The sequence below is a fragment of the Malaclemys terrapin genome, chromosome 1 (assembly GCF_027887155.1).
Source record: "Malaclemys terrapin pileata isolate rMalTer1 chromosome 1, rMalTer1.hap1, whole genome shotgun sequence".
NCBI classification, from domain to species: domain Eukaryota; kingdom Metazoa; phylum Chordata; order Testudines; family Emydidae; genus Malaclemys; species Malaclemys terrapin.
In genome coordinates, this window is record NC_071505.1 from 137,173,395 (window position 1) to 137,232,552 (window position 59,158).

At 48.6% G+C, this 59,158-nt stretch overlaps 1 pseudogene; it reads right to left on the reverse strand.

The window, feature by feature from the left end:
- Positions 1–3,974: 3,974 nt before the first annotated feature.
- Positions 3,975–40,135, reverse strand: LOC128832155 (antigen WC1.1-like; annotated as a pseudogene).
- Between the last annotated feature and the right edge of the window lie 19,023 nt (positions 40,136–59,158).

Consider the following 59,158-nt stretch of genomic DNA (forward strand, 5'->3'; position numbering starts at 1 on the left):
TGATTTTGGGGGATAAGTTCACCAGATAATTTAGGCACCATTAACAAAACCCCAGAGGTAGGGGTAGGGGTTCCCCTCCATACACCCACAGCCCACTGATTAAGATACTCACTTAGCAGTAGTGACACCTGGGATTAACTCTCTGCTCCCAGAGCAGAGATTTGAATCTGGGTCTTCTACATCCCATGTGAGGGGCCTAAACCCCAGACTATTGACTAGACAGGGATAGCGCTCCCTCTTGAAGCTGATTCATGGTGTATAAAAATGTCTATATTACTTAGGCCAGAGAGATTGAGTAAAAAAAAAAAAAAAAAGACTGGACTTTGTAGATTGGTGGTAGGGCACTCACTTAGGAGGAGAGATCCTGGGTTCTAGTCCTTGTGCCAGTGAATACGTAACTATTCATTTGCCAAAAGTTCCCAAAAAACCCCCAACAGACATTATTTTTGGTCCAACTCAAACAGAATTTTTGTTTATTTTCAGGAAGGGCCAGCAAACCAGAAAAAAACAGTTATTCACCCAGTTTTAATTTAAATCTATACAGAAACCTATATACATCACCACTTGGTTACAGGAAAATAATGGGTTATGTAGCCTGTGGGCCGTGTTCTCCTCTCACACAGATGAGAATCAGAAGTAATTTCACTGAAGTCAATAGAAAGAGCCTGAAGTATTGTAAATTGGGGTTGCTCCACTGACTTTCATGGAGTTACTCCTGATTTACACCTGTGAACATGAAAGGAGAATCAGGCTCCCAATGCAGGTGACTAGAGCTGTGCAGAAAAAGGTCATTCCATTTCCCGGAGGATTTTGATATTTTGAGGTTTGGTTCCTATTCAATTTGGAATGAAAACCCAACATTTTGAAATTCTCTATGAAAGGGAAATTCCCTGAGTCCCTGACTCAGGGACAGTCTGCCTGACTGACAGCTCCAGAGCTGCAGACCTGGAAGCTGCAGGGTCCCCGGTTCAGGGGCAGTCTGTATGGCTGGCTGCCATGAGCTGCAGATCCTGGAACCCCTGGAAGCTCAGGCCACAATGAGCCATGAGACTGGGAACTTGGGAGATGGCGTTCCCGGAACTTCCATGGTCCCAGCTCCCTGTCAGCCCACCAGGTGAGCTGCTGGGGAGCCGGATGGGCGAGCTGGCAGGAACCGTCTCTGCAGAATGTTTCAATTTTGACAAAGCAGCCTGGCTAAATGGAAAAGCCTTCCATCAGGGAATTTCCAATCAGCTCTGTGTGAGACCCTGTGATGGGGTTCTGATGGGTTCCTCTGGGGGTGCCACCTGGAACTGGGTACCACTGAGCCCTCTGACCCATCAGCCTGGGTTCCCTCTCACACTGTGCTTCTGTGACCAGCTACAAAGCCCTCCAGCCTGCACTTTCACCAGCATTCATACAGTTAGGGGCACACATGCAGGCACTCTAACCCCCAGCTTCCCAGTCTAGGACCGCAGAGCAGTACCATCCTGCCATAGTCAAATCTGGCCAGTATATGGGTTTAATACCCAGTCTGCCTTGCCCTCAAAGTGAAGAGGACCATGCACAGTTGTGGTAATCAAGCAGAAATTTTCCCCAGACTCCTGAGTCAAACACATACTGGTTTGGATTAAAACATAAAATAAGTTTAACAAGTACAAAAAGATACATTTAAAGTGACTATAAGTGATAGCAAACAGATCAAAGCAGATTACCTAGTAAATAAACAAAAATGCAAACTAAGTTTAACATATTAGCTAGGTAGGATCAGGGCCGTCCCTAACTATTCTGGGGCCGTATGCAGCCCTCCCATGGGGGGGTTGTGTGGGGCCCCAGGTCTCTGCAGGGGTTGGAAGAGTAGCTTGGGAGAAACACCCCCCAGCACTCACTGGGGGCGCAGCTGGGGCTGGGTTGTTGCACTTCCTGCCGCTGGTGAGTGCAGGCATGGCCCTGCTGCAGTCCTCAGGGAAGTGGGGGTGGAGCAGGGGCGGGAAGAGGCAGAGGCTTTGGGGAAGGGGTGAGTGGGGGCAGGGCTGGGGCGGAGCAGGGGTGGGAAGAGGTGGGGCTGGAGTGGGGTTAGGGCAGAGGTTTTGGGGAAGGGGTGGAGTGGGGGCAGGGCTGGGGTGGAGTAGGGGCAGGAAGAGGCGGGACAGAGGCTGAAGCAGCATGTGGTGCCCTACACAGCTGCGTACTTTGCATATGGGGAGGGACTGCCCTGGTAGGATATGAATTAGCAAATTCTCACCCTGAGTGATAAACAGGCTGGCATATTCTTAAGGCACAAGCTGCCTTTGCTTTGCCGATGGGTTTCTCAGATTTTCATACGCAGGCTAGAAATCTCTTTAGTCTGGGACCATCACTTCTCCCAGTTCAGTCTTTGTTCCTCAGGTGTTTCCAGGTGTGTTGTTGTAGAGAGAGGTCCCATCTTGATGTCATTTCCTCCTTTTATATCTTCTTCCCACTTGCTGGAAAGCTCTTTTGCCGTGACCTGGGTTAAACAGTTCCCATTGTGTAGTAATATCTCTGAGAGTTTTCTATTGTATACAGTTCCTGGGGTAATCCTTGTGCTTGTGTGCATTTCCTAAATAAGCCATTAATATTGTTTGGCCTTTTTACTGTTGTACCTGAAAGGCTGCTTGTGGGTGTTTTCAACCTCACAACATGTTTCAGTAACACATACATAGCCAAACTTCATATACAATGATAGCACGTACAATCCAATGAGATATTAATGTCTCACAGGTCAAGAAATTTAGAATGATATCTCACAAGGCATACTTTGTGCAAAACATATCCTAATTACATGACAGTGGTGAATAATGGGGTTCCAGGTTGTCACACCTCCCTCCTTAGTTTACTGCAGGAGTGTTAGTCACTGACTAATGTGAAGGCAGTGCGCCCAATGCTCTCTTTATGTTTTGGCCATACAACTTCCAAGCAGTACCAAACATTGTAGTGTCACTCACAGGTGTTCTTCAAAGTTCTGTGTTCCTTTTTCTGGGTTGTCTGAAAATATTTGTGTGCAGCATTGTTAACATAATGCATATATCAATATCTTTTAGAATGCAGGTGTCTTGGCATTTAGTCACCAACGCCATGAGCAAGTAACTCATGGGAATGCTGCTACCCTGAGCACAGAGGCACCTCAGGCAATTGCCACTTATCATACAGGGTTTGTAAAAGTAACCTCTGCCCAGCCAGACATGAAGCACATAAAGGCTGTCAGGATTAATGGCAGAGAACACCTGGGGCGGGAAGACAGAGGGGCAGAAATTTCTATGTTTAGAAGGAGTGTTGTTCAGGAAAGTGACTTACTGCTGGGACAGATGGCAGAGCTTTTATTAGTGGGAGGTTACAAAATCCTTCTGCCTTTGGCTAAAGTGCACATAGAAACTAAGGATTTGAGAACTGTATTCTTTGTGGCGGTGGTAAATGATAACCCGATTGCTTTGTTACTGAGGAATGATTTCTTCCCTGTAGCTTGGGCTTTCAAAGAGAAATTTTACTCTGGAACCCCATTGGGAGAGGATGAAGTCCCAGGAACTGCTGAAGGAATAGGAAAGTGTCTCTTTAATTCTTCTTCAGCAGTGGGAAACAGTATGTTTCGGGGGGAGGGGCTGGATAGTGGTTGAGACCAGCTCCTGCCCACTAGCTAAAGCATTTATTGCTAATTGGGAAATCTTTTCACAGTTTATTTAATTTCAGGTGTGAATTACTCAGGGAGAATTTTTGCATTTATCTCCTTAGATTCAATGAAAGTTTCAAATCTGAATTCACTTCAGGAACAGCCATGTTGCTCATCTCAGAATGTTTTCTACCTGGTTTCTCACTTTTACCACATGCCTGATGTGTAAACCCAGCCTGCTATCAAACAGCCAGCCATACCCAGAGGTGCCTTCCCTTGTCTCTTGGTTTGTTTAATCTCAGCCTCTCCTTGTGGTGATCCTTGGAAACTGCATAATTAATCTGGCAAGAGAAACATCCACTACGGGGGAGACTTTCAGAAAGGATTTAATATGAAAAAGTCACAAAGTCAAGCTGAAGAAATTATAGACATAAAAAAGCAGGAAGCTTCCACCCCTTCCAAACAATTGAAAATTATACAAAAAAAGCTTATGAACCCTTTTCCCACTCACTCTTGTATTTCCTGCAACTTCACACAAATCCTATTAATACACCTGCTTTGTCTATCTACCAGGCAGGGACTGTCTCTAGGCCATCATTTCTGAGAGAAAGAGGGAAAACATTTACATCATCACACGATTATTTTGTCCAATCAAATTCTTATGATATTGAACCCCCAGAGTCATCATGTCCCACATCATCATAACCTGTGTCTTCAGGAGGCAGGAACGGGGTTTCCTTCTCCATCCCAGAGACAACTTCACTCCTTAGCGAGTGCAGATTCCAACCTGAAAACACCAAGGGAGATACATACAGTCAGTGGATCCACTCTATGGTTATGTGCAGCTGCAAAGCAAGATGGAGTGCACTTTACAGTAGTGGTTCTCAAACTTATTTGATTGTGGCCCCTTTCTTTGTATCCGTAGTAACTGACATCTCCCCTCCCCACCACACAAGTATATATACCAATTTAAAAAAAAATCAACATGCAACTTTCACTAAATATGAAAAACAATAGGGCATTGAGTCAAAAAGAGCCATTTAAGTATATAACTCTCCAGCCACCCAGCTGAAAGGCAACACTACCGCCAGCAGCAGCAGAGAAGTAAGAGTGGCAACACCAGACTAGGACATCCTTACTTCTGCACTGCTGCCAGTAGCAGTCCTACTGTCAAGTTGTCACCCCCACTCTGAACTTTAGTGTACAGATGTGGGGACCTGCATGAGTTAACCCCTAAGCTTATTTACCAGCTTAGGTTAAAACCTGGTACTCCTCTGCCACCACCAAATGATTTAAACAATAAAAAGGGAAAGAACCATTTGGAGTTCCTCTTCCCCCAAAGTATCTCCCTCCTAAGTTCCTATAACCCTTCCCTGGGTAGACTGGAGAGACTTCTTCACCAATTCCCTGGTGAACACCGATCCAAAAACCCTTGGATCTTAAAACAAGGAAAAATTAATCAGGTTTTTAAAAGAAAACTTTTAATTAAAGAAAAAGTGTGAAAGGGATACCTCTGTGAGACTAGCATGCAAGTAAATCTCACAGACAACAGATTTAAAATACAAAGGATGTCCTTCTGGGCAAAACCTTAGTTACACAAATTTGATTCACTCTCTTATGCAAAAAGAAGTCACAAAAGAAAATAAAAGTAATCTAAGAGATTTCTTCTCTAATACTCACTACTTTTAAGAAATGTTAGCTGGCTGATTCCTGGATCTTTCCACTCCGGCACACACTTACTGAACAGACTAAAGACTGATTTCCCTCCTCCCTCTTTTTTATATCTTATCTTTTTATTGGTCCTTTTGGTCATGTGTCAGCTAGGTTATGTGAGCTAAACTCTCACAGGGCCCAAATCATGGACTCCCTTGAGAGCAGCTGGGGTAGAAATGCCGCCCTGTTTATAACTAGAGATGGGCCAGGCCAGGAAGTTCAGTTCCAGGATTTTGCTTCAGCCTGTTATAGTGACAGGTGCCAGCTGCAAAACTGAGATCCGGAGCTGGAGTCAGAATCTGCAAATCCCCCTCCCCTAAAATTCTAGTGGGTTTGGATCAGTGAGTTGGGCTGAGCCCATCTGTACTAACAACACAGGATAATCTTCCCCTCTCTCTGTCAGAGGTGAGAGACGAGCTCTGCTGGGCACTGATGCCTTCTATCTAAAGCGACTGACCCGTCTCCTCCAACTCGTCACCTGGGGACGTCACTGGGAACCACTCATGGGTCACATGTTCCCATCCTGAGATTCTGACAGAAATCCTGTTCAATGGGATTAGACCCGACAGTGTAAAATGGGAACTGTGTGAGGGGAAATGGCAGCGATTGCAGAAAGTGTCATAGAAATTCTATTCTCTGCCCAGATTTGGGTCTCTCGGCCTGAGTCTGCCCCTCCCCCGTTACCTTGTTCTGATCCAGGATCGTTTTCCCCCTCACTGTCCCCGGTGTAATACTGCAGCTTCGTCACTGAGTCATCTGAATAGGAGACTGGAGAGACAAGAACCAGAAATTCATCACAGTGAGAACAGCAGAACTGTGGGACTGGGAACACCTCCGCGGCCTCAGGCAGGATTTCCGGTCTCAGTCTATTCCTTCTTCCAGAGAAGATACTCCTGTTCTTCTTTTTGCTGGATCACAGTGACTCTTGAGCAGTGAGAGGCTGACACAGACTCCCCAAGAGAAATCTCCACGTCACTGTGGTAAATGTGACCGAGGGGATGATACAATCTGACCTGAAAGATGCTGGGGTGAGTAAAGGGCACATCTCTGGCTGTTGGTCCAGGGAAGTTCCACAATGGTTCTGGCCTCCTCAGACACAGAGGGGACTCCTCCTTCTTAAGGGTAAATATCCGCCTCCCCCATGAATCAGTTGATCAGCTCTCCGTGGTGTTTCCAGATTAGGCCAAGACAGGCCCAGAGCAGAGTCTGTGATTCACTGTAGCCATCTTGGCAGTGGTGCTGGGGGATGCCCTGAGCATGTTCCCAGAGCCCCGCCATAGCACAGCCCTTGGGCAGGATGTTCCCATCAGACATTGAGACAAAATGGCACAAAGGATAAAAGGGCCATGACTCAAAGTCATGAGGCTTTCCTGGGCTGATCTCTCTGCTCCAGGGCAGGAGGGAGCTGACCCAGCAGACCAGTGGCTGTGGTGGGAAGGGGACACAGATCATCCCCTGCTCCAATACTCCAGAGCAGTTTTCAAATGATAGTTTAGCCTGGCCCCAAACAGGCACTTTCCTGACCCCTCTCTGGTTACACTCCAAGGCTGCAAAAAGAAGAACAGGAGTACTTGTGGCACCTTAGAGACTAACAAATTTATTAGAGCATAAGCTTTCGTGGACTACAGCCCACTTCTTCGGATGCATATAGAATGGAACATATATTGAGGAGATATATATACACACATACAGAGAGCATAAACAGGTGGGAGTTGTCTTACCAACTCTGAGAGGCCAATTAATTAAGAGAAAAAAAACTTTTGAAGTGATAATCAAGCTAGCTCAGTACAGACAGTTTGATAAGAAGTGTGAGAATACTTACAAGGGGAGATAGATTCAATGTTTGTAATGGCTCAGCCATTCCCAGTCCTTATTCAAACCGGAGTTGATTGTGTCTAGTTTGCATATCAATTCTAGCTCAGCAGTCTCTCGTTGGAGTCTGTTTTTGAAGTTTTTCTGTTGTAATATAGCCACCCGCAGGTCTGTCACTGAATGACCAGACAGGTTAAAGTGTTCTCCCACTGGTTTTTGAGTATTTTGATTCCTGATGTCAGATTTGTGTCCATTAATTCTTTTGCGTAGAGACTGTCCGGTTTGGCCAATGTACATGGCAGAGGGGCATTGCTGGCACATGATGGCATATATCACATTGGTAGATGTGCAGGTGAACGAGGCTGCAGGATGGGCAGAGTGACATTAACTGTCTCTAGAATTGGGACACTCAGTATAAGGTGGGAAGGAAACTCATCTCCCTCAGTCTACATGAGTAATTGCTGGTCTCACCACAGACCCAGCTCCCACAGCTAGAGCTTGGCAAAAAAAAACAGATGGTTTGGTTCTCTGGCCATTGGGGAAAAAAGAAAAAAAAAAATTTGAGTTGAGCCAAAAATGACTTTTTTTTTTTTGTTTAGTATCAGGGGGTAGCCGTGTTAGTCTGTATCTACAAAAACAACAAGGAGTCTGGTGGCACCTTAAAGACTAACAGATTTATTTGGGCATAAGCTTTCGTGAGTAAAAACCTCACTTCTTCGGATGCACAGAGTGAAAGTTACAGATGCAGTCATTATATATTGACACATGGAGAGCAGGGAGTTACTTCGCAAGTGGAGAACCAGTGTTGACAGGGCCAATTCAATCAGGGTGGATGTAGTCCACTCCCAATAATAGATGAGGAGGTGTCAATTCCAGGAGAGGAAAAGCTGCTTCTGTAATGAGCCAGTCACTCCCAGTCCCTATTCAAACCCAGATTAATGGTGTTGAATTTGCAAATGAATTTTAGTTCTGCTGTTTCTCTTTGAAGTCTGTTTCTGAAGTTTTTTTGTTCAATGATAGTGACTCATTCACCTGCACATCCACTAATGTCATATATGCCATCATGTGCCAGCAATGCCCCTCTGCCATGTACATTGGCCAAATCGGACAGTCCCTCCGCAAAAGAATAAATGGACACAAATCGGACATCAGGAATGGTAACATACATAAGCCAGTAAGTGAACACTTCAATCTCCCTGGTCATTCTATTACAGATTTAAAAGTCACTATCATTGAACAAAAAAACTTCAGAAACAGACTTCAAAGAGAAACAGCAGAACTAAAATTGACACCTCCTCATCTATTATTGGGAGTGGACTACATCCACCCTAATTGAATTGGCTCTGTCAACACTGGTTCTCCACTTGCGAAGTAACTCCCTGCTCTCCATGTGTCAGTATATAATGCCTGCATCTGTAACCTTCACTCTATGCATCCGAAGAAGTGAGGTTTTTACTCACGAAAGCTTATGCCCAAATGAATCTCCTTGTTGTTTTTTTGTTTGGCAATTTTTGGCAAATGGAAAAGTAAAAAAAAAAAAGTTTAATATTCAATGAAACCATTTGGTGTTCTTTTGGACATTAGTTAATTTTTTGTTTATTTTTTTGTTTTTATAGATACAATTAAAGGAATTTACTAATGGAAAAAATACTATCAAATTGAAAAAACAAAATGTTTTCTTTAGAATGTGTTGAAATGAAATTAATTGTTATGTGTGTATTTGGAACAATTGGGTGAAATTGACAGGAATGTGTGAAATGTTTCAGTGTCTCTGAATCTGCATTTTTCACCAAAACATTTTGTAATGAACACTTGTGCTGAGCACCAATGACAAGCTCACAGGGCTGAAGTTGCAGTGATTTAACTTTGGTCAGGGTCCCAGATGGAAAGGGCGTTAGATAGCTGCTCCCTGTTAAGAGTGAGACACACTGACCTGAGCAACTGAACATCTCCTGATTCTCTCTCATCAGGTTATAATCAATCTCCTCATACACGGCCTCAGAGAAGGGATCCAAGGGTCTTCTGGAACCTGAAAACAAAGGGCAGGGTTTGCACAGGGTTATTGAAACCAGGGATGAGAAACACTATGGGATCATCCAGCCCCTCCCCCTGGGCCCAGTGCAAGCCTGAACCCTACAGCACATTCCCACTGCTGGAATTTAAATGAGCCAGGGGACAGGGTTTCTTTCCACAACAGCCCTTTGATGATGGTTCCCAGGGCTAGTTTGCTGTCAGGAAGCTTCCTCACATTCATCTTAAATGTTCCCTTTTTAATTTCATCCCATTATTCTGGGCTATTCCCCTTTGGAGCAGCTTAAATAATTCTTCCCCCACGCTGGTGTTTATCTGCAAAATGGCGATAACATCTTTTTTTCCCCATAGAGTTTAAAGCCAGAAGGGACCATTAGAACATGTAGTCTGATGTCCTGTATAACACGGGCCACTGCATTTCACCCAGATACCCCTAGGTTTGAGCCCAATGATGCACTTAGACTAAAGCATTTCAGTCCTCAGGAGAATAATCTCTTGTGTGCCACAGGCAGAAAGCAGGAGCGACTAAGTTACCAGCAATGTCCCAGGCCCCTGCAATGGCAGGGAACTGACTAGGTGAGAGATGCCTAGATAATCCTGGCAGGTGATCCATGCTCCATGGTTCAGAGGAAGATGAAAATCCCCCAAAGTCCCTTTTTGCCAATCTGACCTGGGGGGGAAATTCCTTCCTTACCCCAAATCTGACAATCGGTTTGACCCTGAGCGTGTGGGAAAGACACACCAGACAGATATCTTAGAAAGAGATTTCTCTGTACCACCTCAGAGGACTGGTCCAGTCCACCCAGTGTCACATCTCCATCTGTACCTAATGTCTGATGCTTCAGAAGAGGGCAAGAAACAAAACAAAGCAAAACAAAATACAAATATAGGGGCTTCTCAGAATTCTTTCCTGACCCCTGCAGATGACTGGCTGAAGCCCTGAAACATGAGGTCTGATTATAGTCATTGTCCTACTGCAAAGTTGTGAATGTTATGTGTGTGTTGATGGCAATCCCGTCCTCTATCTTCTTTCTAAGGAGCTGGTAGCTAATGTTTGTACAGTGTTTTATAGAAGAAAAATCCCCCACAAGTGCCGGCTTTGAGTACAATACAGTATAATGCTCCTTTCCCGCACTTCTCCTTCCTAAGAGTGTCTTTTCTACTGGAAAAAAGAACAGGAGTACTTGTGGCACCTTAGAGACTAACAAATTTATTAGAGCATAAGCTTTCGTGGACTACATGCATCCGAAGAAGTGGGCTGTAGTCCACGAAAGCTTATGCTCTAATAAATTTGTTAGTCTCTAAGAAGCAACAGAGGGTCCTGTGGCACCTTTGAGACTAACAGAAGTATTGGGAGCATAAGCTTTCGTGGGTAAGAACCTCACTTCTTCAGATGCAAGTCTGAAGAAGTGAGGTTCTTACCCACGAAAGCTTATGCTCCCAATACTTCTGTTAGTCTCAAAGGTGCCACAGGACCCTCTGTTGCTTTTTACAGATTCAGACTAACACGGCTACCCCTCTGATACTTAGTCTCTAAGGTGCCACAAGTACTCCTGTTCTTTTTGCGGATACAGACTAACATGGCTGCTACTCTGAAATTTTTCTACTGGATCACTCTCCACAACTATTTACCACAGCTCTATTTTTATACACCTTTTTTCCCCTGACAATATTTCCAATTTGTCTAGGTCCCTTTTCCATGATGTCTCTTCTCATGATATTCAGAACCCCTCCCGGTGACAGATACTGCAACCCCAGGCAATATCTTTGGGAATCACTGTATTTAAATCTATGAATGGTTTATGTTCTACTACATTTGAGAGGGTTACCACAGATCCTTCAGGAAGAAAAAACAGTGTGAGTGTGAGTGTATGTGTGTGTGTGGGTGATTAAGGAGAAACACTGAGACTGTAATCAACTCCAGAAAGGTAACAGCCTTCAAGGTGGTTTACACAGACTGGTTCAAACTGGGTTACCAGTCTGGTAACGGCGGCACCTTGGAAGGGGTGGCCAATCTTGGGGTGGCGGGGGGCACTTGGGGTTTTTTGTTTCTTTGGTTCAGTGGGGCGGCGCTCGAGGTTTTTTGTTTGTTTGTTTTTGTTTCAGTGGCGTGGCACGGGGGGGGGCGAGGGCTTCGGCGGCACAGCGCTGGGGGGGCGGAGGTTGGCGCGGTGCTCGGGGTTTGGGCGGCGCGGCGCAGCACTCAGTGGGGGTTTGGACAGTGCGGTGCGGTGTTCGGGGGGGGTGGGGGTTTCGGCAGCCCGGCGCAGCGCTCGGGGGGAGGGCGTCGGCGGCCCGGCCTGGCGCTCGGGGAGGGGGCGCGGGGGTTTTGGCGGCACGGCACTCGGGGAGGCGGGGGTTTGGGTGGCCTGGTGCACGGGGGCGGGAGGGTGTTACGGCAGGGCGGCGCTCTTTTTTTTTGCCTGGGGCGGCAAAAAAGTTAGAGCCGGCCCTGGGTGGGGGGATGCAGATGCAGCTTCTCTGAAACTGTGACACTCCCTAGCTAGTATCATCTCCAGATTTCATGGCTGGGCAGTTCCACTGCCAGACAGTTAATGAAATATTAAATGAGAGAGGAGTTAACAGGCACCCTCGGCCACCCCACCCAGCCCAGTATCACCCCTCACCCTGACACCCTGCAGCCCCCCTGCTATTGCAGAGGCATTTCACACAGTGACACCAATCAGCACCCACCTCTGCGCTGTGCCCTGGCACTTCGCACCTGCGCCCCCAGGATGATTAAGACCAGGCAGAGCAGGGCCCCCAGGATAATGCAGACGACCACGGGCACCGTGACTCTCCCACTGTCAGTCAGAGGGTGGAGCGGGGGAGCTGGATGGAAATGAACATGGAACAGGGAGAGATTATCCTGAGAGAGTCTGGGGGGGCCCCGGGGAGGTCCCCAGTCACTCATTGCACAGCCCAGGACAGCAGGGTAACGGGCTGGGACACAGTCTGTGCACCATGGGGGCAGCTCACAGGCTGCTGTTTAAATCATGGGCCCTTCCCTGTCAGCTGGAGCCAGCAGACAGGAATTGTGCTGCTCAGCAGGGCCTGCAGTTCCCACCGGGGTGTCCTTCGCTCTCAGATGTCACAGGTCATGGAAAGGAGCTCCTTCCCTCAGGCTGCAGCTTGCAGCTCCTCCTCTGTGACCCAGCCCCAGGGAAATTTAACCCTTGATGGGAGGAGAGGGATGCTTTACCTGGAGTATTCAGAGAATCTGTCCTCTCTGTCAGACCTGCGAAGGGAAAGGGAGGAGAGTTGGAGCCTGGAGTGAGGGGGAGGTGATGTGTTTGTTCCTGGGGGAACCTCACCACTGAGAGTTCCTGGTTGTCTCCAGCTGTCACCTCCACAAACTCCCTCACAGCAGCACAGGGCCTGTTTGTTAGTGATTTAGGGCCCAAGTCCCTTGTGCTCTGTGCAGCAATGAGGACTCTAGTAACAAACCAGCACACTGGGGTCTGTGATGGATTCAGGGGCTATGTGGGCTGATGCCTGAGCCAATCTGACCCCACAAAGGTTCCACCTCACAGCATCCATGATGCTCCTGCACACAGGAGATGGGAGGGCCTGGTCTGGGACCAAGGGGGGTGGGCATTCAGCAAACAGGGTATGAGGCGGTTTTGCTTTGTTTCCTATATAGAGACAATGCCGAGGTGAATGCACTGGGTTGTGTGTGTGATTTGGGAGTAGAATTTATCTGTATCTTGACCCAAACTTGTGGGGGATTCCAGTCTTGACCCAAACTGCACAGCCTGGACCCATCTCTGATTGTTCATCCCAAAAGGATTAATAACCACAGAGCTGTCTAATGACGGTCTCTAGGGAGAGGCTTTTCTTGCCTCTCACACTACCTTATCTCACTGTGTAACACTGGTCTCTTTTATAATTAATTGATTAACTTCCATGTTTGTTGTTAAACAGACATATGCTTATTCCTATAAAACATCTTGAAAATATGTTTGTATCTTTTGTTAAGAATTTAAATCTGTGCACACTGAGATGTGAACAAGTTCTATCCCAACTCTTCAATTAATAAAACACATTGCGTACAAGTGTGTCTGCACACGCGCATGCAGGTAGTTTCATGATTACCAGTGCAAGAAATATGGGTCTCTTCTGCTCGGTTATCACAAGACTTTGGATTCCATTGGTCTGATGGGCACTGCCAAAGGGAGCTGTGCTGCTCACTGCATGTAACATGGTACAGCCATGTGGGACCAGAACCTGCTCCATATTCAAATTCTCTTTCAATCTGCCCTCCATCCCCACAGTTCAGCTGTTTGCAGACAATTGCTGCAGTGACTCCAGACATCTGATTGGAGCAAACACTGCCCCACGTCCCATTGTAGAAAACCTCCAACCGCCCAGCACAGTCACTGTCGCTCACCAGCCTCAGATCTGTGAATTCTAGAAGGAAAGGCACAAAAAGGGAATTTACACTTACAATTTCTGATTCTGAAATGAACTGGGGTGTGAAGAGTGAAATCCCAGCAATTGCTAATGATCCTGTGCATCATTCTGCAGGAGCAACTGCTAGAGAATCACTCCAAAAATGAGAGACTCTTTTACACATCACAGGCCCCCAAGAAATACAGTGGGCATCTCTGGAAGGCCACCATTTACCAGCAGCTACATACAGATTGTAATAGATTAAGGCCAGGAAGGATTGTGACATTGGCAGGCCAGATACCAGCTCTTGCCCAGGCTGCAGGCCTTAACTGAGAACTGACAATCTCGTAGCTGGAGACCAGACCAGGTCACCTGTGGATTAGTTTTGCTCAAAACAGGTATTAGTCTTGTAAGAATGTATTTAGTGTTTAGACTCTATGAAATGGTGGTTAGTTGCTGCAGGCATTAATCTAACTTATAATGTCTGTGGTACATACTATAAGAAAATATGTAAATTGTGCTTTATAACTGAAAATGTTGGCTCTGAACTTGTGAACTCAGGCATGGGAATCATCCCCCCATCCATCCCAGAGGATTATCAAAATCAGATGGGCCATCAAGGATCATCACAATATAAAGGATTGGTTAATGGCCTTATCACACCCGTGGAACAGTACATGTAGAAGGCCTTGTCCCATCACTTTGAAGGCTGGAAGAGGGAAATAAAAATAGAAGATGTGAAAACTTTTCATCTTTTTGGCTGTTTGAACTGTGACAGGGTTAGAGACACCAAACTGAAGCCAGAGACCCCAAGGGGTTACCCCTGGGTCAGTGCTGAAGGACATTTAGAATTGAGAGATCACTACAACTCGGTCACTCCTAGGATGTAAATGGTAACTCATTTGTGTGTAGATGTTTGCTTGCTTTAACCACGTAAATAACCCTTTTATTTCTTTTTCCTAGTTAATAAACCCGTGTATAGTTTACTCCAACTCTCTGCCCCAGCCCTGAGCCCCCTCCTATACCCTGAGCCCTTCATCTCCGGCCTTACCCCAGAGCCTGCACCCCCAGCCAGAGCACTCACCCCGCACACTGCCACCCTCTGCCCCAGCCCTGAGCTGCCTCCCACACTCCGAAACCCACAGCCCCAACCTCGCCACACATCACCTCTATACTGGTGTACATAACAAAATTCATTCCACACATGGATGTAAAAAATTACAGGGAACATTGGTCCAGGAGTTCACATCTTTTACTGTCTTGGTGAAATCTACTTGTAGACCACACCACCAGTTCGGGGTGTTGCCTTGTTTCTCACCATCTGCCCTGAGGTGGGCACTCAGGGCCGTGAGCTGCTCCAGACAGCATGACAGGGATCATGAGATCAAATAATTTGACCTTCTGTAAAACAGCTGCATAGAGCCCAATAACTTAGGGTTACCATCCGTCCGGGTTTCCCCGGACATGTCCAGCTTTTTCAGTGTTAAATGGCCGTCCGGGGGGAGATTTCTAATCAAGTAGAAATGTCCGGGATTTCCCCCTTCCCCTCCTGTGGAGTGCGGCGCGGCTGATTGGACGCCTGGCTTGATTGAAAGCCGCTCGCAGCCACTAGGGCCACTAGCAGCCAGATTCCCTCCCCCTCCCCCGCTTCCTCCTCCCCCACAGAGCAGCATCAGTGTTCGATTCCACGTGGAGCCTGCATTTCTCCCTCTGCCGGGTGAGCGGGGGGAGCAGGGAAAGCGGCGGGGGGGGGTGTAGAGGTTGCAGGGGTGGGGGGGTGCAGAGGCTGCAGGGCGAGTGGGGAGCAGGGGGCACAGAGGCTGCAGGGGCGGGGGGGTGCAGAGGCTGCAGGGCAAGTGGGGAGCAGGGGGCACAGAGGCTGCAGGGGCTGGGGGGGCGTAGAGACTGCAGGGGCATGGCAGGCAGGGGGTGCAGAGGCTGCAGGACGAGTGGGGAGCAGGGGGCACAGAGGCTGCAGGGGCGGGGGGATGCAGAGGCTGCAGGGCAAGTGGGGAGCAGGGGGCACAGAGGCTGCAGGGGCGGGGGGGCGTAGAGACTGCAGGGGCAGGGCAGGCAGGGGGCGCAGAGGCTGCAGGGCAAGTGGGGAGCAGGGGGCACAGAGGCTGCAGGGGCGGGGGGGCGCAGAGGCTGCAGGGGCAGGGCAGGCAGGGGGTGCAGAGGCTGCAGGGCGAGTGGGGAGCACGGGGCACAGAGGCTGCAGGGGCAGGGCAGGCAGGGGGCACAGAGGCTGCAGGGGTGGGGGGGTGCAGAGGCTGCAGGTGAGGAGGAGCAGGGCAGGCAAGGGCATAGAGGCTGCAGCGGCTGCAGGGTGAGTGGGGAGCAGGGAAGCACTTAGCAACCCCCAACCAAAATCAGACCGGGAGGGAGGAGGGGGAATGCGGGGTGCTCAGAGGAGGGGGCAGAATTGGGGCAGGGACTTTGGGGAAGGGGTTGGAATGGGGGCGGAGAAGGGGTGGGGTTGGGGCGGGGAAGGGCGGAGTTGGGGCAGGGCGGGGGGCGGGGCCGGGGCCCCGTGGAGTGTCCTCTTTTTTAAATGTTTGAATATGGTAACCCTACAATAACTTGAGTTTGATGTAAGCATCACTTCCAGAAAGGCATCCGGTCTAGACAGGAAGACTTCAAGAGATGCAGAATGCACCATTTCCCTGGTAGTTTGTGTGGGGAAATAGAACAGGGGGGCCTTCTTTTTAATAGCCAGAGCTGTGAATCTGAAGGCCCCAAAATAAACCCTCCAACAGAGATCTGTTATGCTGACAAATTAGAGGATTGGGCCGAAAAAAACCTAATGAGGTTCAACAAGGACAAGTGCAGAGTCCTGCACTTAGGACGGAAGAATCCCATGCACTGCTACAGACTAGGGACCGAATGGCTAGGTAGCAGTTCTGCAGAAAAGGACCTAGGGGTCACAGTGGATGAGAAACTGGATATGAGTCAACAGTGTGCTCTTGTTGCCAAGAAGGCTAACGGCATTTTGGGCTGTATAAGTAGGGGCATTGCCAGCAGATCGAGGAACATGATCGTTCCCCTTTATTCGACATTGGTGAGGCCTCATCTGGAATACTGTGTCCAGTTTTGGTCCCCACACTACAAGAAGGATGTGGAAAAATTGGAAAGAGTCCAGCGGAGGGCAACAAAAATGATTAGGGGTCTGGAGCACATGACTTATGAGGAGAGGCTGAGGGAACTGGGATTGTTTAAAGAAGAACAGGAGTACTTGTGGCACCTTAGAGACTAACAGATTTATTAGAGCATAAGCTTTCGTGGACTACAGCCCACTTCTTCGGATGCATATAGAATGGAACATATATTGAGGAGATATATATACACACATACAGAGAGCATAAACAGGTGGGAGTTGTCTTACCAACTCTGAGAGGCCAATTAATTAAGAGAAAAAAAACTTTTGAAGGGATAATCAAGATAGCCCAGTACAGACAGTTTGATAAGAAGTGTGAGCATACTTACAAGAGGAGATAGAATCAATGTTTGTAATGGCTCAGCCATTCCCAGTCCTTATTCAAGGACTTATGTAAGTATGCTCACACTTTTTTTTCTCTTAATTAATTGGCCTCTCAGAGTTGGTAAGACAACTCCCACCTGTTTATGCTCTCTGTATGTGTGTATATATATCTCCTCAATATATGTTCCATTCTATATGCATCCGAAGAAGTGGGCTGTAGTCCACGAAAGCTTATGCTCTAATAAATTTGTTAGTCTCTAAGGTGCCACAAGTACTCCTGTTCTTCTTTTTGCGGATACAGACTAACACGGCTGCTACTCTGAAACCTGGGATTGTTTAGTCTCCAGAAGAGAAGAATGAGGGGGGATTTGATAGCAGCCTTCAACTACCTGAACGGGGGTTCCAAAGAGGATGGAGCTCAGCTGTTCTCAGTGGTGGCAGATGACAGAACAAGGAGCAATGGTCTCAAGTTGCAGTGGGGGAGGCCCAGGTTGGATATCAGGAAAAACTATTTCACTAGGAGGGTGGTGAAACACTGGAATGCGTTACCTAGGGAGGTGGTGGAGTCTCCTTCCTTGGAGGTTTTTAAGGCCTGGCTTGACAAAGCCCTGGTTGGGATGATTTAGCTGGGAATTGGTCCTGCTTTGAGCAGGGGGTTGGACTAGATGACCTCTTGAGGTCCCTTCCAACTCTGATATTCTATGATTCTATGATTCTATGACTGCCCTTAAACAGAAAGCAGTACAGGCCAGGGCCCAGGCCAGGGCCCGAACTAGACTAAACTGCACAATTCCCTGCCAAACTCGGTCCAAGGTCATGACCAGAGGGAGGGGGGCGGGCAAGGAGGGAAAGAATAGAAAGAAAAGCCCCAGCAGCAGCACTAATTAAATATGTTCATGACTAATGAAATATAATAACCACTTGTGTGAAGTTAATTTTAGCTAAATGCAATTTCTTAACTCATGCAGCTTCTCCTTTGGGTGATCTGTGACCCACTCCGTGATTCCAGCTATCTGCAAAAATAGCCAATCATAGATCCTCTTTAGGCGTCCCATGGAACTCCCCCCACTCCCAATCTTTAACCAAAAGACCCTGGAAAATAACGTGTCTTAAGAAATGTACCCAAACTGGTGCCAAGTACCACCCCTGGGAAAAACCACCAAGCACCCCTCTACCCAAATAAACACCCACTTCTCGGAAATTAATGGGGAAGGTACCAGGGAGGAAGGGGGACTGACCCCAACCGTAATTTCTTAACTCTTGGTTTAAGGGAGGGACTGACCCCAACCCTAGTTTCTTAACTCGTGGTTTGGGGGGGGGGCTGACCCCAACCCTAATTTCTTAACTCATGACGTATTGTTTGTACTTTGCTTGCAGTTTAATGAAATAAAGCCGCCTGCGAGCGGTACTTGGGGTGTTAGTCTTCGGACTGCACCCCAGTGCACTGGTATGTATGTCAATAAACTGGCCTCAGGCTTGAGTCTTTGAACTAAAATGATTGCGTGGGTGTCTTTGACCACGACAGCATCTTAAATCTCTCACCGTAAGGCTTTTATTCATCAGATCACTTTTGTGGCTCTTCTCTGCTCCCTCTCCAATTTTTGTTGACATCAGAACTGGACACAGTATTCCAGTATCTGTCTCACCAGTGCCATACACAACAGTAAAATTTAGTCCCCACTCCTACTCTCTGCTGCCCTGTTTACACATCCAAGGTTCGCATTAGCCCATTTTACCACACAGGGCACTAGGAGTTCATGTTCAGTTATTTCTCCACTAGGACCCTACATCCTTTTCAGTCACTGGTTTCCATGATACAGTCTCCTTCAGATACCTGAGATGCAACATTCTAACATTAGGGAAATCTTGCAATATCTCCAGTATCTCTGGGTGGGAGCTGAGGACTTTCTAATGGTGAACCTGGTAGATCGTTACACAAGGGAAATGGCGGCAGAGACAGTCAGGGAAAGTATCATTCTCAGCAATCTCCTTAAACATCTGCCCCCTCCTTTAGATCCCCTGGTAACACGGCTCACCAGAGCATTCACAGAACATACCTGAGCAGAGAACTCCTGCATCCTCTTTGTGTCTGCAGTTGTGCTGGCCCCAGCTTCTGGAAGGACATGCCCAGAGATCGGATTCATTCCCTGAGCAGTTCACGTCATCCAGCCAGATCTCCCCGGATCCTTGCCCATAATGAGCAGAGACAGTTGCATTGATGGCATGTCCACATCCCAGTTGTTTTTAAACAACATTGGAGTCTGACAGATCCCAGGAATCATCACAGACTGTCCCCCAGCTGCCATTGTAATAAATCTCCACTCTCCCGGCACAGCGACCTGCCCCGTTCACCAGTCTGATCCTCCTGCTCCCTACAGGGATAGATCCCAGCTGTTAATATGTATTTTCCTACTGAACAGAGAATGTTTGTGAGATTTGGAAATGAATCACCTGAGCAAACAACACTGACGTCCTCAGCAATTCCTGCTTGGGCTGTCTCAGACGTGGAGTTGTCACAAAGAGTCAGACGAATCTCATTTCCTGCACACTGGACACTTCTCAGCCCCACAGGGCCCGTTCCTTGCTCAGACTTAGGGGGGTTATAAGCTTTCTCAGCAACTCCACACTGAAGCTGCCTGCACACCACGCTGGCATCGTTCATGTCCCACTGATCATCTAGCACTCTGCTCCACACACCACGGAGGAAAATCTCAACTGTCCCATCGCACCGGCTCTCTCCATTCAGCAGTCTGAGTGATTCAGAGCGACCTGGGCTCAGGAGAGATGGGAAACACACTAAATAACACTCCCTGTTATACACTAGAAATAATACAGAGTGTGCATGAAATTATGTATTGTTTCTCAATAAGAAGGTATAACCCAGTGATCAGAGTGTGTCACAGTGTTAAAGGGAACAAGCTCTGTCAGAAGACACTTATTCTTTTGAATCTATAAGTGGAAGGTGCTATAAGGATTGTAACACTTGAGCTTGACAGAAGGGCTTGCCAACAGACCCTGTAAATGAGTGAGCGAGAGAATTCCTGCAGATTACTGATTGGGAAAATAGTCTCTGTGTGTGGTGGTGGAATGGCTGCTGAGGTTTGTAGTCACTTTATCCAGGCTTACATGCCTGGAAGCCAGTGAATGGTGTCTGCACAAGCACTTAGCAGTTGTGTTGTAAATGATTTAGACAAGTTTGCCATGAGGGAGTTTGGCCAATGGAAGAGCAGGGTTCATGGTGTTCAGGAACAGGTTATTGTTGGTAAATTCCCTTAGTTCCCTCCAATCTTTGCTCAGTAGATGGCAACTTTCTTGGTTCACCTGGGTCCAGTGCAGGAACTCCTAATGTTAGATAGTTCCTGACACTGGTGGTTCTGACTGGAGCTGTCCCCTGAAGTGTGGTGTCATCTCTGAGTCCAGTGTGAGATTCCAGCTGATCAGTTCACACCACACTAAGCAGGTTGTGTGTGGGGAGGGGAAGGAGACGTGCTCTGTTGGTGAATATTGTGAATTCCTTGGGATGTGAATCTCAGTGTTTGTGTGTGTCTCAGAATCAATGAGTCTTGATTAGGAATTACTCACTGAGTTCAGACACAGGTGCAGCCAGGAGAGACTGACAATGGTAGAAGACAAGCAGCAGAGTCAGTGCAGGGGACACCCACTGGCTGTGTCAGGTACAGTATGTACTAGTATGGCAACCTGACGGGTGCAGTGTGTGTTCACTGGATCCAAACAGCTCAAGGCTCTTGGTAGCCAAATAACAATTCAAGGCCAAGAGTGAAATCCTGGCCCCACTGAAGGCAATGGTAAAACCTCCATTAACTTCAACTGAGCCAGGAGTTTGCCCTAAGACTGGACCAGGAGAATGCTTGTGTGCAGCTAGTGTAGTGCAGGGGTGTAGCCACGGGTGGGCCATGACCCACCCAGTTAGCATCCAGACCCCTCCCAAATCAGGGCCGGAGCCCCCCAAATCTTATATAGGCACCTATTACCTCCCACCACCTGTCCCATTTTTCATATTTGTTAGGCACACCCCGCAGCCTGTTTGCCCCAGGCAGCCCCAGCTTTGGGTTCCTGCTGAGCGGTAAGGGCTGGCTGGAAGGGGTGGAGGGAGGAGAGCCCCCCTGCCCCCTCCCCAGGGCACCGGAGCTCTCCTGCACCCCTCCCTCTGCCCCTCCCGTCATTGTCCACACCCCAAAAGTCGGGGCCCATCCAGGTTTCCTGTCCTAGCTATGCCACTAGTGTAGAGTGAGGGTAGAGAATACATTTGGGGCTTTCCAAGGAGGCTCATGGATATAACTGGGTACCATAGTCCCTCGGGAAGGCCAGATGGGATCATGGCAGATGGAGCTCGTACGGAAGGGACCAAGTATTTTTCCTTAGAAGGGATTCTCCTTCCAGGAGCTGTAGGGAGAAATCAGCATCTTCATGTGCTGAGGAGTTCCCAGGGTATGAACCAGGGTATGGGCTGGGTAGCTAGTTAGGAGAGGCTGGGCAGGGCTGCAGGGAATTCAGTTAGGAATGCAGGTAGCAGCCTCTGTGAGGAGCAGGAGAACTGTGAGGTGAATTGCCCCCATGGTACAAAGGTATTAGCTGTAAAGAGGAGAGTAGATGTCTGTTGAGAGTGCTGGGCAAGACCCAATAGCCTTAGTCATGGTGTGTAATGGCACCAGTGACTCTGGTCCGAGCTCTGTGGGAGACAGTTCTGGAAGCTACATGTACATTATTAGGAAGAAGGTTGAAATCCAGGGCTTCTGCAGTAGGTTGCTCTGTAAGGACCCCAGTTCCAGCCAGTCAAGAAGCCCTGTCATAACTATAAAGGGAAGGGTAACAGCTCTCCTGTGTACAGTAGTATAAAATCCCTCCTGGCCAGAGACTCCAAAATCCTTTTACCTGTAAAGGGTTAAGAAGCTCAGGTAACCTGACTGACACCTGACCCAAAGGACCAATAAGGGGACAAGATACTTTCAAATCTCGGGGGGAGGGAAGGCTTTTGTTTGTGCTCTTTGTTTGGGAAGTTGTTCGCTCTTGGGACTGAAAGGGACCAGACATCAATCCAGGTTCTCCAAATCTTTCTGAACAAGTCTCTCATATTTCAAACTTGTAAGTAAACAGCCAGGCAAGACGTGTTAGTTTATCTTTGTTTTCTCAACTTGTAAATGTACCTTTTGCTAGAGTGTTTATCTCTGTTTGCTGTACTTTGAACCTAAGGCTAGAGGGGGGTCCTCTGAGCTCTTTAAGTTTGATTACCCGCTAAAGTTATTTCTCCATCCTGATTTTACAGAGAGGATTTTTACCTTTTTCTTTAATTAAAAGCCTTCTTTTTAAGAACCTGATTGATTTTTCCTTGTTTTTAGATCCAAGGGCGTTGGATCTTGATCCACCAGGAGTTGGTGGGAGGAAGGAGGGGGGATGGTTAATTTCTCCTTGTTTTAAGATCCAAGGGGTTTGGATCTTGATCCACCAGGAGTTGGTGGGAGAAAGGAGGGGGATGGTTAATTTCTCCTTGTTTTAAGGTCCAAGGGGTTTGGATCTGTATTCACCACGGAATTGGTGAAGGTCTCTCAAGGCTACCCAGGGAAGGGAATTAGCTTTGGGATGGTGGCAGCGGACCAGATCTAAGCTGGTAGTTAAGCTTAGAAGTTTTCATGCAGGCCCCCACATTTGTACCCTAAAGTTCAAAGTGCAGAAGCAGCCTTGACAAGCCCTATGGAGACTCTGTACATGGATTTGAAGATTGGGCAGAGAGGGGAGCTGAAACTTAATTAAGCAGGAGGGGTCCCTTTGGTGAGGGGAGAAGCAGATGATCACAATGGCCTCATAGACTCATAGACTCATAGACTTTAAGGTCAGAAGGGACCATTATGATCATCTGGTCTGACCCCCTGCATGCTGCAGGCCGCAAGACCCTTCCCTGGACTCTGCCGTTGAAGTCCCCAATCCTGTGTTTTAGTGACTTCAATCGGCTGAGACCCTCCTGCTAGTGATCCCTGCCCCATGCTGCGGAGGAAGGCGAAAAACCTCCAGAGGCTCAGCCAATCTACCGTGGAGGAAAATTCCTTCCCGACCCCAAATATGGCGGTCAGTAATACCCCGAGCATATAGGCAAGAGTCTCTAGCCTGACCCTTGTTGGCCATTATGCTATTCACGTACCATTGGCCTCTTTGGATCTTAAATCTCTGCGGATCTATAGACCCATGAGACGGGCTCCATTTAGTCACAAGGGAACCAGATTGGCTGGCCACTAAAAATAAGTTTTCTAATGAATTATTTTTCCTGCAGGGCCCTGGCCACTTTCAGTGCCCAGGATGGATAAGTCGGGGTTGTGCAGCATCAGGCTGTTGCCTGTATGACCCCTGCCTCATTCACTTTAGAAACTGGAAGGCCTGTAGAGAATGAGCAGGGGAGCGTAGGAAGAACTAGGATGATCTTGTTAAGAGCAGTGACCGTCATTCAGTAGAGCTCAGTTCTGTTCCTGCCTCTGCCGCAGATTTCACAGGTGATGCTGAGCAGGTCTCTGAAGCCAGTTTTTATGGAGTCTGATTTGCAGAAGTACTGAACACTCACAACTGCCGCTAGGGTCAAGACAAGATGTGGCTGCTCAGCTGTTCTGCAGTCAGGCAGTGTGGGCGGGTGGAACGAGCACAGGGCTGCGAGTCAAAACACTGAGTTCTATCCTGGCTCCTCTGCTGACTCACTGGGTGGCCTTGGGCAAGTCACTTCTCTTTCAGTTTCACCATTTGTAAAGTGGAGCTAATAATAATACTTACCCACCTGCTTCCCTGGAGTTTGGTGAGGGTTTATTAATGTCTGGACAGTACTTTGAACACACAAAGCTCTGTAGAAATGGGGAGTTCTCTGAAGAATCAGGCCCTGAGGTTCTCAGGTTGGTGCCCAATCACCCCAAATAAGTATCGAGTTTGGAAGTTTGGCTTTAATCATTGTATGTAACATTTTTAAAAGCAGTTAAATGATGTAGGAGCCTAAGTGTCATTTTCAGAAGTGATTTAGGCTACAAGAAGGTGAAATCTTCAGGGTTCTTGGGTTCCTACATTACTGGAGAAAATGGGATTTAAGTCCTTAAGTCGCTGAGGCACTTTGAAAATATTATTCTTGTGCTTTTAAGTGCCTAAGTCACTTTTGAAATAGGCATCATAAGAGTCTGCTATCTTCCAGGGGTGTTATGAAGACAAATTCATTAATGTTTGTGGTGCACTCTGATACTACGATAATGAGCACCCTAGAAAAGCCCATGAAGAAATTAATAATTCTGCATTCAGTGCAGTGTTTGTATGGTATGTATAATGAGTAAGGCCCTTGGTCACAGGTTGAATGATGAGGATAAAAAGAAATATTCTACAGCTCCCTCATCTCCTGATCACCATCCTCCCAGTGCACTGAAGGAGGCAGGAGCTGGTGGGATGGAGGGGAATAATAGGATGTGTGCATGTGTAAGCAGAGTCAGGATAAGCTCTACCCTGACATCTGGTGGTGAATTATGGTGAGGGTTGAAAAGAACTTCAGGGGCTGACCTTGTTTGAATAGGCACACCTACCCGCCTAGCCTGGGACAACAACAACTGAAAGTGGTTACTTTGGCTGGTGTGGGATCCCCAGTTTCTCTGTTATTGGGGCAGGAAAAATAAAGTGTTACCCTGATTCAGTGAATTGAGGCCAGTGGAACTGTTGTATGACAGAGAGACTCACCAGTAATTAAGTAGCACTTGCTTGACAAGGGGCATGGGTTACAAAACCCAGTGAATTGAGAGAGAGGATGGGGGCAGGTATTTGTACCTGATGGTATGGGCCCTCTTTGAGGGCTTGAAACACCAATTGCACCACCTCCTCTCTCCACTGTTGAATGTCAGAGCTAATTTTGATTCCATTAGGAGTCTAGTTACAGGCTGCTGAGCTGAATTCACTTTGGGCCAATGGTGCACCAGCACTGTGGTTCCCCTACTATTTGCTGAAATCGCTAAGAGCTGAAATCACAAAAGAGCTAAAGTATTAAGAGCTTAGATCACTGAGTGCTGTGTTAAATAGTGGGGGAGCCTGATGCTATATTGCTAAGCGGTTGGTGGAGCAGCGAGCAGCGCGGAGCCTTGTGGGGACGGAAGGAACGGCGAGCAGCGCTGTTTGCGGGGACGGCTGGAGCAGCTCACAGGTCAGTGAGCGGAGTGGAGCAGCTCGTAGAGCAAAGCAGTTCGTGGGCTGGCAGGAAGTGGATTGGCTCGTGGTGAAGGCTGCGGAGGGCCGGCCGGCCGGACTCGAATCACGTAAGGATCACTTAACACCCTGCTTGCCCCCTTTTACTCTGGGGCTGCACTGACCAGGGACAGAGACTTTGGGGGTTGTTGGACCCAAGAGACTTTGGGGGTGTTGGACTTTGGGGACTCTGGGTGATTTTTGGGTTGCTGGAGTCAAGAACCAAAGGGAAAGGACACAGCCCAATTTTCTGGGGTGGGTCTTTTGCTCCTGGTTTGTGTTATGAATTCTGTTTGTGGTGTTTTTCCAATTTAATGCTGATGTCATCTACCTCATGTTATTAAACATTTTCTGCTACACTCAGACTCCATGCTTGTGAGAGGGGAAGTATTGCCTCTTAGAGGCGCCCTGGGGGCGTGGTATGTAATTGTCCCAGGTCACTGGGTGGGGGCTCGGGCCGGTTTTGCATTGCGTTATTGAAACAGAACCCCTAGATACAGAACCCGGCCCTTGTTGCTGCCAACTTAGATGGGCTGAAGGGTTACACATGCAATTAGACTGTCTCATAATGGATATGCGGGGGGTGGGGGGGCTGAATTAACATTCCATGGGTAACCTTAACTCTGATATTTCCTAATTCTTGTGCATTTGCTTTGACTAATAACACTGTTTAATTTTTTAATATTTTTATGTACAGTAAATATTAGAACTGGTTGACAACTCAACATTTTTCCCGTTAAGTATTGTATTATAATGCAGTATTTCAACTTTTAAACAGATTGAAGAGACTGGGATGTGGAAATAGAATGAGAATTTTTGTTTAGATTCTAACTAAAATGTTGATTCATATAAACTTTTTGAAAATGAAAAATTCAATTTTCCTTTTCATATTTGGGTTTACAAGTTTTCCCCTAGCTCTCCTTTTCTATTTTTTCCATCTTTTCTTCCACTGTAAAAAGTTTGAAAAAATTTAAAAAAGTGTAAGAAAGCAGGAGGGAAATCTTTTTGAGTTTTTTTTCAACCTGAAAAGTGTGAAAAAGTTAGAAAAAACCAACGTGAGCTAAAGTGCTACTTTCTCTGTGGCATGCTACCAAAAATATCCTCAGGAAGGGAAATGTTTATTTTCAGCAGTTTATAATTCAGCCAAACCTGGAAGGTATTTCCCTGCACTAGGAGAAGGCACTTCCCTGGCCCCAGCATTACCCCTTCCCAAATTGCAAAGGCCTGCTGCAAACAGTGAAGGCATAAAAGCGTCTCAAGAAGGTGGTGAGAGTATTTTATAATAGAAAATGTGAAGCAACCTCCATATTGGGAATTGCTAGTAGCTCCCCTCTATACTATAGCAGTGATTTGGAGAAGGATGAGGACAGTGAATTGGTGACATTTATGAAACCCAAAGGACAAAGCGTGCCCCCTGCTCTACTGCCCTGCGGAAGGACAGAGTTGCTGATGTTTTTACTGGAGAATCCAGGGCATTCCTGGGACATCACTATTCTTTTTGTGATAATATTTACTTTATTTTTAATACATTTACCATTATTATATGTGCTTTAGGATCTAGCTCCCCCTCCCCTTGCTGTACCCTGTGGTTCCCCTGCTCTGGGGCCAGTGTCACACTCAGAGGGGCAGGTGTCATTATTTCAGCATTACACTTACCTGAGCAAATCACACTGGCATCATTGTCATGTGAGCACTGAGAGGCCCCCAGGGCAGTAACAGGGCAATGGTCCAAACGAGGTTCAGTTCCTTTACAGTGAAATGTGTCTGTCCAGACAGAGCCAGTTCCCCTCCCAAAATACGCTTCTCCTGGGGCTGATACAGCGAATCCACAGTTGAGCTGATGACAGAGAACGTTGGCATCTGGCAAATCCCAGCGTGAGTCACAGAGGGTTCCCCAGGCACCAAGAACCTGGATCTCCACCCTCCCGGAGCACACTGTGCTGCCGTTCACCAGCTGGAACCCTGTGTGCCCAGGGGAGAAGGGAGAAGGGGTTTAGAGAGGGAGCCTTGGAGCTATTTTATACCAAATAGTTAAAGAAAGGAAAGTCAGGGGGGATTTGATCCGATTCTAGTTATCTTGGATCATTTGTGTTTCATGAGAAGTTAGAAATATTTTTCCTAATATTTAATCTGAATCTTCCTTGCTGCAATCTAAGATGATTATGTCTGGTCCTATCCTTGGTGGACATGGACAACAGTTGACAAACAATCTTTCAAATATTTGAAGAGGGTTATCAGGTCCCACCTCAATCTTCTCTTCTCTAGACTAAAAATGCCCAATTCTTTCAACATTTCCTCATAGATCATGTTTTCTAAACCTCCTATTTTGTTTGTTGCTCTTCTCTGGACACTCTCCAAATTGTTCACATCTTTCTTAAAGGGTGATGTGCAAAGCTGGACACAGTACTCCAGCTGAAGCTTCACCAGTGCTAAGTAGAGTGGGACAATTATCTCCTGTATCTTACATATGACAATCTTGTTAATACCAGCCAGAATGACAGTTCCCTTTTTTCCAACAGCATCACACCTTTTCAATTTGTGATCCACTATAACCCCCATATCATTTTCTGCGGTACTGCTGCCTAGTCATTGTGACATATTGTACCCCATGTAGGCCCCTCTAGTCACATTGTAACCACTATTATATGATTATGATGTTTTGTACAAAATATGCCTTGTGAGGTTCATGTGAAAAGTCATGTTTGGTTGAGCATTACTATCCTGTTGAATTGTATGTATTACCATCGCATGTGATGTCATGAAGTGTTGCTACATGTTTGTTACTGAAATATGGGGTGAGTGGTAAACACCTACAACTAGCCTTTCAGTGGCAACAAAGGAGCAACTAACACCCTCAAGATAGATTTACATCAGGACTAGCCAGCCATGTGCTGATGGCCCAATAAGAAGAATCCAATCTCTGAATGGGCCACCCATAAAATGAGGTACACACAATTAATGACAGGCTGCGAAACATTTGGTTTAAGTGACTTGCTAAGCATCACATAGGAACTCTGTGGCAGAGGCAGGGATAGAATCCAGGTTCCAAGGGCAGCATTCACCTGCCTTAACAAGAGACCCTCCTTTCTCTTTCTGCAATCCCCTGCCTCACACACTGCACACTTGACAGTTTCTGCAACAAATGAGACAGGGGTCCTACAGACAACAGCCTCCTTCCCTCCACAGCCCTGATTCAGAGCACTGTCTGTCCTGTGCACTGAATGAGGCAGGGGTCCTGTGTAGAAAATAGCATGTTATCATGTAATTAAAGACTGAATCTTAATGCATACGTACAAGTGGGCCAAAATAAATTTACAAGGACAACTTTAATTCTGCCATTTCCTTATTTTTTATGGCTCAACTTTGCAAATTTAATGTTCCTTAAAAGTAATGTTTTGTGCATAATTATCTAGCTTTTTAAAAAAGCAAACTGAAAAAACAGAAGTTCCAAGATGCGGAATCATGTTGACAGCCACATGGGTCATCAGCAGGGTTTGAGCCTTTAGAGCTACCCCACAAACCTCTGCCACTTGAGCTAATGGTGTAACTGACGGCAGTAGTGGGTTGTCATCCTCATTGTGGACCAGCACTAGAGGGGGATCAGAAGATTTTGTCAGAAGGCGTGAGGGTTTACACCCCTCGTTACAGGGCAGAACGGCCTAGTGGCCAGAGTTCACAGAATTGCCCCTGGTTACAGGGCAGCACGACCTAGTGGCCAGAGTCCATAGAATTGCCCCTGGTTACAGTACAGCATGGCCTAGTGGCCAGAGTCCATAGAATTGCCCCTGGTTACAGGGACCTTACCACTGGCTCAGCAGGGGGGTCCTACCAAAACACGCTGAGGACAAGGTCGTCAACGGGGACAAGGTACCAGTCCGTCACCCCCCCCTCCCCCCGGGTCACTTCCTACCAGGTTGGGAGTTGGGGTCTCCCACGAATCCCAAGGTTCTCTGTGGGTCTCAGGGTCCGTCATCTCTTCTGGTTCCTCCTGCAGTACAGGTTTGTGCCAGCCTATGTAGAAGCCTCCGTTCCCAGCAGCTTCAAGAGTGTTGGCTGGTCCTCCGCAGTAGCTTCCCGGTTAGGTCCTTCCCCTGTGGCCACCAGCCCAGACTGAACTGAATTCCCTCCCTTTATACTCCCAGAGCACTTTGTAGCATGCCCAGTATGAACAGGGCGGGACTTCCTCCATCAGAGCTACTGGTCTGATGCTGCTGGGGCTAGTGCGGAGTGGGGCTGCCCCGTCACACACCCTTCACCTCAAGAGGGATCCCCTAGGTTTGGCCGCCTCCTCCCCCTGTCTGGAAAAGAAATCTGTGTTAGCGTGGGCTTTACCCGGGCAAAGAAATACACGGAAGTCGTAGGATTGGAGAGAGAGGTACCACCGTAGTATCCAGGGGTTCGCATCCTTCATACTATGTATTCACCGTAGGGGTGTATGGTCTGTGATCAGCCTGAAGCCCAACAGATAATAACGTAGGGCATCGATGGCCCATCTCACCGCCAGGGCCTCTTTCTCTATTGTGGAGTAACGTTGTTCCCAGGGGAACGGTTTGCGGCTTAAATACAGTATCGGGTGTTCTTCCCTGTCCAATTCCTGGGAGACTATGGCTCCCAGGCCCACTTCCGAGACATCTGTCTGAAGTATAAATTCTTTTGAAAAGTCTGGGTGTCGCCGGACTGGTTCATGCGTGAGTCGTTCTTTCAGAGCTTCAAAGGCTTCCTTGCACTTTTCCGACCACTGCACTTGTTGAGGCTGCGAGTTCTTTGTCAGGTCCGACAGGGGGGCGGCTATGGATGCAAAGTCTGGCACGAAGCAGTGGTAATATCCAGCTAGGCCCAAAAACTGGTGCACTTGCTTCTTCATCTTGGGGACGTGTATGTGTCTGAGGGCTTGCACTTTGCTGATAAGGGGCATCAGTTTCCCCCACCCACGCTGTATATCCAAGGTAGGTTACCTCCTCTTGCCCGAGATGGCACTTTGCCAGGTTGGCTGTAAGACCAGCTGCTCTAAGGGCCTGCAACACCCCAGCCAGATGGCGTAGGTGGTCCTCCAGTTGTCGCTATAGACTACAATGTCGTCTATATACGCTGCCACCTACTGGTCGTGGGGTTGTAAGACCTTATTCATCAACCGCTGGAACGTAGCCGCAGCTCCGTGTAGCCCGAACAGCATCATTATAAATTGGAAGAGGCTGAATGGCGTTGGGAAGGCAGTCTTCTCCTGGGAGTTTAGTGTGAAGGGGATCTGCCAGTATCCCTTGGTTAGGTCTAAGGTTGACAAGTACCTCACTCCCCCGAGCTGCTCCAACAGTTCATCCACCCGCGGCATCGGATATGCGTAGAAGCGGGAGATGGCATTGACCTTTTGGAAGTTGATACAAAAACGGGTAGTCCTGTCAGGCTTTGGGACTAAGATGATGGGGCTGTGCCACTTGCTCTTTGATTCCTCCACGACCCCCATCTCCAGCATTGTCTTCAGCTCCTTTCGGACTGTGTCCCACATTTTCCGGGGTAATGGTCGGTGGTGGTCTCTTACCTTCTGACCAGGAGTGGTTGCGATATGATGACTCATCAGGGAAGTTCGTCCTAGGTGGGCGGATAAGACATCGGGAAACGCCCCTATCAATTGCTGTATTTGCTCTCGCTGTACGGGGGTGAGGCCCGCCCCTAACGTCACCGGCCTTGGGTCCGGGGAGTCCCCTATTAGGGATCCGAGTTCTGATTCCGGAGTGGATGGGCCGATGAGCAGGGCTTCCCTGGTCTTCCAGGCCTTCAGAAGATTCACATGGTAGATGCGCGTCTCCCTCCGTCACCCCGGTAGCCGGACCTCGTAGTCTACTGGTCCAATCCTCCGGATTACCTCGTAGGGTCCCTGCCATTTGGCTAGCAGTTTCGATTCGGCCGATGGCAACAAAAGCAACACCCGATCCCCGGGGTCGAAACTCCGTCCCCTAGTTCCTTGGTTATAGAGGCATTCTTGGTTCGCTTGGGCCTGTATCAGGTTCTCCCGGGCGAAAGCACCTAGCGTTCATAGCCGTTCTCGGAGTTGCAACATGTATTGGGTGGTCCCAAGGACTAAGGTCTCCTGGGCTTCCCACTCCTCCTTCAGGAGGTCCAGGATCCCCCGGGGCTGCCTGCCGTACAAGAGTTCAAAGGGTGCGAACCCCGTCGATGCCTGGGGTACCTCCCTGATGGGTGAACAGCAGGGCTGGCAACAAGATGTCCCAATGTGTAGGGTCCTCCTCCACGAACTTCCTTAACATGGATTTTAGTGTACCATTGAAACGTTCCACTAGGCTGTCTATCTGGGGATGATAGACTGATGTCTGGAGTGTTCGTATATGGAGGAGGCGGCACAATTCCGCTATCAGCTTAGAGGACACATTCGTGCCCTGATCCGTCAGGATTTCCGCCGGTATCCCAACTCTAGCAAAAATCTTCACTAGTTCAGTAGCGATCGCTGGCACTGTGGCCGTCCACAGGGGCACGGCTTCAGGGTAACGCGTCGTGTAGTCCACTACGATGAAGCGGTTTCCTGTCTTACTTCTTTCAAGGGGGCCGGCCAGGTCCATCCCCATCTGTTCAAAGGGTATGCCGACGACTGGCATAGGGATCAGGGGTGCCCAGGACACACCTTTGGCTCCTGCCAGTTGATATTCCGGGCAAGACGCGCAGTAGTCCCGCACCTCCCAGTGTATGCCAGGCCAGAAGAACCGGCGAGCTATCCTCTGGAGGGTCTTCTCCCACCCCAGGTGCTCAGCCCAGGGATTAGCGTGGGTTATTCGGAGGAGGCTTTGTCGCAGCCTCTGAGGGACCAATAGCTGACGGAATGTCTCCTGGGTCTGCGGTTCCTGCACTACCCGATACAGACGATCTTGCCATATCTCAAAGCATGGACCCTGTGGGGGCTCAGGGGTCGAGCCTGCATCGCAACAGAGGCTGGTGGCCTGTTCCCAGGCTCTACTTAGGGTCGTGTCCTCTCTCTGTTCTTGCACAAAGTCCATATCCTGTTCCAGTTCCATTTGAGCCTTCTCGACTGACAGGGGCCTTACAGGGGGGTTGTTTGCGGGGGTCTCTCCCGGCATTGATGTCCCTTCTCCAGGGTCGTCCCGTGATATGCGTCCAAGCAGCCCCAGTCGTGGGGGCCTAAACCCATCCGTTCATGGGTTGGGCGGTTGGTACCTCCAGAGAATCTCCCCGAAGCCCGGCCAGTCTCGTCCCAATACTACCGGGTAAGCTAATCTGGGGGCTACGCCCACGCGAAGACCCCCCTCCTCGCAGCAGACTTCTATCTTCGCCCAGGCCGAGGGGTAAGGGCGGATGTTCCCATGTACACATTGTAAGTGAATCTGGGTGTCAGAGAGTTTGAGGTTGGGGACCAGCCCCTCCCATATGAGGGTCTGGCTGCACCCTGAGTCCACAAGGGCATTTGTGAGGATCCCCCTGACCCAGACAGGGACCACGAGCTTTCCCAGTCCTCTCTTCCGGGCCCTTCTTCTGGCGAACCAGGCTTGTCCATAATTGCAGTCCATAAACGGGCAGTCTCGCCGAAAGTGCCCCTCTTGTCCTCACTCCCAGCACCCCTCTCGGGCCTTGGCGGTTCCCAGGCCTCCACCCGGTGGGCTCCCTCTCTCTCGTGGGAGCGGGTCCCTGGGGGTCGGTACCCAGGCTGCCCTGTGTCTGGGCTCTGGGCTGGGGAGCTTCGGGGTCACGGGGCGGTCGCCGGACGTGGACCCGAGCCCCCGTTCTCTAGGGATTTCCTTTGCCCAGCCCGCCCCTTTGTCCGGAACTTCCTGTTGCCCGGGGTGGCGCCTCGGCCCCCTCGGCAGACAAGTAGTCCTCCATCAATGTCACTGCCACTGAGAGGGTTGCCAGTCAATGTCAGCGTACCCAGGCCCTTCCTCCAGTTAAGCCTTCTGGGTTCAACCACTTCCAACAATGGTCCCGTATCCGTTGGGCCACAGCCTGGGGCTGGGCCCCAGGAAGGTACTGTTCTTTGCGGAGGCGTTGGCGATAGGTCTCCGGGCTAATGCTGGTGTGGTCCAGTACGGCTGCCTTCACCCGGGGGTATTCCAGAGCCTCCCGGGGGTCGAGGCTACGGTAGGCGGCCTGGGCCTGTCTCGTCAGATAGGGGGCTAGGAAGGTGGCCCAGTGCTCAGGGGGCCACCTGGCGGCAGTCACCACCCATTCGAAGGTCACCAGGAACGCCTCCGGGTCGTCCTCTGGCCCCATCTTAGTCAGGTGTACTGGGAACTCCCCTACATTCTCCTTGGGTCCAGCCCCAGCAGGTACGGTGGCTGCAGCTCCTGCCGGGTGTAATAGTGTGGCCATCTGCTGAACCAGGCATTCTTGTTGCGCCTGCTGTTGGACCGCCAATTCCCGGAGGAGCTGGTGCTGGTGCTCTTGATGCTGGGTTATCAGCAGCTGCTGCTGGTTGGCCATCTGCTGCATAATCTGCACCTGTTGTGCTGCTGTTGGGCCGCCTGCTCCTGCTGCCGTTCCAGCATCCACTTTAGGAGCTTCTCCGTCTCCATCTTGGGGTTTAATGGGGTTCCCATGGTTCAACCCTGTTCTCACGGACTTTTCAGCAGGCTCGGATCACTGCCCACATTCTCCACCACATGTGAGGGTTTACGCCCCTCGTTACAGGGCAGCACGGCTTAGTGGCCAGAGTCCACAGAATTGCCCCTGGTCGCAGGGCAGCACGGCCTAATGGCCAGAGTCCATAGAATTGCCCCTGGTTACAGGGCAGTAGGACCTTACCACTGGCTCAGCAGGGAGATCCTACCGAAACACGCTGAGGCTCACCGGGGACAAAGTACCAGTCCATCACCACCACCACCACCCCGGGTCGCTTCCTACTGGCTTGGGAGTTGGGGTCTCCCATGAATCCCAAGGTTCTCCATGGGTCTCCGGGTCCATCGTCTCCCCTGGTTCCTCCCGCAGTAGGGGGTTGTGCCGGCCTGTAGAAGCCTCTGTTCCCAGCAGCTTCAAGGGTGTTGGCTGGTCCTCTGCAGTAGCTTCCCGGTTAGGTCCTTCCCCTGCGGCCACCAGCCCAGACTGAGCTGAATTCCCTCCTTTTATACTCCCAGAGCACTTGTAGGATGCCCAGTACGAACGGGGCGGGACTTCCTCCGTCAGAGCTACTGGTCTGACGCCGCCGGGGTAGTGCGGGGCAGGGCTGCCCCGTCACAGAGGGTTTGACAACTATTTGCTGACCACAGGGGAATGGCCAAACTCAGGGATACTGGTTCTGGCTCTGGAGAGGTGTGTTCTCTAGTGGTCACAGACCCTTCTTCCCCTGTTCCCCCATGTCTAACCCCTTCTGCCCTCTCCTCTCCAACCTGTTCCTATCCTGTCTCTTCCCCATCCCTTGCTCTGTGTCCCAGTCCTATTCTCCTTGTCTACCCAGTTCCAGTCTCCACTCCTCAAGCTTCTCATCCTCAGTCCCAGTTTCCTTACCCAGACAGTCCTAGACTTCACCTCTGGCTTCCCCTGCCAATTTCCACCCTGTTCTCTGTGCTGCCCCTCCCCTCTGGGATCCTCATCTGATCTGTTTCTTACCCTCACCTCGGGTTGTCCTGTCTGCCCCCAGCTTCTGTTTCCTTCCCTGGATGCCTCATCCAACCTCAGGGCTTCTCTACATGAACACTTAGTTTGTGGCAAACTGGGGTGTAAATTTACCCCACACTAGCCTGCTGCACACTGAGTGGCCATGTGGATCCATGTGGTGCTGCAGACTCACATTTTCCTAGTGCTATGAAACGGGAGTAGATCAAAGCACATTAGGGAACTGTTAGTGCACAGCAACATGGTCCACATGGACACTCGGTGCATGGCAGGCCAGTGCAGGGTAGATTTATACCCCAGCTTGCCACAAACTAAATGTTCATGTAGATCTGCTCTCAGTCTCCCCCACCCCATCCTGACTGCTTATTCCAGTCTCGTCACCCAGTTAGTCTTAGACTTCCCCGACACCCTGGTTCCTGATCTGATCTGTCTCTCGTGTCCCCAGTTCCTCCCCCACTGGTTCCCAGTCCCAGACTCGTTGCTCAGCAAGTCACAGGTTCTATCCCCGATTCTTGTTCTAATTACCCTGTCTAGCCAGTAATAGTCTCTTCCCCCTTCCTCCTCCCAGTCACAGTCTCCTTGCCCAGACAGTCCCCATCTCCCCTTTCTCTGCCAGTTTCTGTGTCCCGCCCACACCATTATCCAGTCTCAGAATGTCATCCCCCCCACTCCGCCACCTCCCAGGCTCCTTGTTACAATCTACTCTCTCCCTCATCCTTGTCTGTTTCTTTCAGGATTTGGTTCAGGAGGCTTTCTCTGCACACTGCCTGAGCCCGATAGGGGAAGATAGTCTCACTGCGTCAGGGGTCAGGAGTGAACAGATGAGTCTGCACTCGGACCACTTAAAGGCCAATTAGTCCCCCAAAGAAAGTAATTAGATAAGAAGGTTGTTGAGCTGAGTGGGATAAAGAGCCAAGTAGCCCAGGAGCCCAAATCTGATAAAGAGGCACAGGAAGCACACCCCAGAGGGGAGAGAGAAGGGAACAGGGCTTATTCAGCTCAGTCACACAAAGGCCTCTGGTAAGGGAGATCTCTGTTCCCCTCAGGTCTTGATGAGCGGACCAACTACAGAGGATATTGTAAATAGACTGTTGCACAGGGACTGTAGTGGTATTGATGGAGGGAACTCAACACAAATGGTACAGTGAATGCACAACTAGTGGAGCCTGTGCAGTTTCTGCAGGGTAAGAAGACAGGAGCAGGGGCACGTGCTGGTACACTCCATCGTCTCAGTTCTGGTGCCTGGTGTCAATCTCGCCCACAGCAGCTAGGAGCAAACTTTCAGGGTTTCCTGATCTTCCTGCAATCCCCTGCATTACTGGCTACGCACCTTCCCACTGCTGCAACGAGTGAGAGTGTGGCGCTACAGCCAACAGCCTCCTTCACTACTCCACCCTGATTCATTCCCTGGGCACCGTCCATCCTGTGCACTGACTGCAGCAGGGGACCTTGGTGGAGGACAATGTTTTGGCAAAGTTTGGTATTAATCCAACCAGAAATGAGAAGTGAAAGCTGGATGAGAAGGGGTTGAGAGAGACAAAGTGGCTGAGGTAATATCTTTTGCCAGACCCACTTCTGTTGGTGAGAGAGACAAGCTGCCAAGCTTACACACGGCTCTTCTCTGTAAGGTAAAAAGCTTGTCTCTCTCCAACAGAATTTGGTCCAATAAAAGATATTACCTCCCCCACCTTGTCTCTCTCATATCCTGGGACTAACACAGCTACAACAACACTGAGAACAAGAAGGAAAGTTTTCTAGTATTCTGTCAGGACAGCATCTCTCAAAAATTGCTTGGTGAAGAAACCTCACAACTCCCGTATGTGTCTGTTCTCAGTGATATCTAGTGCACAGGGCAGTTTGTAGATGGCTGACTGGTTATTTGTGGAATAATTCTGAATGGGCCCAATCCTGAGTCCTTTATTCTGTTTCTACTCAGTCTGTACAAAGCAAACTCACATTACAGTCAATAGCTGCCTGCCTGAGTAAGGAACCCTGGGTTTGGTCCTATGAGCTGGCCCTGCACCTCTATCCAGGGAAGATGGGGATTAGTGACTGGAATGGATTTAACTGTAAAGGCCACGGAAAGACTCATCCTCCTCTTCAACAGTCAACGCAAGGGTGTGGAAAAAACCCTGTGAGGAAGCAGATAAACTGCCTGCCGGCACAGTAGGGGTTAAAGGGAGCCTTTGGGCCCAGCTAGTCCCACCCTGTTATACCTGCATCCAATGCCAAGCCAGGGCAGGTGGGGTGGAGGGGGGTTGGGAATGAAAAGAACAGTGAAAGCTGGGCAAGAGGGGGATTGTCACTGAGAAGTTTTCTAACATTCTGTCAGGACAGCATCTCTCAAAATTCACATGTCCCCAGAACATCACTGATACCATTAGAGTTTGTTCTCAGTGATGTCTAGTGCACAGTGCTAGTTTGTAGACAGCTTGCTGGTTATTTCTGGAGTCATTCTGAATGAGCCCAGTCCTGAGTCCTTTATTCTGCTTTTACTCAAACACTCACATTAAAGTCAGTGGCATGGGGACCTCTGGGGTTTGTCCCTATGAGCTAGCCCTGAGCCTTTGTCCAGGGAAGACGGGGAACAGAAAGGTGCACAGAAGGGACATTTACTCTGATACCCCTTTGTCTCTGTGCAGCTTCTTCCTCCTGGTGAGGTTCAGGCTGTGTACTTGCTAGGTGTGCAGCACAAGACATTGCAGTTGTTATTACCAACTAGGGAATTTACATCTGCAAAAGGCAATATATTTTAAGTCTGCAGAGTTTCAAAGTTCTGGCAATGAAGCGCCTTTTTACTAAGTTTTTTCCCCCTTACCTTTTTTATTTATTTTTAAGTACTAGGAAAGTGCATACAACATCCCCTGCTTCCACCCCTCCCCCCCAGCCATGTTAAGAGAATTTCCAGGTTTGTCATTGAAACACTCAAAATCCAGTAAAGGGATAAGATTAAACACGACCCTTGGCTCCCATTGCTGGGAGAGTTGCTAAAACTTTTGGAACTATAGGAAAATATTCTACTCTTCCTTGTGCTATGTCAGAGGAAGATATTATTCCTACTAAATGTTAAGAAGAGAGAAGTTTAATAAAACTTATAATGGGCCCGTAGTTGTAACGTTAACTATTGAGTCACAACAAATGCCTCCATAATATGATATTCTCTAGGCCAGATCTACAGAGTATCAGAGATTTTGTAATTTTCTATTACTGGTTGGTCCAAAACATAGATTCATAGATTCATAGATTCTAGGACTGGAAGGGACCTCGAGAGGTCATCGAGTCCAGTCCCCTGCCCGCATGGCAGGACCAAATACTGTCTAGACCATCCCTGATAGACATTTATCTAACCTACTCTTAAATATCTCCAGAGATGGAGATTCCACATGAAAAGTTACAAAACAGGCTGGGGAGTGCTCTGGACTAACTCTAATTCTGACCAAGCCAGGAGAATCCTCCCATTCCCTGGTCACCCTATGAGGGTGGGACAGAGTCTATATAAATGTCCCACTCTCTGTGCATCTCCCCAGCTCCTTTGACTGGGTGCCTGGGTTTGGATTTTAGCCTAAGGGTAACATTTTCAAAAGTGCCTTAGTGACTTAGGAGTTTATGTGCCATTCTCAAAAATGATTTCAAAGGGCATTCAGGTGCCTGGAAATACAGACAGGTGCCTAGTGGGATTTTCCAAAACTCCTAGGAGTTTGGCACCAGGCACATTTGAAAATCCCACTGGGCACCTATCTGCAGCTTTAGACACCTAAATATCTTTTAAAATCTGGCTCTTTGGCACTTAGAATCAATTGTCTCATTGAAACTCAATGCCAGTTAGGCACCAAACTCTTGTTGGCCTCTTTGCAAACCCCAATGGAAAACCATATAAAGGTTTAAACAGAAGTTTCTTTACGTTTTCCCCTGACAATGACTAAGTTTCCCAAAATATTCCCCCCAAAATGGCAGCTGCCAACTGCAGCCACAGGGCCATGTGGGGCAGGCAGCCCCAGCACCACTAGTGCCCTAATGAACAACTGCATCATAAAGATACCTTCAGCCCTGCAGAGCATGAAGCTCCTGACTGGGTCACAGATCTCTCCCAAATGAGCCTTGACCCACTGGCCACGGGTCCCACAGCTGGCCACGGGTCCCTCTGTGTCGTTGATTCATATTCAGTAAATGAATTGCAAAATGGGAGCCATTCAAAGGGAAAGGAAAGACGGGGCACTGAAACAACTGGAAATGACATAACAAAAATGTTTCACAGTCACACAGGGAGATCCTCAGTGACCAGTGACATGAACAGTAATAATTACAGCTCAGTAATAACAATAATGACAGGACTTGCTCTGGCTTTTGTTCATTTCTCATTAGGGTCACAAGCACACGATGCCCTCTGGGTTCAAGCCCTTTTGTCTCAAGGGATTTGCCTTTCAGGACAGAGCTGGCTGATTCTTACCTGAACAGGTCACTCCAGCATCCTCTCCATGATAGCAGTTATGTACTTCCCATCCCCTGTTCCCGCAGTGCCAGAGAGCCGACTCGGTACCATGACAGGCAATGTCATCCAGCCAAATTTTTCCAGATCCTGCTCCAAAATGAGCTTTGCCAGGGGCACTGACAGCAGCTCCACATCCCAACTGCTTACAAACAACTCCAGCATCTGCCATGTCCCAGTTGTCATCACACACCGTCCCCCACTGATCCTGGTGTTTAACCTCCACTCTCCCGGCACAGGGGCTGCCTCCATCCACCACCCTCAGCTCCTCAGCACCTTCAAAGAGAGACACAGAGCAGGGTCAGAGCGAGCAGGGAACCCCCTCTCCAGCGTTATCACAGCAGAGTCTGCGCCCGGCAGCAGGGGATCTGCGCCCAGAGCCATGAGAATGGGACATGCTCAGACCTGCCTCATGACGCCACTTCTCTCGTCTCAGAGCCTCACACTCGGGGCTGTCAGTGCTGCAGCTCTCACCATTTTATTCCCACTCTGGTGATTTGGGGTGTTTTTACCTGTCTCGTGAGAACACGATAAAAGACGCCAACTCACCGACTTTCCCTTATTCCAAATGGCGCCATCTCCTGTCACTGTCACTGGAGCTGAAGCCAGCAAGATAATAGAATCATAGAATATCAGGGTTGGACAAGACCTCAGGAGGGCATCTAGTCCAACCCCCTGCTCAAAGCAGGACCAACACCAACTAAATCATCCCAGTCAAGGCTTTGTCAAGCCGGGCCTTATCTCTCTACAGTCTGTCGGCATGTGGGAGCGAAGCCACCCTGAGTAAAGTTGGCTGCCACCTACCACTGTTTTTAGTGAGACTGGAACCCACAGGGAACATGTCTGCCCCTGTATGTTTCAGGGAGCTGGACAGGACCCAGGGAGTGCGATGGGCAACAGAGACCCTGCGAAAGTAGGATGAGGGGAGTGAGGGTAGCAGGGCAATGGGGAGGGCAGGAGGCAGAGTTAAGGTGTGCAGGGGGATGGGGTGCAGGTGGCATGTGAGCAAGAGAGAGGAGTGGGGGGCAGGATCTGGGTCAGGAGGAAGACATGGGGAAGGGAATGTCTGGAGCAGGGGGGCAGGAGGGTAGGAGGTAGGGATATGGAAGGGAGAGGGTCTGTAGTGGGGGACAGGAGGAAGAAAGGGGAGGAGGTCTGGAAAGTGGGATCGGAGGGAGGTGTGGGGAACCAGGGACAAGAGGGTGCAGTAGAGAGGGAGCAGGAGGGAAGGATGGTTTGGAGAAGAGGGTCAAGAAGGAGGGGCAGGGAGAGGAGGAGGTCTGGAATGGGTGGCAGGAGAGAGGAATGAGCAGGGGAGGGGAGAGGAGTGGGGCAGAAAGCTTGACCGGGGAGGGGAGAGAGTGGAGTGGGGGTGGGATGGAGGGATGGGGAGAGGAGGGGATCTGGAAAAGGGGGAAGGAGGGAGATAGGGTTGGGAAAGGGAGATCTGGTGCAGGGGGCAGGAGCAAGGGGAGGGGAGGTTTTGAGAAGGTGATTAGGAGGGTAGGGGAGGTCTGGAACAGGGCCAGGAAGGAGGAGATGTGAAGGGAGGTGGGGATCTGGAGCAGGAAGACAGGAGGGAGGGGAGGTGGGTCTGCAGTGGGGGTGGGAAGGAGGGGTGGAGAGAGGAGGAGATCTGGAAAAGGGAGAATGAGGAAGGAAGAGTGTGGAGGGGGAAATCTTGTGCAGAGAGGGGAGGGGGGTCTGGAACAGGGGCAGGAGGGCGGGGTAGGGAAAGACGGTGGTGTAGAGCAGTGGGTGAGAAGGAGCGGAAGGGGCCTGGAGTAGGGGGGCAGAATGGAGGGAGGCATGGGGAGGGGAAGTGGGGATCTGGATCAGGAGGAAGGGGAGGGAAATGGGGTCTGGAGTATGGGGGCAGGAGGGAGAGATAGTGAGGGGAGGGAAGTTTGGAGCAGGGGGCAAGAGGGAAGGAAGGATGGGGAAGGAAGGGGAGCGGGCTGTATCGTGAAGGAAGGGCAGAGAAGTTGAGGGTCAGAAGAGGTCAGGGAAATGTTGCTGTTTGCAAAGGGCTAAACCAATCCTGTCGTGTTACGGTGACATTATAGCTAATGTGAATGGTTGATGTCAGAGTGAAGGTCTCCAATCACTCTATCTGTAACTCACCCCTGTACAGTAACAAAAATTCTGTGTGCGAGTGTGACTCATGCTGCATTAATTAGCTCAGTGGGTCTCAAACTATTTCTCAGTCAGTCCTTCTTCTGTCAGAGGAACTGAACCAGGAGGGAGAGCGAAGGCAGCGCTGGGTAATGGACGGCAGTTCCCGTCTCAGGGGTGAGGGGAGGGTAAGCGCAGTCTCCAGCTGAGCAGCCAGGGGGAGTTGTGCAGTTTGGGTGCATTAAATGGTGACTTTTCAGCCTGCGATTCTCACCCCCACTCTGGTGTTGGTGCCACTAGGCATAGCTACCAGGTAACGCGGGGAAGTGGAAGGCCATAAGTGCCGATGAAACTCCCCTGCTCTGGGTCTAAGTGAGCCACAGTAACTCCATCTTGTGAACTTTAACCTACCCTACATGCTAACAGCCTACATGCTGAAGCAGAATATGTAATGGTCAGCTTTTTCTAGCAGACAGCTGCAGTTTCGCTCGCACTAGCAGAAGCAGTAGTGATAAGGGGGGGGGAAGGGGGAGGGAGAAGCCTGCTACGTCTTAGCTTGCAAGGCCGAAGATAAGCATGCGAACGGGAATTTTTCTAATATGCCACAATGTGCACCTGCTGTAACTGCTTGGGACGGGAGGGGTAGTGGGGGAGAAACAGACAAAGCTTACACAGAAACAGCTTGGAATATAAAAAGGGAAAACTTGCTTGTATTTGCTGCGCTTGATTTGAGACATGCTGGTCTCCTAGTGCCTATTCAGAGCCTTTGAATAAATTTGGTTTGCTTCTCCACCCTGGTGTGTCTATTGGTGCGGCGCACACCGGGCAACGATCTCTGTTGCCCCCTCGGGGCCCTCTGGGCCGGCAACAGTTTTGGTGCCCAATGTGGGCTCAAGGCTGAAATTTAGCCTTGCCCGGATCCCTCCTGGCGGCCGACAGATTACGGCGACGACCAACGCCCAGCGCACACCGGTGACTTCATCGAGGGCTTCGGCGGAGACGTGGTTTGATCGACCCCGGAGGGCACAACGGTGCAATGCACCCGAGTAGTGGAGAAGCAGTTGGGGGCGACGGTGAGGAACCGGACCTTTGGATAAGGTAGGAACAGTCCAGTGAGGACTTTACCTGTTTTGACCTGGGGACGCCCAGTGTCTCCCTAGAGTATGGGGCAGGGACAGAGTACAGCCAGTGGGGCACAGTGTACGCCCTTAGAATGCATCCTAGCAAATTGGGATGTGTTTAGGTCAGATTCGATGCTTAGAAGTAAATTAAAAAGGTTCTGTCCAGTTGACTGGCCTCAATATCAGCTAGAGTGCCAGGAAAGGTGGCCACCAGAAGGATCACTTAATTACAACACCATCCTTCAGTTACTTTTGTTTTGTCAGCAAACAGGTAAATGGAATGAACATCTCTATGCGTATACGTTTATGGTGTTAAGAAATAGGACTGATATTTTGCACAAGTGCCATTTGACTCCGACAGGCTCGGTAGTAACTGCTGCTAATCCCCAGCACCCTCCCACAGTTGTAATGACAGAATCGGTATCTCCTTCGGCTCCAGCACCCCCACAGGCTCCAGAGAGTACCCCCTCGGTGGGATTGTATCCGTTGATTACTGAGAATGTGGTAGCCCGTCCAGGAACACAGGATCGTGCAGCCCAGATTGTGCCAGTGTATTCTCATGTGCCTTTTAACCCAGTGCACCTAGCTGTCTTTAAGGCAGAAGCAGGGGAATTCTCCACGAATCCAAGCAAGTTTATTTCAATCTTTGAAGGCTGGTCTAGCAAGCCATAAGCCTGACTGGGATGATTGCAATATACTTATGAGAACCTTGTTGTCTGAGGTGGAGTGGAATCAGGCTATAGCTAAGGCTAAGGAGAAAGCACAGAGAAGGCATTTAAGGTTTAAAAGGGAAAGCTATTGGACACCAGAGGTTGTACCGAGTGGAATCCTCCAAAATGGGTGTGCTCGTCCTGGTTTGTTGCTTCAAAGCTCTGTATAGAAGTTATTTTACAGGAAGGGTGTATAATGGCAATGTGTATGTGTTCATTGTTGGGAAAAGGTGTATGAGTGAAGAGTGGAAGGTTCCTTTGGAGGTTAAAAGAAGCCAAGAAAGGGAGAAGGAAAAAGAACAGAACGAGTTAACTGGAAAATATAGCTAGCAAGCTCAGTCCAAAGATAAGATGCTGGCCCTATCCAAGGACATTGTTCACAGCTAAGACTTGGCTGACAACCAAGAGAAAGGGGGGCAGTATACCCATTTTTCAGTCCTAGATTTAAAATACGCTTTTTTCACGATTCCAGTCGACACCCAATCTCAGGAGATATTCTCCTTCAAGTGGGAGGACAACAGAAGGGTTAAAAAGCAGCTTTGCTGGACAGTATTGGCCCAGGGATTTAAAAATTCCCCCACTCTGTTCGGCCAGGCTCTGGCCAGAGACTTGGAGGAGTGGGATAATTCGGACAAAGTCCTCTTCCTGCAATATGTAGATGACTTGCTAATTGCTGCTGTGGGTCTAATCCCTTGTCTCAAAGCCACTGTGAGCCTCCTGAACTTTGTTGGACTCCAAGGATACAGGGTAGCTTGGAGCAAGGCTCAAATTGCTCCTTCAGAAGTACAGTATCTGGGATTTCACATAAGACAGGGGGAGAGGCAGTTCTGAAATGAAAGAAAGGAGGCTATCTGCCAAGTTCCTATCCCTAGCAACTGCAAACAGCTCAGGGCATTTCTGGGCATGGCAGGCTTTTGCAGAATATGGATCCCAGAGTTTGGACTGTGGGCTAAACCTTTGTATGAATGTGTTAAGGGAGCGGATCATGACCCCTTTCACTGGTCCCCAGAAGCAGACAGGGCATTTAAAATCTTGAAAAGGAAGCTGATGGAAGCCCCAGCCCTGGGTCTGCCGGATCTCTCTAAGTCGTTCCAACTGTATGTGCATGAAAGGAAAGGGATAGCCCTGGGAGTGCTTACTCAGTTACTAGGCACCTGGAAACGTCCCATGGCATATTTCTCTAAACAACTGGATCAAGTTGCAAAGGGGTGGCCAGCATGCTTGAGGGCGGTCGCAGCCACTACCCTAGTGCTTGGGGAAGCTGAAAAACTGACACTGGGAGGAACTGTGCAAGTGTATGTTCCCCATATGGTCCAAGCCTTACTGGACACTAAGCGTGGTCTCTGGCTCACATAGGCTCGGGTTGCTCGGTACCAGGCAAAACTGTTAGAGAATCCTGAAGTTACCCTGCAAACCTGTCCCTCCCTTAATCCAGCTACCCTGCTACCAGAGACAGAAAAGCAGGAACATGACTGTCTGGAAATCATAGATGCACAATACTCCAGCCGCCCAGATTTAAAAGATCAACCACTCCCAAATGCTGACTTGGAATGGTATACAGATGGCAGTAGTACTGTTGTGGATGGGCGAAGGAGGGCGGGTTATGCTGTTGTGACCCTTCATGATACCGTGGAAGCTGAGAGTTTACCTGCTGGAACATCTGCCCAGCTTGCTGAACTAGTGGCCCTGACTCGTGCACTCGAGCTGGCAAAAGACAAACGGGTTAATATCTTTACTGACTCAAAGTATGCTTTTGGGATATTGCATGCTCATGCTGGTCTGTGGAAGCAAAGGGGAATGCTAACAGCCCAAGGCTCCCCGGTTAAGCATGGGTCTCAAATTCTCCGGCTGTTAGAAGCAGTACAACTCCCCTCAGCAGTAGCAGTGGTGCATTGCAGAGCCCATCAAAAGGAAGATCAAGATGTAACCAAGGGCAATGCCAGAGCAGACAGGGAAACCAAGTGCGCTGCTACCCTGAAATCACCAACAGAGGAGAATGCCCAAATGCATGCCCTCATCCCATCAGTAGGTGAGCTTGCAGGTCCTCAGTACTCCCATGATGACAAAAACCTGGCTGACAGGCTTGGTCTCCAGGAAAAGGAGGGATGGCTTTATTCCACAGAGGGAAAAATCCTCCTGCCCAACGGCCTGATCTGACCAGTGTTGCAAAAACTGCATCAAACCACCCATGCAGGCAGAGAGGCTCTTACCCAGCTTATGAATAAATATTTTCTAACCTCTAGACTTAAACCCCTAGCATCACAGGTACAGGCTGAATGTTTAATCTGCCAAAAGAATAACCCTTGACCAGGAGTAGCAGTGCCACCAGCCACCCTGGAACCTACCCCAGGCCCAGGATTGGTGTGGCAAATAGACTTTACTGAGTTTCCCAGGACCCAAGGGTACAGGTACCTCCTCGTCTTGGTGGATCGATTCAGCAGATGGCCTGAAACCTTCCCATATCGTAACAACCCTGCCAAAATGGTGGCTCTTAAGTTTGTCAAGGAGATCATTCCTCGCTTCGGCCTCCCCCAGTGGATGGAATCTGATAACGGAACACACTTCACATCTCAAGTTGTTCAAAAGATATCAAGTGCCTTGCAAGTCCCCTGGAAGCTCCACACACCATGGCGACCACAAGCCAGTGGAGTAGTGGAACGCACAAATCAGACACTCGAGCGACACCTCTCAAAGGTCTGTCAGGAGGCCTCTCTTAGGTGGCCTGATGCTTTGTCCCTTGTGTTACTCCACATTTGTGCTCTCCCCAAAGGTAGGTTAGGGCTTAGTCCCTTTGAGATTATGTTTGGAAGGGCATGGCCTCTGAATGGTACACCGGTTCTGGCAGGGGAGTGGGAGATGGGCTGTGTTTTTTTGTCTCAGTACATGTGCTCTCTGTCTGCTGTTCTTTCTTCTCTTCACAGATACACCAAAGATTCACAGCCTCTTCTGCTGGATGCCCCGGTCCACTTCTTACAGCCTGGTGACTCCATTCTCGTTCAGACCTGGAAGGACGAACCTCTCCAAGAGAAGTGGAAGGGACTCCACACCGTCCTGCTGGTCTCTCACACGGCAGCAAAGGTCGAAGGACACAAGAACTGGATTCATCACTCTTGACTGAAAGCAGTACCCACTCCTGAACAGTGGACTGTCCAACCTTCAGAGAAGACTGCCTGCGACGATTTGGGACTTAAACTATTATTCAAAAGACAGTAAGGGTAACTGGGAATGCTTGGTGATCTGTCTGAACAGCCACAGCGCACTCCCCGCGAAAACCTTGAGCATTGGTTCTATCTATTTACAGTAGGCCGACCTAGCCTATGGTCAAGGTCCTTTTATTTTTTGATTTGTTTGGTGTCAATAATTCTTATCTTCTGGGCATTTGGGTTGTTGTAACTACAATATGGATTCAGGTTTAGGGTCTCTCACAACATCCCTTCTTGTCACAGAAGCAATCCTTCTGTTACCTACTGTTTCACCCACATCGCATGCAGGATGGGGAGCCATCCCTGCAGACATGGCTACCAATACTTATGAGGCCCTGAAAATTGCCTTTGCCCGTGAGTTCAATCTCTCCCACTGTTAGATATGTGCCCAGACTCCCCACCATTCAGCTGGATTGCCCTGGAGAGTAGTTCCCCAAAATTGGTCAGACTTTTGTCAAAGGTGGATGGTTACCAGCAGTAGCACCTCTGACAATTTAAGTCTGCGATCTAACTGTACTGCGGAAGCTCCTTATGGCCTACACAAGGGCTCTTGAACTTCCCACTATAGTAGCACTCTTAAGCCCCAGCCTATTCGTTTACGTTCTCCACCCACTGGTCTCATATGTTATCAGCAAGCCAGTACAAGTAATCATACCTGGTTTGCCGGCATTAGTACATGTAGATTTTATATTGGTCCTGGTATAAGTCTCACTATCCCTTTACTAAATGCCACCGGTTGGCAAACCGGCACTGCATTATTTGCCCTTTCCCCACAAGCCACCCTAAGGGACCTACAAGGTAGCAATGGAAAGGCTAGTTATGGTGAAGCATTCTGGATCTGTGGTAATAGTGCCTATAAATGGCTTCCTCATGGTTGGCATGGTAGCTGTTATAAAGGCTATCTTGCTCCTCCCCTCCGTGTTCTAACCCAGGCTCCCTCAGGTCGCCCTAGGTACTATCGGTCCTTGAGAGCTACCATTGAACCCATCGGAGAAGGAGACAGGTTTGGAATGATATTCCTCCCTACTTATGGGGTGGGACGGCTAACCCAACTCTACAGAAGACTGTCTAAATTTCTCACCCAGTTTGCCAATGATACCCTAGCCATAGAAAAAGGCATAAGCTCTGAGCTGTACCAGCTTCGATTGCTGGCTCTACAAAACCGCCAGGCCCTAGATTATGTGTTAGCCTCACGGGGCGGGGTCTGTGCCCTTATTGGAGAAAAATGTTGTACCTATGTCCCAGAGTTTTCACAGGATATTAACAAGCACATCTTGTCAGCTGAACAGGCCTTGAACCAGTGGAAGGCCCAGGAAGGAGAACCCACTATTTTTGATTCCCTTTGGGGTTGGTTACCTGGTCTAAGGGGACTAGGGGGAGGCATTGTTCGCCTCTTGCTCACAGGTGTTGTGATATGTTTTGTTCTTTTTCTTTTGCTCGCTTGCTGTAAAGTGCTCATACATAAGATTTGTACCTCCCATTCCCCAGAAGTTCCTTTATACTCTCTCATTGATGATCCCAATTGCATGGAGCTTAATCGCATTTTGTCTTTAGAGTATGCGAAAACTCTGCCAAAGATTTGTTGAGTGTTCTCAAAGGAGGGAATTGTTGGTGCCACTAGGCATAGCTACCAGGTAACGCGGGGAAGTGGAAGGCCATAAGTGCCAATGAAACTCCCCTGCTCTGGGTCTAAGTGAGCCACAGTAACTCCACCTTGTGAACTTTAACCTACCTGCATGCTAACAGCCTACATGCTGAAGCAGAATATGTAATGGTCAGCTTTTTCTAGCAGACAGCTGCAGTTTCGCTCACACTAGCAGAAGCAGTAGTGATAAGGGGGGGGAAAGGGGAGGGAGAAGCCTGCTACGTCTTAGCTTGCAAGGCCGAAGATAAGCATGCGAACGGGAATTTTTCTAACATGCCACAATGTGTACCTGCTGTAACTGCTTGGGACGGGAGGGGTAGTGGGGGAGAAACAGACAAAGCTTACACAGAAACAGCTTGGAATATAAAAAGGGAAAACTTGCTTGTATTTGCTGCACTTGATTTGAGACATGCTGGTCTCCTAGTGCCTATTCAGAGCTCTTGAATAAATTTGGTTTGCTTCTCCATCCTGGTGTGTCTATTGGTGCAGTGCACACCGGGCAACGAACCCTGTTGCCCCCTCAGGGCCCTCTGGGCCAACAACACTGGCAGAGGAGCAGAGGGGGGTTCCAAAGTCCATAGACAGACTGAATAACATCACTAGATGTTTTTTATAACCTCGTAATTTTTGTTCTGTGGCGCTTGGCATTACAACCTTGTGCTCCCAACAGGAGCTTCCTCTCCCCACCTGCCCCACACATTTCCCTCTTCCACTGGTCTCCTCCTGCCTTCCTCCCCTGATCTCTTCCCTCTCCTCTTCTCCCCTTTCTACCTGGCCTCTCTGCCCTGCATGTACAGGCTGCTCCTTCCCCAGATGAGGAAGGCCCCCACTCCCTGCCAGTGGCTTTTCTCCCAATAGCCAGTTCTGAGATCCACCCCACCCCTAGTTGTCTCTAGTGCTGTTTGCAGCTCAGGAGGTTGTGGAGAGGCAAAGCTGCTGCTGGGAGAGAGGCAGTAAACAGGGAACATGAGGATGGGCCACTGCCTGACACACAACCCTGGGAGATTGGCTGGGAGAACTGGTCCCTAGGACAGGGTGTGAGGACTCAGGACTGTCCTTGCAACTGGGAGCTAGTACGGGCATCATTACAATGACCATGAGCTATGGCTACATGCAGAGTTCCACTGTGACCCCTTGAACGAGCTGGCTGCAGTAGTGGATGGCTGAGCTGGGGACACCATGTTTCTGAGTCTCCATGGAGCTTAGAGAACAGTGCAGTTCATTTCATAACACCAGTACATGTCCAGACCATCCTGTTCCTTTAATGCCAACCAAATATAAATCATTTGCTTTGCTGCAGTCCAAAGGGAAAGTTATTCAGGTATGGTTCATTTCAGTTCAGACCCAAAGGAAACCCCTTGGGCCTGGTCTGCACTAGGAAAAACGGGCTTTCTATCCAAGATCCTGTGATGGCAGCCATTAGCACCTCTCAGGATAACAATCACATTTACATACTGTTTCTATCATATACTGGCTCCACTTCTCTAGCCCAACTTGGAATAATGAGACAACTTACCACTCTGAACATTGGGAATGTTCAGATCTGGGTCTGAGAGTGAAACCTGAGACTTTGGACCATCCCTGATATTTTCTCATTAGTTTGCCTGGACCCCCACATAATCGTACAAATTTGTTTTCCTTCACAGTTTAAACAAGTCAATAATTGTGAAACACAATCTTCTGGCAAAGACTGACCTGGCTTCTACTCAGGACTCTAGGAGGAAGATTGGGGCATGGAGCAAAAAGTAGCTAAATGGTGATATCCCCTACACTGTATACTCCCCTGCATCACTGTGTCTGCATCATGTGAAGCAAACTCAGATTTCCCATAGAAAATAAAAATATCTATAGGACAATGCACAAAAATATATTCGAGCTGAACATGTGCTTGGCATCACTATATGATCCTGACAAATAACTGTGCAGTAATTTATTGCCCATTTCCTGCAAAATCAGTCTGATCACCCCAGGCCTCAACACAGAATTCTCCGCTTTTTGGTCATGTACAGCTGTGTCATGGGCTCTAACGCCAGCACATTATATCTGAACTTCTTGGGAATTTGAAATATAAACTCCATTTAACCTGCTAGATGGTTTGGTTTGCTCAGGATTTTCTGGGTTCCAGCCCCCTACGCACTACAATTACTGAGCTGTCTGTGAAATATACATTAGGGCAGGTTTTTCTCTCAGACAATAATTTAGACTGACATTTCTGATGAGCAGTTTCAGTGTCAGTTTCTTCCATAGGTGCTGGAACTAAGGGCGTGGGGGGTGCTGCAGCACCCCCTATCTTGAAGTGGTTCCCATCATTTACAGTTTGGTTCAATGGCTCTCGGCACCCCCATTATAAAAATTGTTCCAGCTCCCCTATCGCAGGCTCACATAGCAGCCCATCAGGTTCCCATGAATCAGCTACTGCTGTGCTGTGCAGTGCACTCCCCTACCACACACATGGATCATTCTCATGCTGTTAACACCCACCCAACAGGTTCCAATCATTGTATTATTTCAATTGTATCAGGATCCCAGTTTAGATTTTAATGCTATTTTAATCAGTTTGGGAGACTTTGGGCCAGATTTACTCCCTGAATTGCCCCAGCACGTGCTGCTGTAACCTATGGTCTGGACCCAACCACTGGGCATTATATCTGCCTGGAGCTGGGACACAGTATGGCAAAGAGCCTGCAGCCTCCTCTATGCTGGAGGAATGAGAGCAGCCCTGAAACTGGGCAGTGGCAGCTTTGAGAGAATGAAATGAGTGCAGCTGTGAGAGGCACTGATACAGCACCTCTGCCATGCAGCTTTTGCTGGTCGGGCTTCTCTAGACTCCAGCTAGGATTCAAAGCTTCTCTGCTCCAGCAGAAACCCCGGGGCAGGGAGGCAGGGCTCCTTCAGGATAAATCTCTCTGCTGGCAGAGCTTCCAGTAATCTTTGGAGCACAGGGCATTGCACACTGCACCCCACCCCACACCTCCTCACCCGTCAGTGGGAGGAATCAGCTCTGGGTTTATTTATGTCAAATCCTGCTCATTTCACACTTGCAAAACTTCTACTGGTTTCAGTGAGTGAATGGGGGAATGAGGAGCCAGGATTTGGCCCTTAGAGATGTTGGATTCTGGACTGAACTGACATTTCTGTTGGATCCCAAATTATTGATGTATTTATTGGGATTTAAAATACTAAAGTGATGCCCAGCCAAGGCTCTAGGCACCCGGACAGCATGGATAACACACTCAAATCCCAGCAGCATTAAGTCACCATTTCAACAGGACCTCAGCCAGCCAGACACATACAGAAACTCCTTCCCACCCATTTCTCATTATGTGATGCACGGCCTTGGACCTCCCCAAATGCCCCATCAAAAAGCTGTGGTTTGCAATGCGCCCAGAAGGTCACCAAATTCAGGCTATTTTTGTTCAATGGGATGAGCACATTTCAGAGTCCTGGAGCCCTCACAGAGAGCTCCCTGCCAGCCACCCCTCTCCTTTATAAAAGGGAGAACCAGCTTAGGTGCTCCTGCTGACCACAGATGTGGCAGTACAGCACAGGGAGAGAGGTGATCCCTCAGGGAAGATGGTCTCAACACGTTAGCCTCCACCCAGAGCTGGATCCACCCAGTGCAGATCCTTGCAGCATAGCTGTAACCAGGGCCAGCTCTAACTTTTTTACCGCCCCAGACAAATAAGAAGAGTGCCGCCCCGCCGTAACATCCCCCCCCCGAGCGCCGCGCCAGGCTGCCGAAACCCCCGCTCCCCCCGAGCGCCGCACCAGGCCGCTGAAACCCCCGCTCCCCCCGAGCGCCGCGCTGGGCCACCGAAACCCCCGCCCCCCCTGCCGCCCTCCGAGCGCCACGCCGGGCCGGCCAAACCCCCGGAGCGCCGCGCCGGGCCGACCAAACCTCCACCCCCCTCTCCCCCCCCGAGCACTGGGCCGGGCCGCCTCTCCTCCCCAGCGCCGGGCCGGGCCGCCAAAGCCCCCCCCCCCAGCGCCACACCGCCGAAACACCCCCCGCGCTGCCCAGCCGAAACAAAACAAAAAACAAAACAAAACCCTCGACCGCCGCCCCGCCGAACAAAAAAAACAAAACAAAAACACCGTGATCACCCCCCACCACCCCAACTTTGGCTGCCCCTTCTAAGGTGCCGCCCCAAGTACGTGCTTGGTCGGCTGGTGCCTGGAGCCGGCCCTGGCTGTAACATGGTTCCTGCGAGATGCCCCAATGACTAAGGGTACGTCTTCACTAGCAATGTTAAAGCGCTGCCACCAGCACTGGTGCACTGTCTACACTGCCACTTTACAGTACTGAAACTTGCAGTGCTCGGGGGGTGTAAAGTGGCAATGTAGAAAGGCCTAAGTGAGTCACTGCATTCTACAGCAGCTTCAGTCTCTGAATGGTTCTATGATACATCCCCACGTAAAAGTCACTGCAATAGTCTAACAGAAGCATGGAACAGTGGCAAGGTCCAACAGTTGCAGGGTCCAATTCCAAAAGGAAAGGTCACAACCTCCTAGCCAGACGTGGAGGGTAAAAAGCGGAATGTAAAAGTCGCCACCCTAGTTCCAGTTAACCCAGCTCCCCTGGTGAATCACAGAGGAGACTTACCTGCTATGTCCTCAACTGTGAGGAGAAGAAGCCACAGCACTGGAGTGGAGAGATGTCCCTTCATTGCCAGCCTGACTTGCTGTCCCCTCCTCACACTGCACTGGCTGCACCTAAACACCTGCCAGGGCTCCTCTGTGTCTGACAAGTGATAACAAAGCAGTGGAAGGGAAATATATAGATTCAGAAGCTGGCATCAGTTGTGCGAAGGAACCAATAGCAAACCCATCTGCCTTTTTAGTTATTATCAGTGGTTTTATCTGTGACTTTATGCAGCTAAAACATCCAATAAAACTTGAAAGCAACAAACATCACCATATATGAGTGATGAGCCCCCTCCTGACGTCAGGTTTACCACAGCCTCAGATCATCGGGTAACCCCCCTATCTCTGGTGCGGGAAAGAAAAGTGCTGTACAAACTGTATCCATGCTGTTTCTCACCCCAATAGATTCTATATGATATTAAACATGAATTGAGAGACATTAGAGGCAGGTTATTTTATAAACTAGGGAAGAAATCCCATGTGGCAAAGGTGATCATTACAAGACCAATTCCCAGTATAGGACATACCCAATTGTGATTTTCGGTGTAAGGGACCATCTCTCACAAAGGGTGTGGCTGTGCCTTTTCCCTTTCCTTCTCTCTCCTTATTTTTACTAACCTCTCCACCCCAATCCTGCCATTCCACCTCACTCGGCCCTCCCCCTATTTAAACGAACAGTAATGACAAAACAGGAAATTGCACCAGTCATCATCATGTGAATTTCCTTCTGTGTTATTTCTCTCATCTCCAATCCTGCATCTGTTCTTGAGTGTTTTAGACTGCCAAGTCTCTGGAGCTGAGTTTGTGTCTGTATCTGTGACCTGAATGGGCCTTTGGGTGCTACACTATTATAAATGTAATAGCAATATGATTAATACTAACAATAATAATTAATAATTCATCCATCTCCTGCTGTATTATCAAGAGGTTTGAAGAAGAAAGAAGAAGGCTGCACCAGTTAAAAAAATAAACCAACCTGGCTAAGAGAGAAAGTGAAGTCAGAAATAAAGATAGATAGACATGAAACAAGTGGAAGACATGTTACATGTAGGAATGAGTATATATGAGAAGTTGCCAATTTTCTACAATTCCTAAGGGAAGCAAAGGCATAGAACGAGAAATCTATAGACAGCAAAATGAAGGACAATTAGAAGGAATTTGTAAAGTATAGTAGCAAAAAACAGAATCCTAAAAATGGTATCGGTCCATTACTAGATGGAAATGGTATAATTGTCAGTAGCAATGCAGAAAAAACAGAAGTGTTCACTATATATTTTTGTTTTGTATTTGGGACAAAGTCAGATGATGTAATCATATTGGATGAGGATGATGAAGAAGAAGAAACCCAGGAGAACGTTAAACTGCTGACAGACATTTTAAAATCAGCAGGTCCAGATAACTTGCTTCCAGGAGTTATAAAAAAAGCGGTGGAGAAGCTCGCTGAATCAATAATGTTGGTTTTCAGTAACTCTTGGAACACTGGGGAAGTACTAAAAGACTGGGAGAAAACTAATGTTGTGCCAATATTTAAAAAGGGTAAACAGCATGACCTAGGTAATTGTGGGCCTGTCAGCCTGACATCAATCCCAGGCAAAATAATAGAACTTCTGGTGTGGGACTCAATTAATAAAGAATTAAATGAAAGTAATATAATTTTTCAATGGTTTAGATACATAAATGTAGTTTCTCCATGTTACAAATCCCATAGAAATCCATTATTTCCAGCTTCTGTTGTGTCCTTGTGTATCCCAAGCTACATACTGAAAACTATTGTTAAATTCTATAAAGTTAACAGGGGAACAGGAAGAGGGGGCAGCTAAGTCATTAGGCGCTAATAGAGTTAAGCACTGCTTGAAATGACACAGTTGTCAGCTACACTAAAGAGATCGTGTAGTGTGGCTAGTGCATCTGGTTTTTGAGATTTTAGTGTTCATGTTTTCAAGCTTTTCTTCACAACCACTTTTTTAACTAAAACTGAGGCTTTCACATAATTACATAGCTCCAGGAGCAGGAGCTAAAAGAAAAACAACAAATATCACTAAGACTCACAATATTATCAGGAGAATTAACAATACTGTTGCCTTATATATAATTATCTAGTCATGTTCCCTCTGACCTGCAGCAGATTGCTTTCAAAATTACTTCTAGGTGTAATTGCTTTAAAAAATATTCATGTTTATTAGACATCTCAATCTTTATGTAAAAGAATATTGACACCGTCATTTTCAAAATTAGTGCTCGTGTTTCAAGCTGCACTGCTGACGTGAGGTAGAAAGGAAAGAATGTGCTCTGGAGCCATAATTCATGTAGGTTAACATTTATTGGAAAAAACAGTAAAATTCTTCTGATTATTGTTCTTTATGTGGCTAATACTTGATGACAAGAGGATAACTGGAACTAAAGATATGTCTACACTGCCCTGAAGTTGGGGCTATTGGGGTGTGAATAGCACCATAACTCCCATGTGTGGCTGCTGCACGCATGAACTAAAAGGTTCCTATTTTGCATTAATGTAGTCCTGTTTGAAGAGGACTATGTTAATGTTAATGTTAATGTGAACTAGGAACCTTTTTGTTCATGCCTGCAGCAGCCACAGGGGGATGTTACAACACAGTACTTTGGTGCGTACTACCATTCACACTTCTGTAGTCCAAACTGTGAGGCAGTGTAGATATGTCCTAAATTCTCTTTCCTGCCCAGACTCTAAATTCTTTTCTTGATATTGACAGGAGATTCCACAGGCAAATACCTAAGGCTTTGAGATGCACCTGGCACATTTCATAGTACTGCTAGTGCTATTATTTGGGGGCAATGTTTGCAAATGTGCATTCTGCTTCTGGAAAAAAAAATCCTTCCCTTCCACCATGTATACGACAATCTTTTAATTAGACAGGATGAATCTTAGAAATTCCTACTGCAGAATAATTGTTATTTAATGGATAATTGAAGCTTCCATTGTCACATCACTTTGGGTTCCATTTTCCATTCTTTACTCAGGCTGAGATCACAAGGACTTCAATGGGAGATTTGCTTGAGTAAGGACTGCAGAACTGGGCTTAGACTAGTTAATTTATTAATATCATTTACCCACAGCCCCTGTTTTGCTGCATTGTTTTCCTCTTTGTGGAAATCTTATTGCTATTCTGTGAGATAACAGTATTTGGCTTTTATTTCATATGACTCTTATTAATTAGCATCTTATTTTAATTAAAAAAACACTTCTAGCAGGCTGACCAATCGTATAGGGGTAATCCAATGATTATATTTATGAATTATCATATTGGTTACATCTTTGTAAATTACTTAGTATACAGTCCTAAGCAATATTTATGTGGCATGAAAATAAATGAGAGTAAATATCAAATTTAGGCTTGGGTTAAAAAAAATAGGTAGCACATGCATATGAGGTGGGAATGTCAGGGAAATGTTAGATTTATAGATTTGAAGGCCAGCAGGGACCATTATGATAATATAGTCTGACCTACGTAACACAGGCCATGGACCCTCAGTCAATAATTCCTGCTTCAAGCCCATAACTTCTGTCTGAGCTAAAGCATATCTTTTAGGAAAACATATGGTGTTTAAATCAATTAAATTAAATTTTATAACATTAGGTTAAGCAGTCATGCTAACTGCTTTGCTACATGGGCTATTGTAACTACTAACAGACCCACTAGGCCTCAGCTTATTATCTTAGTAGTTACACAGATTCTTATGTAAACCTACTTGCATGTCTTGCATTACAGCTATAATAGCTTCTATTTTATAATCTTCAAGCATTTTCATATGCCTCAGGACATGATATATAATCTAACCTTGCACCCTTAGATTTGGTTGGGGTTACAAGTCAACACAGGTCTCAAAATGTAACTGTAAACAGGGATTTATCATCGAGTGGGTATGTTTCTAGTTGAGCCCCACAAGAAGGCTCATGCAGAAGACCCTGAGGCTGCAGATGAAAAAAGGACCCCGGATAGGGAGAGCTCGGAGTGACCTGCCAAGAAGAGAAGAAGCCAGGCTCCAGGAAAAGTCCTGAGAGTCAGTGCTCTGGTAAGGAGAGAGAAAGACTTTGTTTAAGTAGAGTGTGAAGCCCAGGAGTACAGGAGACTGTTTCTGTTTGTGTTGTACTTGGACTCCCAGTAGGGAAAAGTCCAGAGAGTCAATGCTCCCATTTTTATTTCAGAAGGTGGAGAAAGCTACTAGGGGAGGGCTTAGGGTTACCATTTTTTAAAATAACAAAAATAGGACACTCCAAGGGGCCCTGCCCCTGCCCCAACTCTGCCCTCTTCCCCGCCCCGGGCCCACCCAACTCCACCCCTTTTCCCAAAGTCCCCGCCCCAACTCCGCCTCCCCCCCGAATGCTCCGCCCCCTGCCCCTCCCCCTCCCCTGCTTACCGCGAATCAAATGTTCACGGGAAGCCTGAAACAGGGAGGCAGGCAGCAGGTAAGCTGGGGCGGGGGGGTGCGAGGAGGCGCAGCCCAGTCCAGCCCCTGGCCGAGCGGCTCGAGCCCTGGGGCACCAGCCCCGGACTGCCCTGGCCCCGGCGGTTCCAGCTCAGCTCGGGCCCCGGGGCATCGGCCGAGCGGCTCTGGCCCTGGTGGCGCCGGCCACGGTTCTGGTGGAGCACGCCAGCCCCATCCCGGCCCTGGCGGTTCCAGCTTGGCTCGGTGCTCCGGGGCACCAGCTTCGCCGAGTGGCTCCGGCCCCGGCGGCTCCGGCCTGGCTCGGCTCGGGCCCTGGGGCGCCAGCCCCAGTTCCGGCGGAGCGCGCCAGCCCCGGCCCCGGTGGTTCCAGCTTGGCTCAGGCCCCGGGACATGGGCACCGGCCCTGGCCGAGTGGCTCCGGCCCCGGCAGCTCTGGCCCGGCTCGACTTGGGCCCCGGGGCACCAACCCTGGTTCCAGCCGAGCGCGCTGGCCCCGGCCCAGTGGCTCCGGCCCCGGCGACTCCAGCTCGGATTGGGCCCCAGGGCACCAGCCCGTCTGGCACTGACCCCAGCACTGGCCCTGGCCCCGGCCTAGCGGCGCCGGCCCCAGCAGCTCCGGCTCCGGCCCCAGCATGGATCCAAGCCCCATGACCCCTCCCTATTTTCCCAGACATGTCCGGCTTTTTGGAATTTCCCCCCAGATGGGGATTTGACGTCCAAAAAGCTGGACATGTCCGGGAAAATCCGGATGTATGGTAACCCTAGGAGGGCTGTTCTAGATTTGATTTTGACAAATAGGGAGGAACAGGTTGAGAATTTGAAAGTGGAAGGCAGTTTAGGTGAAAGTGAACATGAAATGGTAGAGCTGTTGGGAAAATAGCACTATAAAGATAATAAATTTCAAGGAGACAAACTTTAGCAAACTCAGGGAATTGGTAGCTAAGATCTCATGGGAAACAAGTCTAAGTCATTATTAAGGGCACAAGAGCAAACTATCCTACTGCACAGGATAGATAAGAAGTATGGCAAGAGACCACCCTCGTTTAACCAGGAGATCTTCAATTATCTGAAACTCAAAACAGCATCCTACAAAAAGTGGAAACTAGGTCAAATTACAAAGGATGAATATAAACAAATAACACAAGTCTGTAGAGACAAAAAGGCCAAAGCCCAAAACAAGATTAAACTAGCTAAAGACATAACGGGTAACAATTAGAAGCAAGAGAAAGACCAAAGATAGGGTAGGCCAGTTACTCAATGAGGGGGGAGGGGAACAATAAAAAAATATAGAAAAGGCAGAAGTGCTAAATGACTTTTTTGTTTCGGTTTTCACCAAAAAGGTTAGTAGCAATTGAAAATCTAACATAGTGAATGCTAGTGAAAATGAGGCAGGATCAGAGGCTAAAATAGGGAAAGAACAAGTTAAACATTACTTAGACAAGTTAGATGTTCTCGAGTCTCTAGGCCTGATGAAATACATCCTAGAATACTGAAGGAACTGACTGAGGAGATATCTGAGCCATCAGTTATTATTTTTGAAAAGTCATGGAAGATGAGAGAGATTCCAGAGGATTGGGAAAGGGAAAATATAGTGCCCATCTATAAAAAGGGAAATCAGGACAACCCACGGAATTACAAACCAGTCAGCTTAACTTCAGTACCCGGAAAGATAATGGACCAAATAATTAAGCAATCAATTTGCAAACATCTAAAAATGGTTAAAAGGGATAACAAACAAGGGTGAAGGGTATGGATCTACTACAGACTGCCAAATCAGGAAGAAGAGGTGCATAAGGCTTTTTTTAAACAACTAACAAAATCATCCAAAGCACAGGACTTGGTGGTGATGGGGGACTTGAACTACCCAGCCATCTGTTGGGAAAATAACACAGCAGGGCACAGATTATCCAACAAGTCCTTGGAATGTACTTGAGACAATATTTTATTTCAGAAGGTGGAGAAAGCTACTGGGTGGGAGGCTGTTTTAGATTTGATTTTAAC